We start from the raw sequence: 72,089 nt of genomic DNA, 5'->3' as shown, positions 1-72,089 counted from the left end.
TTAGGCAATAAACTTCGTCCGACATTGTCACCTTAAATCTAGCAAACTTAGACTCCTTGGCTCGCACATTCAAGTGAAGGCTATTCACGACTCCTGTGAGCCCACTAAATTACATACAGCGGACTACACTCCTGCGAACCCTTGGTCAGTCAGGTTAAAATCACAAATGACCTAAACTCTACAACATTCCTACAAACTCTTCTACACAGTATAACCTTTAACACACATTTATATACATATCACATTTAGCAAATCCTTTGCTTATATGTGAATACATTTTACATAGAATATAAATTACATAGAATATAAAGTTATCCTCGTTCTTTACATCGTTATATATGCTCTCTGCACATTTCTCCAAGTTACATTTCTCGCCGCTTCCCCATTTAGAATTATACACGTACATGAATTCTACTTTGCACGTTCTTCCATTCGTAAGCATTTCTACATTAGCCCACTATGTATACGGGCCTTCTAAATCTAATGCATGTTCAAAAGTAAGTACAATTACATTTCCTATATTACTTTGGTTACGTCTGTTAACTTTATACTTATAAGTGTCAACTTTACTTTACGATATACATTTCATTCCTACGTTTATACGATATGCTTCTAAATATGACTCGGATATACGTTTTATTCAAATTGCGCTCTCTCAGAATACCCATACTAGTGACTGCCTCGGGGGTGGTCGGAAAACAGACGGCAGTGGCTGCTATTAAGTGGGGATATGTTTTGCCCCATGTCGCATTTGGTGCTCCCGAGCGCCGAGGGATGCAGTGACCCTGAGGTGTACCAGGGATGCAACAACCTTGAGGTGTACCCCCCTTAAGAGATGCTTTCCCCAGCCCCCCATACTAATGACTACCTCTGAGGGGCTGGAGGGGTGACTAATATACATTGAGGAACCGAATTTCCCCAGATATTGAGGCTGGTGCTCCTGAGAACAGTGGGGGGCACAGTGGCCCTAGTAGAAACCCCTCCCTTGAGATGCTCTTGTGACATCTGGGGAGCCAGGCCCAAGGCCGCCATTCCTGGCCACGGACTGCAGCACTACGGGCCTGGGATTGCCCTTATGGAGATGTGGCATGTGCTGCCCCCTTGACCTTAATCTTCGGGGTGGCTAGAGGGCCGGGGTCTGGTGTTTGTGGGGAGGGCGCTTCCCTTTTCTTATTCTGGAGGGCCTGCCTGACGGTCGGTGGACCTGACTGTGCGCCTGATTCTGCCCACCCTGATGCCACTCCCTTGTCCTGTTGCAGGTACCTAATCCTCATGGGAACAACCATCACAATGCAACTTTTACAAAGAACTACCATCACAACGCAACTTTTACAACGCAAGATCCATTACAATGCATGCCATTACAACGCAGATGCTATTACAACGCATGCCATTACAACGTAATATGGGTGAGTATTTAATTTAAATAATATTAATTTATTTTTAAATTAATTTTCTTAACACCTTAGCTGCGTGTAAACATTTCTCCCCAGTGCTGCGCTGTCCATTAGAACTAGTGTTGAATGGACGTTCAATGGTCGTGCGCAGCACTGGGGAGGTAGAGCTGCTGACGACCATTGGCCGTCAGCAGCACTTAAGGGGTTAAAATACTTATAATTTAATTTATTATAATAAATTTGAATAATTAAATTTAATTTTATTTACATTAAATAATTAAAATTAAATTTATTTTAATTAAACCCCCTGGAGTTAGAGTAGTAATTTATACCCCTACACTATCCAGCATTTACCCTACTATTACACCCCCCCTGGAGTTAGAATAGTAGTTTTTACCCCTACACTATCCAACACTTACCCTACTATTACCCCCTCCCCCCCCGGAGTTAGAATAGTAATTTTAACCCCTACACTATCCAACACTTACCCTACTATTACACCCCTCTGGAGTTAGAATAGTAATTTTTACCCCTACACTATCCAGCACTTACCCTACTATTACACCCCCTGGAGTTAGAATAGTAATTTTAACCCCTACACTATCCAGCACTTACCCTACTATTACACCCCCCTGGAGTTAGAATAGCAATTTTAACCCCTACACTATCCAACACTTACCCTACTATTACACCCCCCTGGAGTTAGAATAGTAATTTTAATCCCCACACTATCCACCTTTCACCCTACTTTTACACCCCCTTGGATTTAGAAAAGTAAATTAAATTGTATTAAATAAAAAAAAATGAAAAAATTATTTTAAAAAATTGTAAATAAATAAAATACAATTAATATTAATAAAATTATATACTTACCTATACTTACGTTGTAATGGCATGCGTTGTAATATAATCTGCGTTGTAATGGCATGCGTTGTAATATATCCAGCGTTGTAAAAGTTGCGTTGTGATGGTATGCGTTGTGAATGTATGAGTTGTAACGTCATACATTCAATCCTCATTGATACCCAGCTAACGGCAGTAGCGGGGTATCTGGACTAAAGATGGTAGCCATGGGAAAAGACAGGGTCCCGAGCACAGGGACCCATTCCTAGATCGACAGATACACTATGGGCCATGGTGAACTTGCCAAACAACCAGGGGCCAAGGCCCATGGCTTCGGAGCCCCTCTGAATAAATATGTAACTCAAATACGGCAGGCCATCAAAACCTCCTGGGAGGCCCTTGAGTCCAACATTTCTGAGTTTGGGTCAGACATTGTACATTGTACCTTAAGTCAATTTGCTCCGGACCACTGTCTGCATCCTCGAGTTCAGGGCAGAGAATTCCGAAAACTGCTCCAGATGGCAATTTCGAAAAAAAAACACCCGGAGACATTTATGGAAACCTAGATCAAATCCTAGATCCTTGAAGGGACCATATTGCCTTCGGTTCATTGTTGAACTGGCACATCGAGCATTGGTGCAGAACACCCCCCAACAACTCTGCTCCCTGGGGCAGCATGGCGCCCAATCATTATTAAAATCTTGAACTACCAGGACTAAGGCACTTTCCTGCAACTGGACACTGGTAAGCTTCACTTTCAATCCACACACATTATGATTTTTAAGGACTACACTAAGACTAAGCAGAAACAACATAAGTCCTTTGATGCTGTTAAGCAGAAGATCTGGCCAATGTTCATCACATAATCTATCGTCCTGGCATGACTCAAGGTCATCCATGACTCCATTCCCATTACTTAGATACCCCAAAGGAGACTTGGGAGTGGGCCACCAAGCAGGAGTTGTTGCGGCATTGTGAGCCTCCAGGCGACGCAGCAGGTCTGAGTCAGAAACTGTCTGTTCAGACTCCGGCACACTCCCAGCCCTTTGGAAAACCTAGGCCCAGGGGAAGGCGTGGATGATGGAGGCACTTCGTACGCTCTTCTGATATGCAGCAGATCCACTCCCAGACTGCTGAAGTTCTGCTCCCTGCATTACTGGAGTTAGATGGGGTCCTGTAGTGCACTCTGGGAGATACTGCTGATGGCAGCAGCTCCATCAGGTAATGGGGATGATCTTAACTTTTATCTTCACCCTGATGGTAACATCCTGACTCAGGAGGAGGTACACCTCAAATACCCCGTCATGTGCCTAATGTTTTGTTAGGTGTTGGGCTACAGATGCTTCTGGGGTGGAACCCCTACACTATCCAGCACTTAACCTACTATTACACCCCCTGGAGTTAGGATAGTAATTTTTACCCCTATACTATTCAGCACTTACCCTAATATTACACCCCCATGGAGTTAGGATAGTAATTTAAACCCCTACACTATCCAACACTTACCCTACTATTACACCCCCCTGAAGTTAGAATAGTAATTTTAATCCCTACACTATCCACCACTTACCCTACTTTTACACCCCCTTGGATTTAGAAAAGCAAATTAAATTTTATTAAATAAAAATAAAACTTAATTTAAATAAATTATTTTAAAAAAATTGTAATTAAATTAAAATTAAATTAATATTAATAAAATTATATACTTACCTATACTGAGGTTGTAATGGCATGCGTTGTAATAGCATCTGCGTTGTAATGGCATTAGTTGTAATGGCATGCGTTGTAATGGATCCTGCGTTGTAAAAGTTGCATTTTGATGGTATGCGTTGTGAATGCATGCATTGTAACGTCATACATTCAATCCTCATTGATACCCCGCTAACGGCAGTAGCATTCGCACTGGACTAAAGGTGGTAGCCATGTGAAAAGACAGGTCCCAAGCACAGGGACCCAATCCAAGATCGACAGATACACTACGGGCCATGGTGAACTTGCCAAACAACCAGGGGCCAAGACCCGTGGCTTCGAAGCCCCTCTGAATACATATGTAACTCAAATCCGACAGGCCATCAAAACCTCCTGGGAGGCCTTTGAGTACAACATTTCTGAGGTTGTGTCAGGCATTGTACTTTCTACCTTAAGTCAATTTGCTCCTGTCCACTGTCTGCATCATCGAGTTCAGGGCAGAGAATGCCGAAAACTGCTCCAGATGACAATTTCGAAAAAAAAACACCCGGAGACATTTATGGAAACCTAGATCAAATCCTGGATCCTTGAAGGGACCCTGTTGCCTTTGGTTCATTGTTGAACTGGCACATCGAGCATTGGTGCGGAACACCCCCCCCAACAACTCTGCTCCCTGGGGCAGCATGGCGCCCAATCTTTATTAAAATCATGAACTACCAGGACTGAGACACTTACCTGCAACTGGAACACTGGTAAGCTTCACTTTCAATCCACCCACATTATGATTTTTAAGGACTACACTAAGACCACGCAGAAACAGCCTAAGTCCTTTGATGCGGTTAAGCAGAAGCTCTGGCCAATGTTCATCACATACTTTATCGTCCTGGCATGACTCAAGGTCACCCATGACTCCATTCCCATTACTTAGATACCCCAAAGGAGACTTGGGAGTGGGCCGCCAAGCAGGAGTTGTTGCGGCATTGTGAGCCTCCAGGCGACGCAGCAGGTCTGAGTCATAAACTGTCTGTTCAGACTCCGGCATACTCCCAGCCCTGTGGAAAACCTAAGTCCAGGGGAAGGCGTGGATGGGGGAGGCACTCCGTACGCTCTTCTGATATGCAGCAGACTGATATGCTCCCAGACTGCTGAAGATCTGCTCCCTGCAGTACTGGAGTTAGATGGATTCCTGCGGTCCACTCAGGGAGATACCTCTGATGACAGCAGCTCCATCGGGTAATGGGGATGAGCTTAACTTTTATCTTCACCCTGATGTTAACATCCTGACTCAGGAGGAGGTACACCTCAAATACCCCGTCATGTGCCTTATGTTTTGTTAGGTGTTGGGCTACAGACGCTTCTGAGGTGGAAGGATGTGGTGAAAGGTGGTTGTTTTTGGGGGTGGGGTGTTCGCCGGTTGTTCAATTTGTATCTGCTATCATTTTTATTTTCTGCCTTTTTTTTCATTGTGGAGTTCCTCACCCAACTAGCACTTAACACTTCACGCTCACCTCATGGCCCCATTAACCTTCTTTCATGGAACGTCAGTGGCCTCCTAGACCGTATCAAGCACACTGCAGTCCTCAAGTCCCTCCAATGCAACCAGCTGAGCAAGGTGCTGCTACAAGAAAGCCACCTCCTGGGAACCCAAAGTTCCATTTCATCATAGGTTTGGGTATGACTGATTATATAATTCTAGCTTCAGACATGACTCCAATTTTACTTGTGGAGGGTCAGATTCTTCATGATTATCAAGGTTGGTATGTTGGGGTGGTTGGTACACTTGTGGGGAACCACATAAGGTCTTAAGTATTTACGTTCCCCCAAATTTATATAGGCAAACCTTACAAGATCTCACAACAATGGTTGCATCATTGCCCCACGGAACACTGCTGATCGGGAGGGAACTTTAATGCATTCCCGATCCCATAATTGACATTTTCTTCCACCACACATGTGGGAGCATTCGGTTATCTAGAATGCTAGATTCATGGATGAGCGCCTAGGGCCTATGCAACATCTGGAGGTTATGGCCCCCCAGGAAAGGGCATACACCCATCTCTCTACATCCACAAAAACCCAATCATGCATAGACCGCTTCTTGTTCCCTGCCTCTGATGTTCTAGCCACTTCACCTGCGCAGGTATTACCTTAGGGAATATCAGATCCCCTATCTTGCTCCACTTGGGAGTATCAAAACGCTCTACTGCCGCACTATGTGGCAGCTCGAAGCTTGATTCCTTACTAATGATCCGGTTCTTGACCACCTTCAGGTTGAGAGCTCCAGTCTTACTTTGATGCGAATACAAGGAGAGTTCAAATTGCGAGTACCCTGTGGGTGGTGAGCAAAGTTACAATCTCTGAGGTGGCCAAGACCTCCCTCCAGCATGCAGATGGGGATCGCCATTGGAAGTTACCTGAACTCAAATTTCGTATACTCTCCTTGGAGACCAGAGCGGCGGTTAACACCACTGAATTCCTACGCTGAAAGGGCATTCCTATGACAGTTGGCCTTCGACGAAGCTCTGCAGTGCTGGTGCGCTTCTGTCCAAAGTGTTTACAAGAATGTGTGACGGTATTCCGCAAACCGGAATCACGCTGTGCATTCACAGCAACGTCATTAGAACAAATGCATCTTTAGTACACATTCATTCAGCATGCAAGTTGTTTGAACGATTGGCCTTCGGGGGGTGCTGGATTTTGGAATTGGTTATTTTACTATTCCAACTCCAGTATGTGCAACAGTAGGGAAGGTGTTGGACTTTAAATCCAACACAATTCCACCAATGAGCCCTCCTAAGGCAAGTCATTATAATGACTTGCGTGCTGAACTAATGCGTACTAAAGAAAGATGCCTTTGTTCTTTTGCGGGCACTGCAAATGCACAGCTGGATTCCAGCTTTTGTCTGAAGCCGCTCCTCTGATCATCTGCCTGGACAGTCCATAAAACCCTCCACTGGTTGCCTATTCCTAAAAGAATCCTATTTAAGGTCCTGGTAATCACTCTAAGAGCTTTTAGAAACTCAGGACCCAAATATCTAGCGCCAGATTTACTCCTTACACTAGTGCTCGGACACTAAAATCCTCCTCAGCTAACCTTCTTAAACCGCCTGCCTTCTGGTTCAAATCCAAAGGAGGTAAATCTATGGCAGTTCTAGGAACCAGAGCATGGAACCTCATGCCAATACAACTGAGGGCTGATGGAATCAGAAACTCATTTCAGGAAAGCCTTGAAGACCTGGATCTTTGGGTCCACCGACGCATTTTGCTCCTCACTTATATAACGGAGATACATCACATGCCTACCTGTCTCTCCTTTCTGTCTTCCGCATAGTGGCAGGATGCTCCTTTAGGAGTGATAATTGCACTTTCCAAAAAGTCAAATCAAATCTGAAGGACTATTCCCATTTACGAGCATCGGGACAAGAAAAGTACCTTCCTTAACAGGATAGTTACCTGCGATGGTGCTTCTTGGCTTGTCCCCTCGATTAAGGATGAAGCTGGGACCCTGGTGACCTCCTTGAAGGCCATTACAATTGTGTTTCCAGACTACTACATGGACCTCTATGCCCAATGGTTGTGACCTTGTTGTGAGATCACACTGCCCCTCCTATCTGATATTCCCCTTTCCAGCCTCGCTGCTATTCAAAGTGCCCATTACAAAAATGGGTTTTCCATATACTGGTCAAGGACCTGGGTTCAATGTGATACAAAAAACAGTGGTCCTAGACCTATATTTTCAAACGATATATATCAAATCTAAACTTATTATCATTAAACAATTTCCTGAGCATGCATCATGTTTAGCTCATAGTAGTAAATAGTCATTTTTTAATGAAATAGTGCAAACAACCAAAGTATATTTCACCAAGAATTTATGATATTGAATACATTCTTGGTGAAATATACTTTGGTTGTTTGCACTATTTCAGCCAAAAATGACTGTATTTACTATTATGAGCTAAACATTCTATTCAAAGTGTGGCATTGGAATCCCCCATTACGGAGAATGAAGTCCATACTGCCATCAGTGATTTGAAATCTGGGAAGACCCCAGGCCCGATCGTTTTCCTCTTGAGTGCTATTCTAAATTCCATAACATTATTGTCCTCACTTGCTGTGTCTTTATGAAGAGGCCAGCGACAAAGGCTCCTTCCAACCGGTCTCGACTTGGCCACCATTTCAGTCCTTCCGAAATCAGATCAAGCTGCTCTGGGGTGTGCTTCCTACTGCCAAATTTCCCTGATCAATGCAGATGTTAAAATATACACCAAGATCTTGGCAAATAAACTACAACTGGTCCTTACTGCCTTGATCCACCCCGATCAATACAGCTTCATGCCCAACCAAAGCACAAGACAAAGCATTCGTTGAGTGCATGTGGCTTTTTCCAATCAGGCCTGATACCAGGCAGGGGTGCCCCCTGTCTCCCTTCTTCATGTGGGCTATTGAACCTCTAGCCCGCATTGTGCACTGTGATGCCCAGCTATGGAGGTGGAAATGGAGTGACACACTGGAGTACAGAATTGCCCTGTACGCTGATGATGTCCTATTATTTTATAACTAACTGCAGACGTCTGGTCCCCACATGTTTGAAATCTTGCACCTGTTTGGTGAAACCTCCGGGTGAACCAGACTAAATCTCTCCTTGTTCCTGTTTGGAGAGCGATGCTGTGCTGGCTCTCCAAAGACATGCCAAGCTGCTGGCTCCCTTTTAAATACCTCAGGGTCCACATATCCACCCTTCCTAAGCTCACACATTCTCTTAATATGGCACTGCTCCTTCGGACAGCCAAGACTCACCTGACCACTTGGTCCCCCATCCCCTTCAATGCCCTGGGCCGTTTTGCACTTATCAAAATGATAATACTTCCATGATTACTTCACACCCTGAAGAGCTTTCCACTCCATATCTCCAATACTTGGTGCACCGAGGTAATGCCTCACCTTCGTTCTTTACTTTGGAAGGGATGCTGCAGCACATTGGTCTTTGCAAATGTGACTGTTCAGTCTGTGATGGGGCATGGGAGATGTTGATACTCGACTGTTCTATTGGTAAACCCAGCTCCTAGTCATTAATGGCTGGATAACTGGTGGATGGAATTATCTGACATAACAACTTGAACTGCACTGTCTGGGTCTAGATGGGGTGATGCTCTATTTGTATGATAGGCCCATTCCCCTTCATAGGCTTGAACTCATCAAAACTATTTTTCTCATTTGACCAGTTTCCAATAGATTTCCTGGGTGGGACAAGAAGCTGACTCAGAAAACCCTGCTATGGAGAGGGCCCTGGCTAGATCATACGGCACAACTAGAGGGATTTCAGTGCTGGGACATTATAGGAATCATGCTATTGGGTCACATCTGGGCAGGTGACCATATGCGTTCCTTTGCAGATATGTATACCCTCTTCCAGATTTCTCACAAGCAGTTTCACAAATACATTCAGCTTCTGCATGCACTTGGGTAATATTTGGCTGACCTGCTGAAGATGCCTGTATATAGCCCATAGAGGCTCAATTGTTGGTGGGCAGTTTGCATAAAGGAGGGAACTCCTAACTATATTGTTCTCTGGTCACAGTGCCCCCAGGTGCTGAATCTACTCCGATAGGGATGGGAGGGCTGGGTTTGAGACTTGGATGGCATGGAGTCGCAGATGGCTTGTATGAGTCCTAGAGATCTCCCCATTTCCATGTGGCTCAGGCTTATGCAGCTACATTATCTATACCTCACATACATGACTCCATTTTGACTCTGGCACGCTGTCCTTTGACCAGACCCTAACTGCCCTAGGTGTTCTGCCCTCAAGGCTTACTTCTTCCACATTGTGTGGAGCGGACCGCAGATCAGTCACTATTGATCTTGGATAGGCCGCATGCTCTCCAGGGTCCTATGTATGACCATCACACTTACCCCAAAACTAGCCCCTTTGGGGCTTTTAGAGGACCCCAGGGACTTAAGTGGTGACCGGCACCTGGGAGGTTTGGAGAAATTGGTGGCTAAGAGAGACATTAAAAAGAACTGAAAAATGTGATTCGACTCGTGATTTTCCGTTCTGGAGATCTGTCACGGACTGGTGTGCCAAACAAGTGGATTAAATTTAAATAGACAGGGTTGTCCTCATAACTTTACCAAGGCTTTGGGCAAATGGTAAGATTATTATGGCTCGCCCTCCGTGCTGTAGACTGTATTTGTAGAGGTTTAAGCTCCTCAGTGATTGATGGGGTATGGTGGGGACCACTTTGAATGTAATACCTTTTGTCGTTATATTTGCTCTTTCAAAACCAAAGACATTTTTTAAATAAAAAAATAGTGTCAAAAAGTGCAAAACCACAACCATGGCAACTGGCTGTGCTAGACTGAGACTAGGTGATCATAATGGTGCATGGATCGGATACACAGGTCGAGGTAGTCCCACTCATAAAAGTTACCTCCTCATTGCCAACTACATTCAGTGAAAGCAGAAAGTGGGCCGGTGTTGACTGCTCTGGCATTGGGATGGAGCCTCAGTGAAACTACTGGTTTAGGCAGGAGAAATTTGAGTTTTCACACCCTGGAGGTCTTTGGCATTGATTGGGTACTCGTTGACTGCGGCCTCCAGGGAGCTGCGGAATGGAGATGAAGCTCCCTCAATGGATTTCGATGTTGAGCAAAGGACGTCTCTTGAACTGTAGCAAATTCAGGCCCACGACCAAAACAACCTTGGCAGATAGCAGGCATACTGGCCTAGTTCCCACAATTGTTCTTCCAGAAAAATGTTTTTAAGAATCAGGTGTTTAGGTTTAGGCAAGAAGAATGCACTCTGACAGCAGCAGCAGCCAAGGGTTCCAGGACCTCAGGAACACCATTTGGGGGTTGAGATTGAGTCCAGCAGAAGTCACCAGGGTCCAGGCCAAGTTCAATTGCAACTGGCCCGCTAGGTGATCCCAGGAAAGAAGGCTTCTTGCAGCTTTTGTATTCCTGTAGCGCAACAGGAGCTCAGCAAACTGATCCTTTGAGTTCACTTCTTTGTCCTGGGTGTAAGTGGAAATTGGTCTAGTTTAAGGTTTTCCTCACAGGCCTCAACAGCAGGTGCAGTCCTTCTTTTGTCTTCCACATGTCCAGTAGTATCTTTGCGCTCTTGTACTGGTTTCGGTAGCCACAGTCCCCTCAGTTGAGGGCTATTTCAAACAAAGCGTAGCGCATCCACGCAGATTAGCAAAGCATCACAGACTTTTTTATGCATTTTTAAGTGCCTTTTTATTTCCTTGTAGGAAGTGGGTCATTTAGGCTCCCTCTTCCATTTTGAGTTGGCTGGTTCCCGACATTGGGTGCCGTATAGGAGAGGGTCAGTCCCTCCTATGCTTTTACTCTTTTATTCATTTTGAATTCTCTCTTCTAGCTTTATTATTTTCAGTTCCCAGTACCTACCCCTTACAGGGGATCCTGTGTAGGGTTAGCTGCATAGCTGGGCCCCAGGTTTGCCACATTTAATTTGCCCAACTGTTCTGAAGGATCTTTGCACTACAGCGCTGGTTTCGGTAAATACGCACCCTCAGTTGATGGCTATTTGAAACGCTGCATGGTACTGCTGCGCAGCTCAGCAGAGCATCAAGGATGCTGTAGGCATTTTTAAGCACCTTTTTCTTTCCTTGTAGGAAGTGGGTGCTTTAGATTGGTTTCGGTAGCCATGCCCTCTCAGTCGAGGGCTATTTTAAATGCAGCATGGCACGTCCGCTGTGCATGCTGCTGGGGCTCCACGGTGCACCTAAGTCAAACCCTTCGGAGGCCAGACATGCCCAGATCACACTAGCACCAGGAGCCCTGCTGGTTCCAACCCTGAGAGAATAAACAGAATCCCCCTTTCAGGTAACGAACTTCGATCACTTAACACTTTAAAAACAGTCTGTATATGTGCTGACACAAGGTAGTTATGTCTAGGACTTAATGCTATGTGTAGCAATTGCAGATATCTTATCCCCCTCATGAAGCCACCACAAATACCCCAGGACCCCCATACTAAGAGTGGTCTCATCGAGGCTCCTTCAAGAATTCTGTGCGTGCTTGTTAATGCCCAATCACTAGTGAAACATTCTCAAGAGCTGGCTGAACTCATAGAGAGACATTAGCTAGACAAAACATTTTTATTACAGAAATGTTGGCAAATGAATCATCCAGCCAATACCTCATCAATGCAACCCCCCACAGGATATTCTATTTTTAGACTGGACTGACCCTAAAAAAGGGGCGGAAGGTTAGGGGTTATCTTTAAAGACTGCTTCAAGACTAAAGTTGACCCTATGTCCAAACTAGAGTGCTTCGCACTCTCTTACTGCTTAGAAGTTACCAACAACCACTCCTTTTGGGGACTACTTATCCATCGTCCTCCAGGCACAAGACGTTGCTTTCTCCAATCCATAAATACTGTCCTTGCTGTCGGGCCTGCAATAGTGACTACACTATACTAGGTGATTTAAATTTTCACCTGGATCTTTCTGACGATAAAGACACCACAACTGTCTTATAAACCATAAATGATGTAGGTCTTCTGCATGTCTTGCACCAGCCTACACACTCTAGAAGCCTTTTTTAAAATAACTGACTTATTACCGTTAAAGACTTTCTTCCCTTATCTGGTCTGACCATACTGACACCACGTCTCAACTAAACATCCCCCTCTCTACCCAAACTAGAAAGAACAACACCAACCCTATTACCTAACATGTCTGGAACAATGTGGACTACAATGAACTGCTTCAACAACTTGCTTAAGCTCAGCCCATGATTTCATCCAACCCAGAGCTCGCCTCATTAGAATACTAAGAGTGGCTAAAGGAATAAGCTCTGCCATTTCCAAAGATGTCCCCCTTAAAAAATCCAGACCAGGCAGGAAGAAACCATCCACTCCCTAGTTTACTCCGCCTTGAAAAGCAAAAATGCTGAAGGCAGGAGAGGAAATGGAGGTTCAAATATGCCTCCTATGAGAACGAAATCTATAAACGTTCTCTTTCAAAATATAAAGGCCTAATAATGAAAGAAAAGACTGCTTTTCTTACCCACCAAATTGAATCCTCCAACAACTCCCTGAGGGAGTTACTTCAGGTAATAAGCAAGCTATCTAAGCTTCCTGAGATAAGAGCAACTAACAATAGTCAAGTTTTTGAGACAACATAGCCCACCACTTCTGCAACAATGTAGGTCAAATGTACAGCTTGTTTATGTCATTCACACCTAGTGATCTCAGCAACAACTCTCCAATTATTTAGAGGGTTCTGTGTAGGGTTTTGAGTATGCAGAAAGAATGGCACCCTACCTGGTAGCGGTGAGTTAAAGATATGCAACTAAGGATGGTACTGTGCTAGAAGGTCAGAAGAGACCCCAATACCCCTGATGGGAGTGGGCAAGGGCCCACTCAGTAAGTACAACAATAGTCCTGTGCACACGTTATGGTAGTTATAAATGATTTCAAGGAACACAATGTCATTGCGGAGAGTGAAACAAGGTAGACACAAGTAGATGGTTTCTTTTAAGGTGAAGTATATTTGAACCTTCTTCTTCAGAAGGATGACATCAAAGAAAAAAACAGCTGACACGTGTTTCCTCAAGCGGGCAGTTAACCTGTGACTCTTCAGGGCTGAAAGTGAATCATGAGTAAAAGGTTTGTGTAGCCGGTGATAATTCCAACCCGGCCAGATCGGGTTTCAGGTAAGGTGCGGGGCCAGTAGTGGCTTGCTCGATCCGGGGTCACCATTTGGTGACGGGTGGGTTCAGCCGTCCATCAGAGAATCTAGGTGTATTGGTTCAGATGCAGCATGTAGTTCTTCCCTGGAAGCTGAGAGTTTTGTTTGTTTTGTTTACTGCCTTCAGCAATGATTTTAAAGTTTCAAATAATTGCACCCAAATCAGCATTAGTGAATTCACTCCCACTGCTTCCACGGAAGTGCTTAAGCTCATCCATTCTACCAAATCTGGATTGCCTTGTGACCCTTGCCCCCTGCATTCTTTAACAGATTCCTGAATCCATAGCTCTTTATTTGACCAACATCTTCAATGAGATGTTTGCAACTGGAATTTTCACTATTTGAAAGAAGGCCTCCATCCTTCCACTTCTCAAATAATCCAATTGGGGCCAAGAAAACCCAGCAAATTACCATCATATATCATGACTGCCCTTTCTTGCTAAGATGGTAGAAAAAACTATGAGCACTCAAATGACACAATTCATTCAATCTAATCATCTATTGGATCTCACTCAATTTGGTTTTAGAGCTGACCCAGCACAGAGACTGCACTGATGAAAGCCACTGATCCTTCTTGCCTTATCGTTGGCCTTCGATACGGTACATCATTCTACACTGATCCAAAGCCATTAAAAACTGGGCATTATTAACAAAACTCTTGCTCTGCAAAATTCATTCCTGACAGGCAGAGAACACTCAGTGATGCTGGACAGTTTTACCTCCAAATCGTTCTGCCTTCTATGTAAGGTTCTGCAAGGGACCTCACGTAGCCCCTTACTTTTCAACATATGTCACTGAACTAGCCTCTCTGATTTGTTCCTTTGAATTCTTACCCACCTCCTATGCATATGACACACAAACTGTGTTGTGTGCCTCCAACAATGTTAACTACACAAGCCTCCAACTTCAAAACTGTATGAGAGCTATTGGCAGTTGTATGGGCAAACATTGCCTTAAACTGAATTCGGATAAAACTGAGGGCATTCTCTATGGAAATAACCAACAATTCTGGAACCCTACCTGCTGGCCTTCAGAAATGAGAGCACCCACCCCCAGACCAAACAAGCTGGGAGTCACAATCGATAACAAGCTTACATTTAGCAAACACATCAACTCAGTCATCTCTTCTCGTTTTAACATCCTCAGAATCATCACAAAAATCCTTCCCTTTATTCCCCTTAATTAGAAGAAAACAGTTATCACTTTCTTAGTCTTATCAAAGTTATTTTACTGCAGTGGTTTAGACCTAAAACTTCAAAAGCAATATCTGAAGAAACTACAGTCTTTACAGAATGCGACAGCCAGACTTCTTCTTGGTCCTCATGCAGTCTCCCAAGCATTAAAGGACTCCACTAGTTATTGGTAGGTAACCAAATTAAATCCAAGCACTTTGCCTTCCCTACAAAGCCCTCTACAACTCTAGCCAGAGTATCTTCAACAAATGTTCGCCCGGTACTAACCCAGAAGAGACCCACAATCGAGATGATCATTGAGGGTTACCCACAACAGATTCAAAAGACTGAAATGGGGTTGTAGTTGGCTTGCTTCAGAAGCTTCTAAACTTTGTAATCTTCTAGCCTTCAACATCCGAACCCCTCCCTCTTTATTAATCTGCAGAATGCTGCTGAAAACCTGGCTCTTCAACAACTAACATCTACTTCAGTCTCGATATTTATTATGCTGAGTCAGCGCCAAGACACGTCTGGGTACACATGCACTTTTATAAATGTATTAACATAACATAACAGGGTTGGGGTGACGCCTACCTCCACCCTGACCAATAGCAACATTTTTCTCCAGGGCAACTATACCCACTTTTGCAGCAGTTCTTGTTTCCCTGTTAGCAAACATCCCACACTGCACGTCTCTTCCCAAATCCAACATGGCAGAAACCTAATTCACCTGTGCGAAGGTCCTATATCCACCCTACAGATGTGGCCATGGATGTGAGCAACCTATCCTCTGTGGTCACTCAAAACTGGTACCAGTGCATCTCATCTCTCACTGGGTTTGGAGCCTGGCTAGCTAGAAGGACAGAAGAGATGCATCCAGCTGTGAGCTACATCTCATATCTGGCATAACCCCCAGGACATCCTATCATGGGATGGTCAACCTCTCCCAACACCAAATGCCTTTGCCAGCTCAACAGCTTGAGATTGTCTGCACTCGCCATCTGAGAGGTCCATGGTCAGTTTGAAACCTAAAGTGAGTCTCTAGCAAGTAGGGTCTCATTTTCTTCAGTGAGCAAACTACAGAAAATACTTCCTTCTCTTTGGCACTTCAGTGGTCTTCTCTGGGTAGTTGTCATCTGCCGATGAAGGCAACTGATTCATCCTGACCCTCATCATTCAGCTGTGATAACACTGCTCCACAACAGTGCCCTGAGGCATTTCTTTGGACCACACACTCCTTGCTGAAATCAAATGCCTTGAGTACTGGTGCTGTACACAGTGCATTCTTTAGGATGTCAAATGCCTTCTGACACCCCTTCATCCACATGACTTTTTTGGCTGTTACCTGGAGGTTAGGTCTCTCAGGAGGGCTGCAATAGTGCCATACCCCTTAACAAATCTGTAGTAACCTGTCAGACCCTGAAGACCTCTCATCTGAGGCAGGGGTTTGGGAGGTTACCAAGTCATGATCGTACGGATCTTGGGCAGGACAGGCTGCAGCACATCTCCCCTGCCAACTTGATGGCCAGGTATGCCACAGACCTCCACACTTTCTGGCACTTGCTAGCCTTGATAGTCAGTCCTGCCCATTGCAACTCTTGAAGCACGTCCCTGAGGTTGGTCAGGTGTTCCCGACTGGTGATGCTAAAGACAGCATTATCATCTAGATATGTTGCACTAAAGGCCTTCAGCTCAGACACTACCCTGTTCACCAATCCCTGGAAGGCAGCAGGGTGATTCGTAAATACAACGGTTGTTCATTTCAATTGAAAGTGGCCCTCAGGAGTTTTAAAATAATGATCTTTCCTTGGTCTCCTCAGTCAGGGCAATCTGCCAGGATCCAGAAGTTACATCGAATGTACTGAGATACTTAGCAATCCCTAACCAGTTGATGATCTCATCAGCTCTGGAAATGGGGTGTGCGTCAGTCTTGGCGATGGCATTCAGTCTCCTGTAGTACACGCAGAACCTTACTTCTGGGGTTCTCCCTTTCAGGTCAACCTTGGGCACCATCACAAGTGGGCTGGCACAAGGGCTACTAGAGCACTCAATCACCCCTAGGGACAACATTTTGGAAACCTCTTCCTTGATGTTGACCCTTATTTTGTCTACCAACCTGTATATTTTGTTTTTGACAGGTAAGCTGCCATCTTTGTCAATGTCATGACTAAACCACTGGGTCAGTTCAGGTATCAGTGAGAACACTCCAGAAAACTGACTCAGCAATTGGTGACCGTCTCTCAACTGCTGCCCTGTTAGTGTAGGGTACAGCAGTACTTCCTCCACTGAAACATACTTGGAATTGTGGGATAGGTGGTCAGGGAGAGGTTCTTTCTCCTCTTCCTCTCCTCCCTCAATGACCATGATCAAATCCACCCTGTAAAAGTGGAACTTCAAACGGTTGACATGGATTATCCTGTTGGGTTGTTTGGGGATAGAAAGGTCCATCAAGTAGGTGACTTCACCCACCTTCTCCACTATCATGTAAGGCAGCATCCATATGTCCTGTACAACCCTGGGAGCCTCAGGCTCCACAACTCACACTATCTGACCTGGCAGATATTCTTCCAAGATTTATTTTTGGTCATAACTGTGCTTGATATGCCTCTGGCTGGCCTTCAAGTTCTTAATAGTGCTCTTCATTTACTCAATTATGTGAGAAAACAGGCTGAGCACATAGTCAACAATGTTCTGTTTGATTCATATGAGAGGTTTCTTGGACACGACTTAAGAGACCTCTGATATTGTGCCCATTCAGAAATTCAAAGGGTCTGAAGCCCACTACCTTTTGAGGTGGCATCCCACTTTGTACTGAGTTTCTCTGGCAATCCCACAATCCTACCTTTTAAAGCCTGGTTAAATCTCTCCACAAGACCACTGGTTTTGGGGTGATAAGGTGTGGTGAGCATGTTAATCAGCCAACACTTATCCCACATAGCCTTCAAGTATGCAGACACAAAGTATGCCCCCCTGTCCGAGACTTTCTCTTTGGGGAACTCACCTCTAGTAAAGACAGCAAGCAGGGCCCTGGCCACCACCAGCATCGTTATCATTCTCAGAGGTATGGCTTCAGGGTACCTGGTGGCCTGGCCCACCAAAATAAAACTACTCCCAGGAGCAGTTTTAGTGTCAATCCCCACCCTCTCAAAATAATTCACAACCACAGGTAGTGAAATTAAGGGAGCCTTGGGTTGCCCTCCTGTCTTGATACTGGATTTACAGGTGGTGCAGGATCAATAGAACTTTACCTCTTCAGATATCTAGGGCCAGAAAATGAAGTTGACCAACCTGTTCTAGGTTTTGATCTGCCTCAAATGCCAAGCAATAGGATACAATGGGCTGAGTTTTAGAGATAGGTCCTGTACAACTGGGGAAGCACAATCTTCTGATTGCCCCAAGCTTTGAGCTCCTAGCCTCACTGCATAGGGCATCTCCCTACAAGTAGTTCATATGTGTTCCACTGGTATTCCTCTGCTCTTGGATTTCACCCTGGTGCAGAAGGTCTCCAAGGATTGGGCTGGTTCTCTTTGATTGACAGCATTTTTCCCTGGAAAATTAACCTGTCCCATACAATCCGAGAGTTCTGGTACATCTCTGAGGGTAGGTGTTTCTTCCCCTCTAGGCTCCAAATCCTTCCTCTGGGAAGTTTTGAGGCTGGCATCCATGCCTTTTGCTTTTCATCTTGGCTGTGGGAACCTGACCATTTCTGCATGAGTCTTCCTTTTCACCTCTACCCAAGCAGATGTTTCTAGATCATTTCCCAAGAGATGCTCCACTGGAATGGCATCGCTCACAGCTACCTTCTTCAGCCGGTAATCCTATCCACTCAAACTTGACCATTGCCATGGGATGAAACTCCACCTCATTGTTAGCATTGACTGCCTTATGGAGAGTATCTAGGCTAATCTGCTCTGTGGCAACCAGCTCGTCTGCCACTGTGGTCATGCTAGGCATTGTGTGCCTCAGTTCCTCTACCCTGTTCCCATTGAGTTTGGCCATTGCCTGTATTTTACCATAATGAGAGGAAAGGAGGTCAGTGCTTCAAACTTCCGCCCCACACACTGAGATTAAGCTGGCTTTCGTCCAATCCTTTGTTTCCCATGGGCAAAAAACCACGCCATTTGTTACACTATCAACCCTTGGGCCTGCTCACTCCTTAGGAGCTTATTGGAACAAACTGAGTTTTCATTCTTATGTCCTGCCTTGCAAAAATCCAGGCAAACTCATTGAGGTCAAAAGGTTTCTCTCATTTGTACCCTCCCCACTTGGGTTTGGGAAAGGCATGGAAATTCCCCATCTGAGTAGCCTTTTATGGCCACTGTGAGACCTCCTTATTATCCTTGTTGCTCCCTTCTTAGGATCACCCCCACTTGACACCCAAGTGAGCATTCACACTGTTAGCAGTTTAACCACACTGCCTGAGGTCAGACAACTTATATTCTACTAGATGCTGGTATTAATTTGAATGAAAAAAACTCAAGATATGCTTCTTCATGATCAGATTACCTAGCCCATCATAAACTTATCTACACTTAGTGACTATTGAGATTAACTTTGATTTCTATGAAGTCTCTCCCCTGGAGTCAGACAATACTTTAAATGAGTGTAACGTTTGGAAGTTTAGTTTCCAGGAACTAACAGCTTTTCAAAAAGCTTGATATTCCACCTTACATGATCATGTAAACCAAATGGGATAGAAACCCGGTCTTTAGATTAATTTGAGTGTCTGTGAGAAAGAGCATGCAACATTTCATCGAGGATTAAAAACATGACAACCTATATTGACACTTTGATAGATATTAGAAAAGTGTAAAACATTACTAAAAGAGTTGAAATGTAAGAGGCATTTTGAATGCTCTACAAGGCTTGTAGCAAGACATTTTAGTAATACACAAGAGTAATGTTAATGACTGACTACATATGTTAGTTCTGCCATGGAAATTCAAACATAATTGTTGAGATAGCAGCTCAACATCAACCTCCAGCCCACCCCAACCCACTCACAATCCTATTTATTTTTTTGAAAAAGTATTGAGGGGGGTTAAGGGGAGAAACTGACAAATTAACATAGAAAGCATGGAAGCATTACTATTTAGATGAGTGCCACTTGACTCATTACAGACAAAGGCAGTAAAGTCCAAAACGATAATGCTCAATTAAGAGTTCTTGTTGCTTTGCCTACGTAATCATCATGAAGGTCTTCAACAGTTTGATAAACATTAGGTATAATCAATATTAATCCCCAGATACCTAAATTTTGAGGTTGAAGTGATATAGCTAGGATTCTTTCCAGTTGACATGAAGGTAAGAAATAGCTGCAAAAGCATCTAGCGTCCGCACAATAAACAAAGATATCTGAAGTAGTTCTTGATGTAAATCAGTGTTGGAATTGGCCCTTTTCGCAGGTTCACCCCTGAACTTTTTGCCTTTTAATATGACATAATGGTAGTGATTTCTGGTCTCTGCGCACTGTAGCACTGTGGCCCAGTGTAAAGTTTGTGCGCTCTCTGAGTGTGTGTGGTGAGATTGGCCTGCCCTCCCATAGAAATGCATGGGGGGGTTTGTTTGTCCATGGTAATTTCTGGTGTGACAGGAGTGCAGGGCCGAGTTTGGTATGTGCAAAATCGTGAGAATAAATGCTGTGCAAGGTTGTGCACAGATTTATTGTGTCAAGTGGAGAAGTGCCACTTTTAAAGGTTGGCATTTCTGTGTGCAGTGAATGTGAATTGTCTGTCTGACTTGTGATTGACAGGGGCTGGCTGGTGTGCCTGGCTCCAGGAGCCAGGATGGGTCTGCCCGGTGGTGAATAGGGAGATCAGCATGTAGATGGGAGGGAGGAGTTGCACCTGGGACCTGAATAGGGCCTTCCCTCCACAATGCTGGTTCCACCCCCTGTGATGCGTCTGATGTCCCTAGCCTGTCCAGTGAAAGGCAGAGAGAAGGGCTGAGCAAAACAAAGTGCTCAGGAGTTCCCCTGAACCAAATGTAGCTGGTTCTCCCATTGCCAGCACCCTTTAGACAAAATAAAATGTAGTATAAATAAGGGGCTGTGACCCCAAGTAAATGTTATTGTTCTGCTATTTGAATCTACCAGGGATGTGCTGCTGCTGGGGCCCAGGGAAAGGCTTGCCTCCCTGGGCCCTGCCCTGCCTCTGGATACCTGGAGCAATTCTCTGTGGGACCCTTCTGCCCTCTTCACCTGTGAGGACCTTGCAACTGGGACACTTTTGCTTCCTGGGGATTTTGTGGTTTTTGTGCCCCCCAGCTCCTCGTGAGCGCTTTTTTTCCTTTCTAGCAGAACTCTGTTTTTATGCCAGGATGAAGCCCTCCTGCCTTTCACTCGCAGCGCCGGGCTGCAATTACTTTCGTAGGGATTTCCCTGCACTTTTAGCCTGCGGGTGCCCACCCCGCTTATTTATTTCAAAATTCATACGGGTGCCCACCTGGCATTCCAAATGTATTTGTACTTATGAGGGTGCTTACCCCTCGGTATTGCAGGGAAAGAGATCACCGCCGCAGCCCGCCACAGAGCAGGAAGTCAGACACCGTAGTGCCTGACGGTGGTCGGGACTTCCGGTTTCGAGAGGAAGTCCCACGCACGCTGCCGCCGAAGAAGCTGCCCGGAAGAGGACTTAGCCCAGAGCTTAGAGGGCTCTACCTCCCAAGTCCCGGTCCTGAGATGTGGGACCAGGTGAGGCCTGGTGCATAGAGAATGCGGGGCTCTCATGAGGGGAGAGAGCCCCGCAAGTGCCGCTGCCTATGTCCTGCTCAGGGGGGCACATTGCCGGTGCCTTCCCCCTACGCTGTAAGGCTCTGCATTACTACGCGCAGCGCTTTGCTTGTAGGGGCTCTGTGCATTTTAATCTCCAGTCTGTTTTCTTTGTATGGTTTGCCTAGTTTACTCCCTGTTTTTAAATCACCGCCGCATTCCTGTCACCGCCGCATTACCTGCATTTAAATTGTGCCCAGCACCACTGTTTTGGCGGATTTACCAGCGAGGCTTCTTCCACTTTTAGCGCCATCTTGGGGGGACTCAGGGACGCTGACGCTTTCTCTTGCTGCGCTCTAGCAGTCAGGTTTGACTGGTTAGAGGCAATTGACAGTGTCTACTTAAAGCCGGTAAGCGGCAGAGTCTGCCTGTAAGGCTCTGCATTACTACGCGCAGCGCTTTGCTTGTAGGCACTCTGTGCATTTTAATCTCCAGTCTGTTTTCTTTGTATGGTTTGCCTAGTTTACTCCCTGTTTTTAAATCACTGCCGCATTCCTGTCACCGCCGCATTACCTGCATTTAAATTGTGCCCAGCACCGCTATTTTGGCGGATTTACCAGCGAGGCTTCCTCCACTTTTAGCGCCATCTTGGGGGGACTCAGGGACGCTGGCGCTTCTCTTGCTGCGCTCTAGCAGTCAGGTTTGACTGGTTGGAGCCCTATATAATCCTCAGCAAGATGGCGCACAGCGTTTGCGCGCAGCGTGGGCGCCGGATTACTGCCGCAGTCACGCCAGAGTCCAGCCCGTCTGCGCCCGTCAGCGTCCCGGAGGCGGCGGAGCGGCGGGTGAGCCTGGCTTCACAGGGCTCCCTCTCTTCGGGGAGGTTGGTCTGCTATTCATCGAGGGAACTCCGTGCTATGCAAAAAGTTTCTTGCGCTTGCCAATCCGTTTTTCCAGGTCGTTTCAGGGGAAAACGATTCTGCGCTGGGTGTGGCTGGTCACCTTTCTATGCCCCCGCTGCCTCACTGCGGAGAGGTGAGGATCGTGTGAAACATCTTTGCTTATTGCTCAGCACGAGATCAGTAGGTAGGCATGCCCTGGAGATCTTTGATCTCCTTGTTAGGGAAAAACCTTTATGTCTTCTGCTGACTGAAACTTGGCTGGGGGAGATGTCCAACCCAGACATTCTGGTGGCTATTCCATCGGACTACAATATCTTTCGTCAAGATAGAGCCAAGGGAAGGGGAGGTGGGGTGGCGGTGGTAGTGAAGAAGATAGCCTCATGCTCGATTCTTCCCTTGGATCCAATCGCAGGATCTGATTCCCTCGCCTTTACCATTAGGTTGACCCCGCAACAAGTCATGAAAGGGCTGCTGGTATACAGACCTCCAGGACCAGTGGGTTCTTTTTTTGAGGACCTCCAGGTCGCCATCTCTGGACTGGCCTTGAGTGTGCGGCATTGTTTGCTGGCGGGAGACTTTAATTTTCACATGGATGTGGATGAGGACTCGGACTCGAACAAATTGTTTGATATTACGGCTCCTCCGGCCTTGTCCCTTTTCTTGTGGGCCCCACACACAACAAGGGACATACCTTGGATCAGATTTTCTCGTTGGTCCCTTTAGTGGATATTGAGCTTCTCCCGGTACTCTGGACCGACCACAGGCTGGCCAGGTTCTCCGTACTTGGGAGTGAGCAATTACCCAGCAGTGCCCCTAGACAGCATGGTTGTGTTGCAAGGGCATTGCACAGAGTGACTCCCGAGCTGCTTGCTCAGGCTCTTGTGGACCATCCGTGCCCCTTCTCAGGTGATTTAGAGCAGGACGTAGAGGCCATGCAGGTGTGGCTGCTGGAGAGGCTGAATGAGCTAGCCCCCCGCAATGGCCCCTCGGGCCTCGGCGAAGCGGGTTTCTGCGCTGTGGTTCACTGAGGCACTGCGTGCTACTCGTAGCCAGTGTAAGGTGGCTGAGAGGGCGTGGCGCCTTCAGTACGATGTGGAGGCCAAACTTGCTTACAGGACAGCTGTCAAAGCCTACCATCGCGACATTCTCCGTGAGAAAAAGGACTATCTTGCCAGGAGGATAGAGGCTGCCTCGAATTCATGTAAAGAGATCTTTACCGTGGTGAGGAAGTTTACGGCCCCCAGATCCAACTTGCCTCAAATAGCGTCACCCGAGTCGTGGGTCTGTGATCTTGCCAAGTTCTTCACGGACAAAATCAAATTGATCCAGGACTCCTTTATAGAGAGGTCCGCTGAAATGTTTTCCTACATGGTGGCTGGATTAGTTCCATTGACCACTCGGGATGCTGTTCTGGCGGAGTTTCCCTCTGTCTCCACCGATGCTTCCCTTGCACTTCTGACCAATCTTAAATCGGGCTCGCCATTAGACCCTTGCCCGGCCAAATTTTTGGCCAGGATGGCGGCTGTGGTTAACCCATTGGTCAACCCTCTCTTGAACCTGTCTTTGAGTGAGGGGAGGGTCCTGCGGTCCTGGAAAAGGGCAATGGTTATTCCCCTCCTCAAGAAGCCTGGGTTAGACGCAGAGGTGCTGGCCAACTACAGGCCGATCTCCCTTCTCCCGGCACTGGCTAAAATCACGGAGAAGCATGTGCATGGCATTCTGTCTTGTTTTCTAGAATCGAATGACCTTCTGCACCCTTCGCAATCCGGTTTCCGTCCTAATTTAAGTACGGAGACGGCACTCCTGGAGATGTCAGAGGTTATTAGGGAGACACTGGATTCAGGAGGCAAGGCCATGCTTGTCATGCTTGATCTGTCAGCGGCCTTTGACACCGTTCCCCATGATGCGCTTCTCGCCAGACTCTATGACATCGGTCTGAGGGGGACGGTGTTCAACTGGTTTACATCTTTTCTTGAGGGCCGCCGACAAACGGTCTGGGCCTCCCCGAGCTCCGCTGAGATGCCGCCTTTGGGAGTCGGAGGGTTCTGTGTTGAGCCCAACTCTTTTTAACATCTTTATGACACCTCTGGCGGCACTGGTGGAGTCTTTTGGGGCCCAGATCGTGTCCTACGCTGATGACACTCAATTGCTCTTCACCTGTAGGAAAGATCAGGCTTTTGATGGAGACAGCATTCGAGGCTGCTTGGGGATGGTCTTCAAATGATTTCAGCGGAACAGCCTCAAAGCTAATTCCAACAAGTCGGAGGTACTGTTTTTTGGCTGTGCCTCGGACCCTGATTGGCGGGCCTGGTGGCCAATGGATATGTGTCCCCCTGCTCAGGCATCCCAGGTGGCAAAAAATCTGGGAGTTAAGATTGATAATAATCTGACGCTGAGATCACATATTCTTGGTTTGACGGGCACGTGCTTTGGCATTCTGAAGATCCTCCGGAAGTTCCTACCTTTGCTCACAGAGGAGCATAGAAAGATTACTGTGAAAGCCTTAATTGGCTCCAGACTGGACTATGCCAACGTCCTTTATTTAGGTCTTTCGGACTATCTTGTTCAGTGGCTGCAGGTTGTGCAGAACTCTGCGGCCCGCGCCATTTTCGGCCTCCATAAGCAAGCGAGAGCATCCGGGTTGGTGCAGTCGCTTCACTGGCTGCCCATCCGGAAGCGGATTATGTTTAAAGCGTTGACCCTGGCTCACAAAGCGCTTTTTGGCTCGGGAGCAAGGTACTTACAGCGCAGGCTCGTCTTTTATCGCCCGGTGCGATCTCTGCGGTCGGAATCTTTGTTTTTGGCCGTGGTCCCCGGAGTGAGGAAGGCCTGTACCGGGGGTCGCTCCTTTGGTTTAGGGGCCCCTCAGTTGTGGAACACCTTGCCTCTGGCCTTGCGGCGCACACCTAATCTGCTCCTGTTTAGGAAGAGCCTAAAGACCTGGCTTTTTAACCTTTAGGTTGTCTTTCTTTTCCTTGTCTGTCTCTGTTTTATGGTGTTATGTTGTTACACTGAGCTGCCTAAATAAAGCGCCGGGACACTCTTACTGAGTAGCCGTGTGCTATAGAAATAAAATATAACATAACATAACATAACAGAGAAGAGGAGTCTGGGCAGGGGACATAGCCACATGTCGCTCTCGCTCCCCGACAGAGCAGGTTTTGTTTTCAGGTGCCACTATGAGGCACAGAGTCAGAGCGGCCCCGTGTGCTCAGTGGGCCGTTCCAACGATAACAGGGCACATTTGCTTAAAAAACCCTGAGTGGCTCCACCGAGGGGGCAAGTTCCTCCCCGTTATTTGGGGCCATGATTATTATCAGAGCCAGTGCGCTCCATGGGGGCAGAGCATTCGCAGAGCCAGATTGCTCCAACGCCCCACAGTATTTGTTCTAATGCCCATTCGTGGCTCCAGCAGGGGTAATGTATAATTGTTCTCTCCCCAGTTGCGATGCACCAGTGCGGACAGCTGCAACGTGAGGCGCAATTCATGTGAGAGTCCCTGAGAGGGACAGAAGTGGCACAGAGGTGCCAGGCCTTCCACAGCTGTGCAGCACTTAGTGCCAGCTGCATTGTTTAGGCCCCCATGTTATTGTTCTCAGATGCCCAGCAAGTAATAGGCAGCTGCAACGTTTAGGCTTTGCGCTGGGCGTCCCCTTGATCTTCGCTGCCTAGGCAGCAGCCCTGACTGTGTGGACATAGGGCATTTGATCCCCCTTTCTAAGATGGCCAGTTGGCCAGGGGGGATTGTTACCTTTGTAGGGTGCCAGGTCCTAATGTGATTTGTGTGCTAACTAAGCTTTTGGTGCTAGAAAATGTATTGTGTATAGTATGTTTTACTCACCCTATTTGATGCCTCTAAATATGGTTTATGACTATGAGGTTGTTTGACCTATTTTGGTTTTTGATAGGGAGATTATACTTCCCTGTGTGATTTACGACCCTAAGTGTGATATATATACTAGGTGGTCTGGGTCTAGTGTATTTAGACTAACGGGATGCTGTGCATACTGTAGTTTATGTCACAGACTGATGCAAAGTACAGTGATTACCAGTGTTTACTGGGTGTACGTTTTATGATCTATTTTACTTTTACCAAGTTATCTATTTTACTTTTACCAAGTTCACCTTGTGATGGGTCTGACAGTGGTCCATGTGGCCCTGTCAGGTGTTCATAATCCCTTGTAAATATTGCCCTGTGCCAGTTGGCAGAGAGTACAGTATGACTTTACTATTCTAATGTGTTTTGAAAATACAAAGGCTATTTTGATATAACCTTGTGTGGAGTTCCTTTTGTAGTGTGCCTGGGATGTTGTTGCTGTTGTGTGTGTGGGCAAATGCTTTACACATTGCCTCTGGGATAAGCCTGACTGCTCGTGCCAAGCTACCAAGGGGTGAGCAGGGTTTATCTTTGGAGTGTAACTCCCTTGCCCTAACTAGAGTCGTGGTCTCTGCCTGGCTTTGGTGCAATCCTTAGCCAACCAGAGATCCCATTTCTAACAATCAGGATATCTTAAGGAGAACACTTGTGTAGTACCACTCAGTTAAACACCCTATTATACACCTAATCGGTGAAGTTGAGCAGCCAATGGCTCTATGGCCATAGCAAACAATAGAGGCGACAGGGAGCAGCCCTGGCATGCTCCCCTGCCAATACTGTATGACTCCACCACACCCTGTCCTGTTTTAGTGCTACCATTTGGCCAGTTTTAGAGGACCTGAAGCCAACAACCCACGTATATGCCTAAACTAAATATATCCAATACTTGTGCATATACACCCAATCTAGATGATCAAATGCTTTTTCCAAGCTGAGAGCCACACAGGCTGCCCTCAACTTTTATACTCCAATAGCCTGCGGATATTAAGAGACGTATTGTGCCCTGGCACAAAAAAGTTCTAGTATGCAGGTTTCCAGGGAGAGAAGTAGGTTACTGTATCAGAGGCTCCTTTGACGAAAGTGTGACTACAAGCCCCTCTACCCCTGGCTTTGACCATGATGCAATAATATAGCATCTACAGAACCACGGATTAATCACTAGAACCGTACGTATACAGTGTGCATTAGGTGTGCATGGTTTGTGTCCTTACAGAATTCACTAGGAGTGATACACACGGGGCTGGAGCCCGTGGATTGCCGATGAAGAGCTACTAGGGGAACATCTCGAAACATGTGGATAAAAACTCATTACTGAGACAACCAGACTCATTTAGGTCAGGTTTCTTCTTAGTAAATGACCCCTGATTTTTAACCATACCAACTAGGGGTGGGAGTAAAAGAGTGGCCAACTAGTTGGGTATTTTTAGATTTTATTTCTCTTTCCACCCCACATCACTGCACTACACATAGTCTACAATAAAAAGTGCTCCCACGTAATTTGCAGGTCGCCGCACACCTCAATCCATAAAGGATTGGTCGGAACTCAAATGATGAAGCATGCCACCTAGGGGCTACCCGGTGGGTGAGGGATCTATTGAAAAAAAGTATTTTTTCTAGACAAGGGATTACAATGAATTCTTGCTGTATCCTATCTAATTCCATAAGGGCAGGTTTTCTTCGATTTTTGTCTAACTACAAAAATGTTTGTGTCAGAGTTAGAAATAGAGTATCTAGTTGGCAGCAGTTTGCACCCTGTCCAAGTAGGAGCCCCACACTCTAGTCAGGGTAAGTGTAGTACACGCTAAGGGGCATATTTACAAAGAAGTGGCAGGCATGTTGTTAACCTCCTTGGCTTTACGAAAAGCAGGGCTGCACCTATTTACAAGAATATGTTGCAGCCCAGCCTTTCCTCCTGTGCTGGTGCTCAACATAGCAGCCTAGTGCCAACACAGGCACCCCTGCATCATAGTGAAAGAGTGTCTGCATTGAGGGGAAGATTGTTTATGTGCAGGAAGGCCTGCCGTCCTGCATATAAATAATCTTTAAATGATGATTTGTAACTTTTATGTGTGCTGCTTAATGATGCACACATAGAAGTTGCAAAATGTAATTTCTTTTTTTTGTATTGTTTATGTGCAGGAAGCGACACTTTCCTTCACATAAACAATCATAGGCAATATGTTGTTTCTATGTGTGCTGCACAAGGCAGCACACATGGAAACAGTAAAAATGAGGCGAAATAAAGCATTTCTCTTCATTTCGCCTGTATAAGGCCAGATCTTTTCCCTGGGCTTAAATTTGGTGCTGCCTCCTGTGTACGCCACCCTTGTAAATAGGGGGCAGCGTCAAAATCAATGAGTGTTGTGGTGGAACATCCATTGCTCCTCCCCTTTCAAGCTAAGTACAGAATGAAAGGGTGCCTTATTTACAAGGTAGAGTTAAGCCATGTTAAGTGGCTAAACGCTGCCTTGAAAATAAGGCAAGGTCCCTATTGCCATCACAATGTCAGTTTAAGTGACATTGTGATGGCGATAGGGGCTTGTAAATATGCCCCTAATTTTACCTGTGCTCACCCTCAGGTAGCTTGGTACAGAGCAGTCAGTCTAAACTAAAGAGGTAATGTGCAAAGCATTTGTACACACACACACACACAGTAACACAGTGAAAACACCATAGAAGTACTATACACCAGTTTAGAAAAACAGCCAATATTTTCAGAGAAAAACAAGACCAGAATGGCAAAAGTACAACATATAAAACTCAAGAATGAGTCCTTCAATATTAAATGCAGTTATAATGCTTGAAAAACAATAGCTCCAACTGCGGCTGTTTGGTTGTGCTTAACTGAGATAAATCCACGAGTTCAGTCTGACTGTGATGGAGTACAGGCCGGTTACAGGGGTCACACAGACCCCAGTAGAGTACCATTAGACGGATCACAAAGTCAAAGATGGTGTGATGTGCAGAGGAGGTGAGGCCTTGGGAAGGCATGCGATGTGTCAGTTTCATACTGCTATGCAGGTCATTGGCACATTTGCGCTGTTGGATGATGTGTTGCACAAATGAGGTGATCCGTCACTGTAGCAGAGTGAGGTGTTGGTTCCTGGAGGCGATGCAGGGTATTTGAGGCGCTAAATGTGCTTGGAAGAAGCAGGGCACAGGGGAGGTGATGCGTCGGTTGCAGGAGCGAGGTCTCTGATCTTGAAGGCAACGCAGCAGGGATGATGTGTTGATGTCACAGCATGGTGTATATATTCCACAGAGTTGGTGTAGAGTGAAAGAAGAAGAAAGTTGGCCATTTACAAGAATAGAAGCATTGGGAGAAGAGTATAATAAATAAATTAGAGAAATAAATTTGGAGCCAAAGCCATACCATTTAAGTGAAGCAAATAAAAAAGACCAATCTACTCCGTCAAAAGCTTTTTTCAGCATCAACAGAAATAGCAGCTAAGTGTATTGATAAAGAGGGGCCTTATTTAAAACGTTCGGAAAAAGATGAGAATTATCAGAAGTAAGCCTCCCTTTAATAAAGCTGCATTGTTCTTTACCAATAAGGTGAGGCATAAAGGAATCCAAACGTAAAGCAAGTAATTTGGCGAAAAGTTTATAATCAACATTGACTAACGAAATGGGGCGATAATTTTGCCAAAACTTAGAGTCAAGACCTTCTTTCGGGATGAGACAGATGGTGGCATCTTGAAAGGTACCTGCAGCTGTACCGGAGGAAGAAAAGGATTGAAAAAGTAATAAGAGTTTTGGTAATAAAAGGTCAGAAAAATGTAAATAAAACTCCACTGGAAAGCCATCAGGACCAGGAGTTTTACCCTTAGTGAGGGAGGATAGAGCTGTGGAAAGTTCATGAAGGGAAAGATCAAGGTCAAGGGATGAAAAGTTGAGATGAGATGTAGAAGGTGTAGGTAATTTGTCAAAATAAGAGTGAAGCATAGAAGAGGTAGGAGAGGATTCTGGAGTGTAAAGCTGCTGATAGAAAAGTTGGAATAGTTCAAGAATCTGTTCATTCATATAGAGATGAAAAAATAGATTCAATGGAAGTGCGCTCTTTACGAGACTTAAGATAGTTAGCTAAAAGCTTTCCAGACTTATTACGACCTCCGTAATAAGGTGCACTACTACAAAGAAGGATTGAGGAGGCATTATCCGTGGTAAATTTGTTAAAGGAAATCTTCGCACGTAAAAGATCTGGGGACATACATTTATCAGAAGAGGTATAGAATTGATGTTCTTATTTTTTAATATGTGCAAGAGAGGACTTACGTTTCTGTAGAAATGTCTTCTTCTTCTAGAAACAAAATCAATAATGAACCCCCTTGCAGTAGCCTTAAAAGAGTCCCAGAGAGTATGTGGAGGAATGTCAGGAGTAAAGTTAGTTTGCAAGAAATCATTAGTAAAGGTACGAAAGGAAGAGAAATTGTCAGGTATTGTGTATTGTTTTTCATGTCACAAAAACCTTTACCTTGTCCCCCACTTGTCAACCCACTATTACCACCCTGAATCTTCCTTCTCCAACACCTATGAGCACTACCAATAAGAAATGTTGAGTGATCCGCCACTGCTTTGAATTACAATCACACATTTTGTGCTGGTATCATTTGGAAATTAAATTTCAGTTTTTTTTAATTCATTCCCATTTGTGGTGAGCTGTTTTGTGTTTGTTTTTGCTCAAACTAAGTATTTAGTTTGTATTCAAATGATCTGACCATTCCGACCAATTGTGCAAACATACTGTGCACAGTTAGGGGGGCGCGGGCCCCTCGGGCCCTCTAAGCAAATTTGCCCCATCGTTGGAGCGGCCCACTATCAGGCGGGGATCGCTCAAGAAATGATGCAGCCATGCCTGCCCAGCCCTCACTTACCGGGCTCCTGCGCAGGGGAACTTCTCTTCCTGGATGCAGCCGTCTGTTCTCTTCACACGCGGTGGGGGCTAGCACCGGCAATGATCCCGAGCCCCCTTCACCTTTAATCTGCACTCGGTGCCGCCTGCGGGGCTCTCCCTCAGCCATGGGACCCCCACACAGGCGGGCACTATCTTCCTCCCTCAGGCAGCTTCTTTTCCTCTCACGGGGGCGTGCGTGGGATTTCCCTCCGAAACCGGAAGTCCCTCCCGCCGTCAGCCACTGCTGTCATCGGGCCGGCGGCGGTGATATCTTCTTGGCGGGCACAATGAGGGGTAGACGCCCTCTAAATTGAAAATATACAGCGGGGTGGGCACCCACTGTAATTAAGGGTAAAGTCGCGGGTGGGCGCCCGTGCATTAAAATAAAAAGGAAGCACAGACGCAAGGTGGGCACCTGCTTAAGTCAATAAACAAATAAGCAGCAATCGCGCCGGGTGGGCACCCGTAGTTAAATATAAAAAATAAGCTGGGTGGCACCCGTATTTGCGGCAGAGGCCCCACCAAACTAAATGTGCACATTTCTGCAGGCCTAAGGAGTGACTTCCTCTCCAACTGGCCCTGGTTTGCAACACTTTCTTTATTGTGACCGCTGACCTTTATTTTCTATTATGAGCTGCTTATCATGAGCACTGTTTTTTATATTAAAGTGCCTGTCAGTGCGGAATTTAACTTTTAGTCCTGGTGTTTCGTTCCCAAATGGGTCATTCACAAAAGCCAATAGAGAGCTGCGAGGAAGCCTCATATCCCTTATATTCCCACCAGCTCCTTACCCATAGGATAGCTTTTGGGAAGCCTCTTCTGACTTCTTTTTGCCCATAGTGTAGTGTACTCCAATTCCCCATTGGCACAGGGAGTGAGGGAGATATAATCTAGTGCATGCAGGATTCTGGGATTCATTGGGAGCCTGAGTATACGGATTGCGGTCGTGCTTCGCATTACTGCTGCAGCCCTGCAGAGTGAATAAGGCTAGTGGGGAGGGGAGAACCTTTAGCTAAGATGAGTAACCTTCAGGGCTCTTATCCTCTCCACAGCAGTTCACTGATGTGAGGAGTGGGTGTCACTTGCACCACTTCACTGGATGGTACCCCAGGAAGCTGGCCCTCTTCTGGGACTAATAATCTACCATGAAGCATTATAGTTGATTTATTTTCCCAGCAGGCATCAAGCACAACAAAAACCTATTTATCCAGCATCGCTCTTAACCCTTTTTAAGTGAGTTTGTGTTAGCCAGCAGGAGTATCCATTTTGGGATTTCTGGCCTCTACATTTTTCAGCAGCTGATTTTGAATGGCTCTCGCTCTAGTTTGGTATAGCTCAATACTTGCCCTCTTCACCCTTTGCTCTCCACTGTCTGCTGATCAATACTTTTTAGCAGCACACAGGGTATGCTCCACTATCCGGGCTTCTGGGACTTCTCTTGCACAGGGGTCTTCTTCAGTAGCACCCCTTAGCCCTCAAGGCAGATTGCATTCCCTGCCTGCACTCCACTGGTACCTGCAGGGCTGTACTGGCCATAGCGGGCACCCAGCGTTTCCCAGGTGGTCCCCCAGGATGGGATCCAGTTTTCAGCCCCTGGGAGCCGTTTTTGTTACCGGGGGCCAGCAATATCGACCCCCTGTAAAACAATCGGCCGAAACTGGCCATAGCAAACAGCTTGGCCGCACCATCCCTCCCCATCAGCTGAGCAGCTTGCCAGGGCCAGTTTCGGTTCCCAGTCTGTCCCTGGGTACCTATGTCTTCTGCAGTAATCATGTAGTCCTACTTTCAGGTCACTCTCAACAAAATCAGTCCACACTCATTCCAGAGGAACCATCTTCTTCATTGTACCCACCAAGTTAAATCCTTTGCTGTCAAGCAGATGGAGTATGATGGCCTGTCATGTTCACGCGGCGCCGATGGACTACAATTCCCGGCAGACTGTGGTGGGAGAACTACCGCTTCCATGATCCTTTGCTATCTCGCGAGAGGTTGATCGCGGAAGCATAAGGAGGACGGTGTGCATCGGGAATTCTCCGGTCCGAGCTGATCGTGGCTTCACGGTTCGTCTTGGTGCGGTAAGGGTGCTTGCACCTGGACAGGTTTTTGGCTTTTGGCATTTGAACATATCGAAGCGCAGTTCTGAAGGTGGCTTTGTGTGGGCTGTTTTTGTCTGGTTTCGTACAGGGGTATTACCGCTCCCTAGTCTTACGGATTGTCCCGGTCGGTATTGTCGGCCGACGGTGCTGTGGATGCAGAGTAATCCACGGCTCCTTTTGCAGTACTATTTGCTGTTTCTGTTCAATCTTAAACTGTGAGAGACAAAACTTCGCTCCTGTACTTGAGTCCAGTACAGGGGCATTCCATTAACGACGATTATTTTTGTGTGAAGTAACACAGGGACGAATACTTTCTGTTTCTTTGCACAGTGCTGAAATGAGGTTCAGAGTGGATGGTGTTTAATTCCTATGCCTTCTACTCCTTTATTAACAAGGATTGATCAGGAGAGGTATTCTAACTCTCGATCCCTGTGACGTGTTCAAGGAGTGAGATAGGGGTATGTAATGCCCTCAATAGTATATTGGTGTTTGCTATTGTATATATCAGCATAATAGGAGGTTATAAGTCACTGTTGCTTTTGTATTGTTGCAGCTACACCTCTACCCCCTCATCCATCATCATTTATCTCTCCCCTGAAGGATTCTTTTTCTTTACAGGTATTTAGACAGGATTAGGTGTATTGGTTATTACTGTATGTAGAAATATAAGGAAAGCAAAGTTACTCATGAGTTTTGCTCTCTTTCTGTCTATTCCAGATCTCCCTCCCTGCTGTCCCCTTCCTTTCCTTCCTGATTCCCAACCTCCTCCCCCCACAAACATCCCTCACTTAATCAGTTCAATGTGCTGTGCCATAATGGCAATCCCAGTCATTGGATAGATTGAGAGGCGGAACATAATCTTCAAACCGATCTTAAGGACGTCCAGCACAACATGGCCAGTGACCCATGAGACACAGGTCCACAGAGGTCAACAACAAAAGTCCAAAGAGTTCCTCTGCTACAGGCAGGGGCTCATCCACAGAAGGTTCATCTTTTCTTACCCAGTTTTTCTCTCATTCTCTCCCTTGAGCAGGAGATTTTAAGTGGGGTGGACACCTTTACCCAATCCAAAAGTGACACATCATCATTTTAACCCATCCCTCCAACCTAGCATTTTGGGACTTTTCAAAATTGTGACTTAAAGTAATCAATAGTCACATGTCTCTTTAAGCTCCACCACTAACTGACACAGCAACCTGTTCTCTTGTTCCCTCAAACACATGACAGAAGGGCTCCTACTTTGAGTGGTGCCAGTAGACTGACTGCCTCACTTTGTTTCTCTTAGGAGGGTCAAGTCGAGGAGTGTCAGTCCCTGTTGATGTAATTTGCCTATGCAGATTCTGCCCATATCGTTTTTGTCTCCCAAGAACAAGCTTAATTCCACCAAGTAGGTTTATTGTGTAAGAGATAATTTGATCTACCTGTTGGCCATCAGGTACGTAACCTGACATAGTAGGGTAGTTCAAAGCCTAAATCTATTTAATGGCAGACTCAAAGAAATATAACCAAACCTAAAATATGTGAAAAAGTTCAGCTATGGGCCAAATAATTTAATCGTTTGCGATATCTGCACTCAGACTTGAAAAACGCATATTAGACATTTCTCTATGTTGAGTCGATGCCAAATTGTTATTTTGGCGCAGCTTTCATCAACAGTGTGAATAGAGTAAAAGACTACAGGCTTACTGTGAAATACTAGAGACTCCTTCTTTAGTTAAGAATAAATGAGCATATTTATTTCCGAATGCCCGATTAAATTCACAGGCCAGAATATATTTTAGACTCCATCTGTGAGAGGCTACCAGTGTGCAGATACCGATCTAGGTTAGATAGTAGTCCCATTCCCTCAATATGCACTTGGTGCAAACACCTGTGGACTGTTCCCATTGGCGTAAGATGATTTGCATATGGCAGGGTCCAAACTGGAATGGCATGGTGAGCAAAAAAGCAATGGATTTAGGCATAGATCTCTGTACTGGGGTGAATGTATGACATTGTTCTGCATTCTGTTGATCAACTGTTCTTTTTGCGTTTGTCACCCGAGTGGGACGGGTATGCCCAGACGTGGGTGCCTTGCTCTCCATGCCACTGGAGTCAAGCTATCCTGACTGATGAGGACTGAAAGCCCGAAACCGGTCCTAGGATGCTTGTTTCCAGTCCAGGGAGGACCTGGCCTGGCAGTTCGGGCTAGACTGTTCCCATTGGCTGCAGGGTCAATTTTGATTTGCATATGGCTGGGTCCAAACTGGAATGGCATGGTGAGCAAAAAACAATAGATTTAGGCCCAGATGTCTCTGAGGTGAATGTATGACATTGTTCTGCATTCTGTCCATCAAGTGTTCTTTTTGCATTTGCCACCCTGAGTGGGACGCACATGCCCAGACGTGCTGAAAGCCAGAAACCGGTTCTAGACTGCTTGTGTCCAGTCCAGGGAGGATCTGGCCTGGTAGTTTGGGCTAGACTGTTCCCATTGGACGAAGGGTCAAGACTGATTAGCATATGGCTGGGTCCATACTGGAATGGCATGGTGAGCAAAGAAACGATGGATTTAAGCCCAGATCTCTCTACTGGGGTGAATGTATGACATTGTGCTGCATTCTCTCCATCAACTGTTCTTTTTGCATTTGTCACCCTGAGTAGGACAGGTACGCCCAGACGTGGATCCTGTGCTCTCCATGCCACTGGAGTCAAGCTATCCTGGCTGATTAGGACTGAAAGCCCGAAACCAGTCGTAGGATGCTTGTTTCCAGTCCAGAGAGGACCTGGCCTGGCAGTTCGGGCTGGACTGTTCACATTGACTGCAGGGTCAAGAGTGATTCGCATATGGCTGGGTCCAAACCAGAATGGCATGGTGAGCAAAAAACGATAGATTTAGGCCCAGATCTCTGTTCTGGGGTGAAAGTATGACATTGTTCTGCATTTTGTCCATCAATTGTTCTTTTTGCTTTTAACCCAGAAGCTCATCAGTGAAACTTATTTTGAAAGACGGTTACCCCACAAATCCATATAATCAGAGCTTCTAATGATAGAGAGACTCACAAGAGAGATACAATAACTGCATGGTCCCTAAGCAAACAGAGCCCCACTTATCACACTTGTTTTTGTAGTCATTTACATTTGTGAATATAATCACTGCAAAGTACATTTCTCCTACTCATACTTCTATTCAATGATAAAGCATTTTACATATTATCCTAACTCAGCAGCTACCACTTCCAAATGTCTCACCAAACATGTTTCAAAATCTTGCTTTGGTAATCTTAATAGTGTCCATTAATGTTGCTTGAGTCAAAACTAGGCAAATGTTAAATTCATGCAATTTGCTTTTGTGTACTCACGTGAAGTTTCCGAAAAATTCCATGGAAAAACGTAATTGAGCAAATTGCAAATCTAGCAATTTGATATTTAGCGTGAAAAGCATCCTCGGGTCAATCATTTGCTCAAGGATGTGTTTAAATAAAAGCACTGCTCACGTTCCATGGTTCCTGTGCATTCATGGTAAAGGTTTATTGCGAATGGTGCATCTCATGTCCATTTTTTACTGAGAATTAGATGGAACTATACAAAGTGGTGTAATCTGGGGAATTTTGCGTAACAAACGGAATGTAAAATTCTTGAAATTATGTGAATTACACTGGCGTAATTTAAATTTCACCCAGGCCTAGTCATTACTTCAAAAAATGTTGGTCCTCATTTACAATTTTGGAGGATATAGGATGTCAGTCAAAAGATTGAAGATTTACAGTGCACCTTGTGAGTGTTCATGGACAGTAAAACACTCTAAATAAGGTAACCACTACTTTTCGGCATATGTCCCGCAACCACCAAACTCTAACTCTTTCAGTTTTTTTATCATTGATTCTGCCAATTGTCTCAGATGTTTGCATGGTTAACAAACAAATGATAGCTCGAAATAAAATTGGTTTGGTTCATAATTCTTTATCTTCAAATTAATTATTTTTTTAATTGTTCTTAATGTACATTTTTTTCCTTGCCCATTTTCACAATTTGGAGCGGTTGCATAATTGCTTCATTATATGCCCTCAAGATCTCTGCAGATTCTCTTGAATGTTTCTCATCCAACCTCTAGGTGCGCCCCAGGATCTCTTTCCCCGCCTGAATAAAGGGGAATAAAGACTGCGAGAATGTATCCACCTTAGCTTCAGGAGTGATACACAAACTACAGGATTCACTGGGATAAATGGGGTTGATAAACCTGGGTCTTTTTCCAGAACAAAGTAGGAACACCTATCTGTATTTCATGAAAACTATTTTAATCAAGTGAAACGAGGACATACAATTACTTCCAAATAGTGCTTGCTCTTCTTTTGCCTCACTTTTTCTTTTCGATTTTTTGCAGAATAGAATACATCTCTCTCCTTTCTTCATTTTCATCTCACCTCAGCAAAATCTTAGCATGAAAGTATGTATTGTTTATTGTAATAATCTGCTCCATGTTTGTATCACCTTGCTTTTCTAATATTCATTATAAATTGAAGTCATAAACTTCTCAAATCGTAATATACCTGTTTACATTTATTGGTAGACAAAAAAAATCTTCTATCCGAGTTTGATCACCTACACTATTATTATTATTATGTTTCTTATATAGCGCCTGAATCGACCCGCGAAGGGGTATCTCCGCGCTTGCCTTGGGAACCCGTCCTGGCTTTTCCCTGTGAGATAGCCCCTACAGGGCATCCCCAAGGTGAAAGCCAGGCATCCCGCTGCGGTGGGCCGTTGTGGAGATTAAGCAAGCTTAATGCCCAGAGTTGCAGAGTGTGAACCCAAGATTAGGTCAGGCACCAAAGCGAGAATTTTCGAGTCCATGGACATTTGAGCTCAAGACCCTGCCGCGTCGGGAATTGAACCCTGGTCCCGGGTCTGACCTCTGCTTCAGGGTCTGCCTGCTCTAACCAATGAGCCACACTTCTCCACTGCCAAGACTCCATATGCTCCATCTCCTCTAAGAAGAACTACAACATCTGCAGAAAGCATCTTTCCCCCCACTCCGTTCTGTCTCTTTTGCATTCTAAATGTCTGCATTACTTCACCCTTCCACCCCCACACTACATTGCCTTGTAAGCTAAAGTGTTCTATTGATTTGAAGATGGGTTCTGTGTATGTTAATCACCACGCATATGTACAAAAGTACATGGGAGTTGAGTTAGAGAACAGCTTCCCCACGACTGCGGTAGGGATTTTTTGCTATCAGGAGCACTTTTGTCAAACATGTAATGCTGACTAGGCAATTGTTGCCCACTCCGTATTTACACTTTCTTTTTCCAGAAACAAAACCTAAAGCAAGTGTTTCTTTCTGTTAAACAATAACGAAATGCCCGGCATGCAGAGAGTTTACAGGGAGTGCCAGTGTTGTGTAATATTTGGTTTCCCCTCAAGATCGTGTGTCCCTGCTCTTCAGTAGACTCGGGAAGTCTTGATACGATGGGGATACCAGATGTTGCACAACACCGGAGACTGTGGGCCTGACTCACAAATGGCCTCCATACTTGTGGCGGAGGCCCAGAAGTAATGGGGAGATCTCTGCACTCGGGGCGGATTCTCTGCAATGAGAATTCTCATTCTGGAGATTCTGACCAGGGCGCAGACACTGCCCCAGGAGTGCGGAAGCCCTTTTGTGAATCAGGTGCTCAGTATTTACTACTTCGGAAGCTCTTTTGTGTTGTGCTGCGTCCCACATAAATTGCGTGCAGATCATTTCTACAGTGCACACAAAACAAAACTTCTACAGAGATGCACAAATGCAGAAAACACACAGGTAACTGGAAAGGATTAAATATCTGAGGTCTTCCTGGTGTGACTAAACTCCATTCACTTGTAATGGCTTTGTTACGGGCATTCCGTTGATCCCAATGGGATCCGTGACAATAGTTACCAGTTTCTGTAGGATTGCAAGATCCTCTGTCTCTACACATGTCTGGACCTTTTCATCCAGACACTTTGCCTGCTTAAATGTGACTTGTCAGGATGAAATAACAGGGTAAACATGCAAGAATCAACACAGAAACATCAAGTCATGCATGTGTCATTCCTTAAAACATGTAATGGGAAGTCATTCTCCTCATTCAGAGTTGCTGATGCCCACTGAATCACTACTTTTAGGGATACAGTTATTGCACATCATTAAATATGCGGCTGTACAGTTTAGTAAGTTGTTTATTGCACTACACGTTTAAAGGCCCAGTGCTTCGAAGTCCCTGAATGCATATGTCTAAAAAGATGCCCACAGATTGCAGCAGTTGCTTTGATGCACGGCTTTGGGGGGTAGATGTAAGTCTCACACCTGCGTGTCAGAGATGTCAAAGAGCATGCACACCTGTTGGAGTGCCTCACGCCTCACACCCTACTCACTCACATTTACGTCCAAGCACTCCACGTCAAACGCCACGGGCTCATCACAACAGAATGTGCATTGCATGAATGTGTGACCAGGGCCCTTGAGAATTGAAAGGGAGTGATCTGTCAGACTAAAGTCCAATCACAATTGGGGGTATTTATCACTGAACGAACATTAATCGTAATAATTATCATGGCGACAAGATATGTTCAGAAGAGAAATTGTTATTAAATATAATTGGCGTAATAACATAATACAATTGGTAAATTAATAGGAGTTGAAATTCCGAGTACAAATAAGTCTAATCGATAATTAATACATTTTATTTATTTGGAATACCTATGAGGTTACCGCTCTTCTACAGTCATTGTTTCCAGGCTGATAACTAAAGATATGCTTAGTCGACTGATTAAAGATTGCTAGAACAATTTAAGGCAGGAGGGGGGGGGAAGAGGTACAGTTATGTGCTTTGCAGAACCTGCACCACCATCATGTTAGATGGTTTTTTTTTAAAGTTTTCATGCCATTCAGTATTTGACCTCATTACCAGGGTTCTCAACAGTCCAGGTCCTCAATCCTAGAACACCCTGAGCAAAGCTGGTGACAAGACGGTACTCTGCCCTGGCTTTGCGGTAGTGTTAGAGTTAGGATAACTATAATCCTTTTTAGACACCGGTCCTGAGGAATTGCCTATTGACCCGTTTGGGGCAGAAGGCGAGAAACATGTCGACCATTTAGATTAATCAGACCCTGTAGAATCATTGGCTCCAGACAGGGCCCACTCATTTTTAGGTAGGTTAGTACACCCCCAAAATAAAATTTGTTCCATACAGGGCAGTACTAAACCTATTTTAATTCACGATTCACACTCACTTCACTACCCGCACACACCCAACGGCTGTCTCTTAAAAGATCTCCGCCAAAGAGCTTCTTCGCGGGTGCCCGTTGGGCAATGCAATACCGGCCCGATGAAGAGCACAGCCCAATGATGAAGCATTACATCCTTCAGGGTGTGTGAGGGCAATCCATAGGAGACCTGTTGACTCTCCTCCTCCCCTCAGGAACTGCACATCCTTTTCACTTAAGCTTTCATTTCTTCCCACACACACCCTGTTTTCCTTACTGCCATCTTTGCCTTCCATTTTGCCACATAAGCTGCCTTCTATTCTCACATACCCACCTTGCTTTCTGTGATTGTTTGCTTACTTTTTACTAGTCTACATTACATGTTTCCTATGCTCTCTGCTTTTCTTTCTCCCATGCAATCTGCCTTTCCTTCTCCCATGGACTCTGCCATGCTTTCTCCCTTGTTGTCTGCCTTCCTTTTTCCTACGCACTCAGAATTTCTTTCTCCCTTGCTGTCCTTCCTTTTCCCCCTTGCTCTCTACTTTCATTTTGCCTCGATTTAAGCTTCCCCTTTTCCCATTCATTCTGCTTTCTTTTCCTCATGCACTGCACCTTCCTTTTCCCATGTCGTCCATGCTCACTGCCGTCTTTTCTCTCATTCATTCTGCCTTACTTTTCCCCTTGCTCTCAGCCTTCCTTTATCCCACATCTGCTTTCATTTCTCCCATGCACTCGAACTCTCCCTTCCTTTCTCCTATGCTCTATGCCTCCTTTTCCCTTACTCTCATACCCCCATGCTGTCTGCCTTCTTTTCTCCCTTGCACTCTGCCTTCCCTTCTTCCTTTCTCCCAGCAGAAGAAAGATACAATGAACCTGGAATGGTCGAGCTTGCTGTGTATAAAACTGCAAAAAAGAAATGGGTTACTCCAGTCTTCCACACCATGAGTAAACCTCCTTTGCATGTACACATAATAAATGGCCTGCACCGCTTGGAACATGCTATTTTATTATTGTATTTATAAACTACCCTTATAAAACATTGAAGCATTTGAAAATGCGTTACTTGAGTGCATCTCTTGAGAGTTGCAAAGGGAACTGGTGCTCATGTAAAGATCTCAAATAACCTCTCGGTCAAGTCTGATCTATATTTTGAAAAGTGCACTATTTATTGGCTGATTTGTGCAAAATGAAACCAAAATACCTGGCTGCACCATTGCTTCCACACTTAAATGTTGTTATCATGCAAAGGATTTATTTCATAAAAACGTCTTTTTCCTTCATTATCGAGTATGAAAGCACGTCTAAGAATAACACTTTAAATAAGTACTTCTCAATGCAGTGCCCTAATGTGCCTATAATTTTCAAAGCTTCCACATTAAAGAACAGTAGATGTTGTAGCACCCATGATAATATGCTACGCTGCATTGCTAAATACTTATAAGGTCCCAGAGGCCAGAGACCTAATGGCAATGCCAATGCGTGTTCTTTGTGTACTGAATATAGACCGACTAATTGATGAGTATCAAGGAAAACTATGTATTTCTGAAATGGGCGCAAGATGAGGATTTTAGGAGAAGTGGTTATTTGTACATCTCTATATTTGTGAGTCCCATACTAGTATATGATTTAGAGGGTCTTTTTCAAATGTATATTCTTTCTTACACACCAGCATACATTTGGAAGGCACCCTTGCATCAAAATCCAATTGGTAATAACAAATGTTATACTATTCTATGCTTCAACTGCCTTCCAATAAAAATGGTACATTACTTGCATAGATAGACTTAGTGCTTGCGACAGGAAACGGCTCAAAACTCAACTTGGATACATCACATTTTCCACTCAAAGCTCGCCCTGTTTTTGCAAAGTGGATAGCTGTGGGTTTTGGGCCTGAGCTCAGCCGGCATGTAGGGAAATCTAGTAAACCTACACATGTTTGAAAACTGGACACCTGGGTAAATCCAGGGTAGGGTAACTTGCATGTCTCTCACCAGGTTTTTTTTCCAGACTCCCTTGCAATCCAAAAACTTTGGATAAAAAATATACATTATCTGCACATTTCTGTGATGGAAAGTTCTAGAATCTGCATGTAGCTACAAGCTTCTTTCCATCCAACAGTCCCCCAAGTCTCTGGATACAAATGGTACCTCATTTGTGGGTGGGGCTAGAGCCTGAAACAGGAAATAGCGCAAAATGCAACATGAATATAACACATTTTTCCACTCAAAACTGACCCTTTTTTTGAGAAGTGGGTAGGCGAGGATTTTGAGTCCTAGCTCAGCAGGCACCTAGGGAAACTTAGCAATCTTGTCCATGTTTTAAAACTAAACACCTGGGGAGATCCAGAGTGGAATGACTTGTGTGGCTCTCAGCAAGTTATTTTACCCAGAATCCCTTGCAAATCTCAAACGTTGACTAAAAAAAACATTTTTCCCAGATTTCTGTAATGGAAAGTTCTGAGATTTGGAGGAAGCCGCAAGCTATGTTCCATCCACCAGCATTGCCCCAAGTCTCCTGATACAAAAGGTATGTCACTTCACTTATGTGGGTAGGCCTAGTTCCTGTGACAGGAAATGACCCAAAATGCAACATTGATACTTTATTTTTTGCCGCTCAAAAATGACCCTTTTTTGCAGAGTTAGTAGCTGTGGATTTTGGGCCCTAGCTCAGCCACACCGAGGGAAAGCAAGCAAACTTGCACATTTTTGAAAAGTAGACACTGGGGAATCTCGGGTGGGGTGGCTTGCATACCTCAAATTTGGATTAAAAACATATTTTATTCACATTTCCCCTGATGGAAAGTTCTGAAATCTGTGTGAGGCACAAACTTCATACCAACCTGAGTTGCCACATGTCCCCAAATGAGAAAGTTACCACACTTGTGTGGGTGGGTCAAGAGACCATGACATAAATGCGCTAAAGTAATATATTGATATTTAAATGATAGGGATAGGCGCAGTATTTTGGGTCTGTGCTGTTTCACCACCCACAGAAAACTATGAATCACTGGCATTTTAGAAAACAGTGGTATGCTTTGCGTGGATCCCATGAGGTTTTCTTACCCACAATTCCCTTCAAACCTCAAACTTTGCCTGAAATCATATGTTTTCTTTGCATTTCTGTGATGAAAAATTCCAGCATTAAGAAGAATCCACAAAATTGTAACCACCCACCAGCATTACTCCAAATACACTGATAAAAACACTGCACCACTTGTGTTGCTGGGCCTAGTGCTCATGACAGGAACAGATCAAACCGAGGTGAATGGAAGTCTTTTCAAGAGGACTCCCATTGACCTTGGTTTGATGAATTCATGTTGCATGCACCAGGTATGACAGAAAATGTTGATGTTTCCAAATTACACTGTGGTGCTTTTCCTTTTGTGGGCACTAGGCCCACCCATACAAGAAGGGTAGTTTCTGTCAGAACGAGTGGGGGAATGGTGGACAGTAGGAAGTTTATGGATCCCTCTGCATTCCAGAAGGTTACATCACAAAAAATGAGTGATTTTAGGCAGCGTTGAGGTATGCAAAGCACTGTGGGTAAAAAAACATCATGGAAGCCGCTCAAGGCATATCACCCTAGACTCCTCTCGATGTCTAGTTTTTAGAGTTGTCTGGGACTGGTAGTTTTCTCCAGGTGGTGGCCTGACCAAGCCAAAAAAATGCAGCCATTCACCATGGCAAGTAGGAAGATATTTGGATTTAGCCCCAGTATCCTGAACTATATGGAAAAACAGCACCCAAAAGAGTCAAATGTCCTCCATCTTAACTGCAGGATGGGATGCTCTTTTCCTCAAGAAAGCGTGAGGGTGGGATCTGATGTCAGGAAGGGCCATGCCCACCTCATTATTTTATACAAAAAATGGTCCTGTCATCCACTGGACTCTCTACCCCGAGGGCAAATTAGGGGTAACCCTCAGTTTACCCAGGGAGGGGTAGGACCATTGGTTTGTCCTTTTTGGAGGTGGGGTGTGACCAATACTGGAGTGCAACACACCTAAACCTTTTTTAAGTTAAATGCAAAATACGTGATGTCAAGTGGGCTTTCTATCCCCAAGTGGCAGATTTGGAACAACCTCCCCATTGGGACAAACTTCTTATCTGCCATCGGGGGCAGTAAGAGGCTTTTGAACCTTCTGGGGCGAGGGTTTGGCTCGATGCCAGGGTAGGCTGCCACCTCCTTTTGTTTGTTTTTGGTACCATTTTTAATTCCCTGGTGTCTAGGGTCTTTCTGCCCTTCATGGGGGAAAATTGGGGGCATACCCCTAGTCCACTGCCGGGTAAGGGGCAGAAAGTTAGGTTTGTCCTCATGGGCTGAGGGTGTGGTCAATGCCTGAGTGAAACACCCACACCCCTTTCCTTTGAACCAAATGCAAAATGCCTGTAGTGTAGTGAGCTTTCTACCCCAACCCAGGGCACAGATTCTGGGCACCTTCCCCATTTGTGACAAACTTCCTGTCTGCCCCCAGGGGGACAGAAAGACACTGTTGTACAGTGCTAAAGTGCATGTGCACTCTCTGGTAAACCTGGTAAGATTGGTCTACACCTTTATGGCATATTTAATTTACCTGTACGTCCCTTGTACAGTGGTATCCCATATACCCAGGGCCTGTAAATTAAATGCTATTGGTGGGCTTGCAGAACTGCTTGCGCCACCTGCCAAAGAAGCCTTTCAAACCTGTATCAGGTCTCTGCCACTGCAGGGCCTGCGCATGCAGTTTACTGCCGCTGGAACATAGCAGAAAAAGTGGTTGTCACATCTCCAACTCCCCTTTTACTACATATCAGTCACCCCTAAGGTAGGCCCTAGCTAGCCCTATGGGCAAGGTGCAGTGTAGATAAAAGGACATGTGCCTTAACTGTGTGGCATGTCCTGGTAGTGACAAACAGCCTATTTGGTTTTTCACTGCTGTGAGGCTTCCCTCTCATTGGAATGCATAGGGGATTCCCTGATATGTGCTTTAGTGGTAATTCCTGACATGAGAGGGGTGGCGTGATCAAGTTTGATATGTTTGGAATAGTAGGGATACATCCTGCGTATTGGTGAAAGCAGATTTATTATTACTATTTTAAAAATACCACTTTTAGAAGTTGGCATTTTTGTGTGCCATGTGCCTTTGTGCCTGCCTGATGTGTATTCACTGTCGGGTTCTGACTAACAGGAGAGAGGGGAGGTGCAGTCACTCCAGCCCGTCCCAGGGGGGTTTAGGTGTGTCCAGCCCTGTCTGGGTGACTCAGCATTAGGCTTAGTACACCTTGGCTGAATTTAGGGGAGGGGTTTCCACTGGCACATGAATTTGCCTGGTCTGCATTTGGAGTGGTGGAGTAGCACTTGCACCTGATAGGGCTGTGCTTGCCTTCCACAATGATGGCACCACCCCCCTGTGTTGTGTCTGGAGCCAGGGCATAAACTGTGAATTTGGAGTGTTAATTATATTTTTAAAGGGCCCCAGAACTGCTTTAAACTGGACTCATGGCCCTGTGCCAGGGCAGAACAAAGACAGTTGGTACTATAAGAACTGAGACTGTGACCCCATGTCAAAAACTTGTTTGAGGCTGAACCCAGAAGTTAATGTGTGGGAGTTATGACTGGCAGGCTGCTGTGAGCCTTGAGTAGCCGCCTAGGGACTTTGCCCCTCTGGACGGCTGACCTGCTGCCTATTGGGGTCAAATGAGGACTGCAGCCCTGCCCTGAGGAACCCTTGTGCTGGTCTCCTAGCAGGTGCCTTGCTGGTGTGTCCCTTGCCTTGAAGAGGCATAGTGCAGGGGCAGCACTTTCTGTGGGGTAGCTGGGAGCAATTGTGAGTGCAGTTCCTTTCTCCTACAGTGGGGAAAAAAGCGTGTGGAGCGATACATACTGTTATTCCCTGTGCCATTGAGATGCCCTGCTAATGCACCAGAAGCACATGGTGAGTGCTGTGTTTCCTGAGAGAGATGAAAGAGGAAGCAGATGGTGTGCGTGACAACGCACCTCCCGTGATGGGCACTCCATAACTCTCTGTGCATGCAGCGAGGGAGAAGAGCGGAAGTCGACAGAGACTTCGCTCCGTAGTTGCCAGAAGTCAGGTTGTGGGTGGGGCTCCAGAGAGTAAGAGGAAAACCCCAATTGTTGCCTGAGCCTGGTGGTGGATCGGGCCGGCAACGGGATCGAGCCAGAGTCTCGCAGGATCCTTGAAAAGCCTTGATGGTGGCCCTTGATCAGGATCGCTCTGCATTGTCGCAGCTGTAGCCATTTTACCTGCAGCACCAGTGGCATTGTTCATTTAAGGAGGGAGGGTGAGCTGCAAACCCTCCCATTTTCTTGTGGCATTGGACTCAAAAACAGGGTGAGACCTCGACGGAGCCCCCGGTGGCTAGATGTACCGCATTTCCTAGTGTAGGCGGGCACGTACCCCAGAATCGTACAGAAAGGACACCAGGAACTGTCATAGGAGCGCGGGTGATGCTCCAACAGTAATTCTGTCCTAGGATAGTGTTTCCACTGGGGTGGTGTACCCGGATGAGGATAGCTAGGTGATGGTACATTGCCAGAGTTGGTATCACCTGTACAGTAAGGGGATGCTCTTGTTCTGATGTGTGCATGTTAAAAGTGGTTATTAAAGTGCACTGTTGATATGGTTCAGACCTAATGCTTTTCCCTAATTTCCGCCCTGCTGCTAGTGTTCTGTAGTGCACCACTGAGGATGGTACTGGTTATTACCACGGAGCACTGTGGGTAATTATGTGCTGCATAATGTGTTATGCTCAGTGTAATATTACCAGTAGTTACTGGTCAGCTTGATGATGATGATTATGACAATAGCCAGATTGACCTAGTGATTTATATGAAGTCATGACGAGTGCAGTGGCACAGAGTAATATATGTAATTGTGCTCTAATATGTTTTTATGGATAATACAAAGGTTTCTTTTGTGGTGTGCGTAATGTGTCGCTGCTGTGTGAGTGTGTTGCTCAAACGCTTTAAACATTGCCTCGGGGATAAGTCTGACTGCTCTGCCAAGAAAACAAGGTGGTGAGTAGGGATTATCTTTGGTGTGTAACTCCATTGTCCTGACTTGAGTGGTGGGTTCTGGTGGTTTTGCCTGGCTTAGATGCATTCCCTAGCCAACCAGAAACCCCACTTCTAACATGGGGCAATCACCCCATCTGCCACCGTGGGGGTCAAAAAGATTGCCATGCCCATTCCAGCATAGGGTATAGACCAGCCCATGGTGGGCAGCCTCCATCCTATGTTTAATTTTTTTTTAATGTACCCTGGTGTCTAGTGGATTTCCTGCCCCCCAGGGGAGTAAATTGGGGTAATCATCCCATCCACCCCCTTGGGGGTGCAGAAAGACTGTTGCCATGTCCATTATCGGTGGGTGTTTGTCATGCCCTGGAGGACAACCCACACCCCACATATATATATATATATTTTTTTTTTTAAACCCTGGTATCTAGATTGGGGGATTTAACTGTCTGTTTTTTTGGTGGGGCATGGCCATGCCCATTGTGGGCAGTCACACCCCTATATATATCCACGGGGGAAGACTGGGAGTAATCACCCCATCTGCCTCTCTGAGGGTAGAAAAACTGTTCCATATATTAAGGGTGAAGGCATGGGCATGTCCCGGTGGACAGCACCCCAACCCTATAGCTTTTGCCCTCTGGGGGGGAATAATGGGGTTCATTGTCCCCGTCTTTGTCAGAGGGGGCAGAAACACTGAAAGTTTGGATGGGGGGACGTTGATGGAGCACAACCCTTGGCTAAAGGGCCGCTCCCCCATCCCTTGAGACTAGTGGGTGGATCACTGCTTGGAGATCATTCTCCTGGGGGCAATCCACTAGGCATAGGTACCGCTGGAAAGGGGAGATTCTCCCCTTTACAACAATGCCTCTTCCAAAAGAATCAGCTCTTAGAGGGCTAAGATATGCCACTAGGCCTGATTCAGTGAAAATGAAATGAGCCTTTTGGCTTCTGTTAATTTCACTTTTAGAATGTAATGACATCAGTGCACCATGCGCACTGATCGTCATTACAAACGAAAACGAAAAACAGCTCAGGCTTCCCAGGAATCTCTTCTTGAACAGCTAAAGCCAGAGGGGAAAAATGGAAATTCTCTGGTGCCAGTGGCCGACAGACTCACGGGGAGGGAGTGAGGCTGTCGGTCATAGGCCAACAGCTACACTTAAGGTTTTAATTTACCAGCCCTGTGTACATGGTATACCACTTTAATAGGGACTTATAAGTAAATTAAATATGACAATTAGGCATGAGCCAATTTTGCCATTTTAGAGGAGACAGCCCAAGCAATTTAGCACTGGTTAGCAGTGGTAAACTGCACAGAGTCCCAAACCCAGGTCTAACAACAGATAATTAATATCCCAACCAAATGGGAAAACAAAATGGCCCATTCCAGGGACAGAAACAGCTGGATTTATAACACATAGTTCATTCTCTCAACAAAACAAATCATATGGACCAATTTGTGCATTAGAGATAGCTCAGGTAAATAAAAAAAAACACAAAAGCCTTTCCGATCTGAACCGTAACTGGTTGCATAAGCAATATTATCAAAATAAACATTGGGATTGCCTATTCATATATTACTTACATTTACCAATGGTAAAGAACTCCAAACAGCACCCAGGCTCTCTAACGCAATGGCATTGGGACTAGCGGAAGGAGCATAGAAAATAGCTAATTGTCAATTACCTCTGATTGAGTCGTCCAGTCGAGCCAGTAATAGCTTGAGATCCACGTGGACATCTTCAGTAACTTTTTCACATTTCAGAGTCTGCCTGACAATTATTGCTAATCGCAACCCACGTTTCTCCTCCCTGCAGAATTTAAGTATCCGATAATCAGTGGGAAGAATTCACTTATTAGCATTCCACAATCCTCTTTAATCAAGATTCTGTTATACCATTAAAATGAGTCTCAAATTTTGCTGAAATTGCTGACTGCCTAACAGCTGTTTAGCAGTGCGCCCACGCATCCTCTCTCTTTTAATTTTGATATTTTAAAACTCTTTGGATGGCCTCTTGGCTTTAAGAGATCTTTTCTATGACAGCAGTTCAATCCTGTAAGGTTTCCACCTCCACTCAATATTAGTCCAAAATTGATGCAATTGACATTATGTCAATACAAACAACACGATTGACACTATAGAGGCCTGCTCGATATGTTTTGCTGCAGTGTTAACCAAGATAATTTCCTTTCAATCTCCAAGCCAGTAATTGGGGAAAGGCATGTACCAAATGAGGCAGTTAGGCTGGGGAATGGCGTCCGCCCATGCTGGTTTCAGCATTGCGTTATCAATGCTAATACAATGATCATACTCAACACATGCTCAAAGCGTCGACGAAATACATATACCAACTTTCTGTTTTCAACAAATAAAGCCTTCTGCTATTGGGCTAGCCACTGGTATAACTCTTATGATATCAAATTATCCTTTCAGTATTGTTCATCTCAACCACATCATGCCTTGCCCCCGTCAATCAATGCAAATTGCAATTGCAGTTAATAAGTGTTCTCAATTCCTGTGAGTGTGCCACAAAAGCAGTCAAAAAAACTTGCGGCACCTACCAGCAACAGGAGCAGTGCACACCTTTCATTCAAAGGCCTAGCATTCACAGCAAAATATGCTGCTGAGGAAACCTCTGCTCTGGAAGCAGCTCTGGGAGTCTGCCTGTTATATTTGCTTCCTTTTGACCCATAATAGAACTAAGTCATCTAGTGAGCTACTGGTACGCTATATTAAGAATACAGTATGGTACTACAACCTATAGCAGGCCCAGATAGCATTAAATAACCTACTAAGAAGTAATATAAAGTGCTGTACATCATATGAGAGGTTGCTTGGCATATCACTCTGATCTACTTCTCCTAGGAAGGTGGGAGGCAAAGTCTAGTTCATGTGGTCATCTATTGCAGACATCCAATGAATGAAAGTGAAACATTAAACAATGAAGGCTTTCCACAATCTGCCGCTGAAACCATAGCTGCTGGATGGTGACTCTTGAAAGTAGGAGAATTGGTGAATTAGAAAATTCCAGACTATTGGGCAATTATACCAACCACTTGTTCCAGTTATTGGGGTAGAAGACCCTGGCATCCTAATGCTGCCTCTATTGCCAGGTGCCAAGAAGTTTCAGGTATTGATTGGTCACAACAAGATGCACCATGTGTTTGATCCTGTTCAATGACCTCCGAATGAGAACAGGTGCTTCCAGATTAGTCCAGTCCAGCCTCTCTCTATTCTGGAGGTACACCAATTATAGATCAGCTGAGTCAAAATCATATCCCCAGTTTTGTCATCACCAGTGAAACGCTGCCCCTCTGCACCACCGCAAGAGGAACCTGTGCCTTATAAAACATGGATTAACTTTCTTCTTCTAGTTCCAAACCCCACAATGTCTGAAACTTTAGCACAACACACTTTGATTGTTACCTTTCACAGTAACATCAACTGGTACATCGGCCCAGTTTAGTCTGTTTTTTAGGCTTGCAATGGCAAATCACTCCGGGCCCGATTCACAGAACTAACTTAAGACAAAATCCTAAACTTACTACCATTTTGGTATTCACAGAAGGCACTTACTCATTTTGGTATTCACAGAAGGCACTTACTCATTTCGGTATTCAAAGAAGTTAGGAGTCCTAACTTTAGGAGTCCTAAATGCCTTCTGTGAATACCGAAAGTCTTAAAGTTAGGATTTTTCTCAGTTTAGGAGTAGTAAAGTTAGGACTCCTAACTTTAGGACACTCCTAACTTTAGGACTCCTAAACTGCGAAAAATCCTAACTTTAAGACTTTCGGTATTCACAGAAGGCATTTAGGAGTCCTAAAGTTAAGACTCCTAACTTTACTACTCCTAAACTGAAATAAAGTGCCTTCTGTGAATACCAAAATGAGAAAGTGCCTTCTGTGAATACCAAAATTGTAGTAAGTTTGGGATTTTGTCTTAAGTTAGTTCTGTGAATCGGGCCCTCCATTTGTGAATTAATGTGCTAATCTTCACCAAGAACACTGTTTAATATCTCTTGTATTCCAGATAGTCTTTTGTTTTGCAACAGTTGCAGCTGCACATGTGCTCTGGTTGTGCGGCCAGGAATTAGGCTAACATCCCTGTGTAATCGTTTTCTCATAGATTCTTTTGGGATACAGGGGCATATTACCAAGGCAGGCGATATGAAATTATCACCGCTTTTGCTGCCAATTTCGGCCGCAAAGCAGCGATAATTTCATCGCCCTATTAGCAAGCTGTTGCTAACATCAGTTAGCGACAGCTTTTAGGTGATAGCGGGCGGTTTGGGCCCCGCATTGCATGTCAGCGATATTTATCGCTAATGACATGCAAAGTGGGCGTACCCAACCTGTTAGCGACTGAAAGCTTTTTTTGTCTGGTTGATGAGCGGTTCTAATTGGTTGAGTCAATATGAATGTATTGGTTTGTGAGTGAGTATGTGATTGGTAGAATGAGAGAGGGATGTATGTGCCTCATTTTATTGTTCTTCCTGTTCTTGGGCTGATGTTACATGAATTATATGCAGTCTTCACCCAATGAATTATGTATTTTTGTACTTTGCACATTTTATAGAGATTTTCCTATAAATATAAATGACAATAAAATAATTTAAATATAATTAGCTGTTCTGTGGGCATTCTATATTATTGGAACTCTTTAGTTCTTTACATTATTGGGAACTGCCCTTTCATGTTTTAGGTCTCGCCTCTCAATGCGCATGCGCATTGAGCAAGACTATAGGCGCTTAAACAAGGTTTACCCAAGGTTTACCTAGACTGGCGATTTGATGCTGTGCCCGTGCGCTTTTAGGTCAATGCGCAAGCGCATTGACCTAAAATGCGCTTGGCCATCATCAAATCGCCATCTGTTCCCCAGCAGCACTCCTCCCACTCCTTTGAAGTGAAGCTTAGCTTCACTTCAAAGGCACCTGCTGCTTCACACTATTCACGGCCGTAAGGCCGTGCATCGCCGCTCTCCCCGCTCCACCCCCCCCTAAATTAAATCATATTAACACGTCGCACAAACAGTGAGTATATTTCAAGAAAAAATATATACATTTATATTTTCTAAATATGTTCCTGACCACAGCTTTCATATTTATAGAATGTCACAATGTGAATGTTATGCAGACAGGAAGCCAATGAATTGATCTCTCAGAGAGGCCCTCGGGTGGGCGAAAAAGCTTTTTATTCTCTTAGTTTTGCTCCCTTTCTTTTCATCCCGTCAGCTCTGGAAGCTTAAGACTTCCACAGGGTACATTATGCTCACTGCATGCGCTGGGTCCGGCTGGATCAGGAAATAAAAGACATGCTTTATCAGTCGTCGTTTACTCTTTTTACACCAAATCTGATCCAGACACAAGAAAAAGTACTCCATTCTCCATCCATCCCTCCCTACCTCTTTCCTTCTTCTTTTTTCCTTCTCATAAATCTCCTGACTTTCTTCTCTCCCTTCTTTCTCTCTTACACATCCCTTTTGCCATCCTTACATTCTTCCTTCTTCAGTTGCTTCATGCCTTTGCTTGACCTCTTTTCCCTCATTCTTTTCGTACCCTCTCCTCCTACACCGCCTTTCAGCATCCTTTCATCCCCTTCCTCCTCCCCCTCACTTCAGCCCTCCCTTCTCGTTTCCTCTCTCTTCTAAACTCGTCATTCGTCCCTGCCTTCAATATCCTCTCTTCTTTCCCTCATCCGACCCCCTCCATGTCCATATTTACTCTTGCCCCCTCCGCCCCCTCTCCTCCCTCCCTGCCCTTCCCTTCCACTGTTGGCCACACCATTGAATTTAATTAATTCCGCCATGCTGTTCGCAATGGGCCTACCCCTGCAGCAGGCATTGCTTGAAATGAAAGGCGCTTGGAGGTCTCCACGCGGGGGGTTCTCTTCGTTTCCCGCCTAGGCGCTGCTTTGATCCGTGGCTGATTATTATGAGAACCCGGAGGGGCTCCGGGCCCCTGGCGTTAAGGGCTCCTCGCCTGCAATCGAATACTTTTAGAGTCTCGGAGAAACCAAAGCTGCTCGTGCATTATTAATACACAAGGTTATTGTTATTTGTCCACTACCACGGTGGTCATCCGTGAGCAGCCGTCTTATTGGCGCCATGCTTTCAGATTTTTGTTCTATTCTTTATGCATTAAAATACGTGATCCTACAGTGCCATATGTAACAAGTGTTTTAACATTTATTTTCTTAGGATATATTAAAGGCCATGCGTTCATTAGGCGCTAAGCAGGAGTCTGCTGTTTGGATGCTGCCAAACACCTCTGTATTATTGTAAGGTAATACCTTACAGGCTATTCGTGCTGCCATTGTAAAAAATAAATACACTAAAAATTGGGCGTCTTACTGGCGTCAGCACCATGCATTTATTAAGCACAGAGCTGAACGCCACGCGTTCATTAGACTTGAAACTCGAGCCTGCTAAACTGCAAGTCTCTGACTTTTTTATCCAGTCATGTGTACCTCTGCCATGTGTTCTTTCAGGCCTTTTGTAGCCAGTTGGTTCCTAGTCACCCACCTGGGGTTGCTTGAGTTTTTCCTCCTGTACATCAAGTACATACAAAACATATTGCATTACAAATGCTATAGGTGTCACATTTGAAAAAGTTTAAAGTATTGGCATTGTAAATGACAAAGCTAATAATTTTGCTATTTTCAAGACCAACACATAAAAAAATTGTTATTTACAAAATCAATAGCTCCAACTTTTCTAATGCGAGACCTATTGCATTTCTAATGCTTGTTCTAATTAATTACCTATTGGCGTTAATGCCTGTATATCGCTGGATTTCCAGCAATATTCACGCATTAAGCCGCTAACGGTGGATATTTTATCGCATTGGAGATAAACGTTGCTAATAGCACATTATCTCTGCAATAAAATCCAGCGATGCATGGCGATAGAAAAATTATCGCTAAGCTTATTTAGTGATAAATATCGCTAGTTGTTGATAATATGCCCCTTAGTTCCTTATCGAATATTAGGAGCAATGAAAATTATTGAAATACCACATGTCTTGCCCCTTTCTCTGGATGATAGTCACATTAGGTCCATTTGCTAAGCAAGGGACATCAAATCAGTAAAGCAGTTTGTGGACGACTTCAACACATACGCATCATTAGAGGTTGACAACCATTATTTTGACACTGATAATTATCAAGCGATATCCTGCTTCCATGATTATGATCCCCACTACATTCACAAATCTTGTGGCAAATCTAAATTTGGAAATTTCAAGCGTACATAGACAGCCCCAAACCTTTCATGAAAAATGTGTATACTTTGATATAGGCGTGATTTAAAAGCATATTTTTATCAGTGTTGGTTGCATACAGCTATATACTGACTTCAAAATACTAGTGTAAGGTGTTTGAAAAACTGAACCACAACCATCTATTTTTTATTTTACATTGTTTTCTGCATGACTTTACACTTGAGAGTAAATTTACATCAATAGTATTATCCAACAAACAATTGGATTTTCTATCCTTAAGGATCAGAAGACCTGCTCGCTCATCAAACAAATTGCTAACACATTACTACCCACAGCATGGGTAAATTGTTTCTGAAGTGGTTGTCCACATCAGACTATCTTTCTATTAAATTGCACATGCAAACAGTACTTAATGGCATTATTTTATCTGATTTTTTGGGTCTAGTTACTTCATGGAACAGGTAAGGCCTGATCTCTGTTTGGGAATATGCTTTCAGATAACAAAAGCAAAAGGAACAAGTGATGGACGGGATGCTAAACAATTCAAACATTCACCCCCAATCACAAAAATCGGGGTTAATTCAATTGTTCTTTTGCTCACTACGCCACCCCAGGCTGGACCCAGCCATATGAAAATCAGTCTTGGTCCTGATCCAAATGGTAACAGTTCACCCCGAACTGCTAAACCAGGTCCTTGCTGGACCAGAAACAAGCATCCTGGGACCAGTTTAAGAGTATCACCCCTCATCTGCCATGCTAGCTTGAATCCAGTGGTGCAGTGAGCACAAGACCCACTTCTGGAGGTATAGCCATCCCACATATGGAAACAAAAGTAAAAGCAACAAATTATGGAAGGAATGCTGAACAATGCAAACATTCACCCCCAGTCACAAAGATCTGGGTTTAATCCATTGTTTTTTTGTTCACTACGCCACCCCAGTTTGGATCCAGCCATGTGCAAATCAGTGTTGACCCTGCTCCTCATTGGAACAATCCAGCCCAAACTGCCAAGCAAGGTCCTCACTGGACCAGAAACAAGCATCCTGGGACCGGTTTCAGGGTATCACCCTTCATCAGCCAGGCTTGCTGGAATCCAGTGGTGCAGGGAGTATGGGGCCCACGTCTGGGCATACCCTTCCCATTAAAGGCAACAAAAGCAAAAGGAACAATTGATGGATGGAATGCTGGGCAATCTGACCATCAATTATTCTTTTTGCATTTGTTACCCTGAGTGGGACTGGCATACCCAGACATGGGTCCAGTGCACTCCATTCCACTGGAGTCAAGTTATCCTGGCTAATGAGGGCTGAATGCCCGAAACCAGTCCTAGGATGATTGTTTCCAGTCCACGTAGGACCTGGCCTGTGACTGGTCTGAGCACTGTCATTCAGCACTCAGCCAGGGAATAGGAGCCTGGGCATGTTATCCGTAAAGCCTGGATGGAGAACATGGTAAGTGCGCATGAATGTTTGGCCGGCCCCAAACGGCCGGACAAACATTCATGAGCACTTGCAAAGTGTTCTCGCCACTACCCCAGATCTTGTGTCAGAGCAGCCCCAACCTGAAGAGTTGCTGCAGCAAGACAAAATAAAATGATGACCTTGAGTTATTATCATTCATTCTTCCATTATTTCGCTGCTGTACAGCAGTGGGGTGATGCTCCTCCACCTTAGCAGTGATCCTGAAAACCTCCATCACCGCGTCCGCCTTCCCTGAGGACTGAAAACACACTGAAGTGAGGCCCCTCCTGAAAAAGCCTTCCTCTGACCCATCTGAACAAAAGAACTACTGGTCCATCTGTCTTCTCCCCTACCCAGGAAAATTCCTTGAGAAAGCGATCAACCAGCAACTCACCCAACACCTAGAATACCACTACCTCCTGAATCCATACCAATCAGGGTTTCAAGCCAACCGCAGCAACGAGACAGCCCTAATAGCAACCAGTAAGGATATCAGAGCTCTCTTATACCATGGAGAATCCGTCTGGACCTGTCCACAGCACTTGACACTGTCTCCCACCACATCTTGATCAACAGACTTGACCACATCAGGATCCAAGGAAATATCCTCAAATGGAACACCTCGTACCTCACCAGCAGAACCCAAAGAATCCATCTTCCACCTTTTTCCTCAGAGCCCAAGGAGATCATCTGTGGAATTCACCCAAGGACCGTCCCTCATACTGACCCTCTTCTACACCTAGATGACATCCCCTGGCTGACACCGTCTGATCGCAGTGACTCAACATCATCACCTACGCTAATCACACACTGCTCATCCTCTCACTATCCAAAGATCCCTTGACCACAAAAGTTAACTAACACAGATGCATGATGAACGTCGCAGAATGAATGAAGGACAACTCTCTACAGTTCAACACGGACAAGATGGAAGTCCTCATTGTTGGGAACAACACTTTGCCGTGGAATGACACATGGTAGCACCCCCCCGCTCCAACCGACCACACCAATAAACTCAGCATCATACTGGACAACAAGCTCTCCATGAAGAAACCAAGTCAATACAGGTTCCACACCCTTCTCATGCTCTGCAAGATTTTCAGGTGGGTCCCAGGAAATACCAGACAGACCGTCAGGCAGGCTCTCATCACCAGCAGACTGGACCATGGGCTTCCACTCTATGTGGGCATCACAGTCTGCCCCCTGAAGAGACTACAGACTATAAGTAACTCAGCAGCAAGACTCATACTCGTCCTCCCCAGAAAGATCCACATCACACCCCATCTCAAGAAACTACACTGGCTCCGGATTCAGAAGAGATGCCAGTTCAAGATGCTGGCCCACACCTACGAGGGCTTACACAACGAACGACTAGCATGCATCAACAAATGCCTGACCGTCTACCAACCAATCAGAATCCTTCGATCAACTTGCCTGTTCCGCTGACCAAACAGCTCAGGTCGCTCCTTCTAGCACCTGCCTGCCAAAGCTTTGAACATCCACCCCTGTACCTGAGGACAACACCATTGATCCAGTAATTCAGAAGAGAACAACTTCCACATAGCAGAAATCATCTCCAGTGCCTCAAGACCCCCACAAATGATGTGCCTCACTTTAAAAATGATGATTGATTGATTGATTGTCCATCTATGGTCTCTGTGGTGTATTCTACTCCTTCACCATGTGCCATACATTCTATGGTTGACTCTACGGACATGAATGTTTCAAAATGTGTTGTATTGTATTGTGTTATGTGGGCTGTGTTTGTTCCACACCTAGGTGAAGAACCAGGGGGCATATTAGCAAGAACGTCGTTAAAATTAGAGCTGTTTTACTGCTGCTAAAACAGCGATAATGGGCTTGCTAATATGGGTTATAGAATTCCAATAGAAGCCCAGGTTAGATGTCCTGCACATCTAACCTGAGCTTCTATTGGAATTCTATAACGTATATTAGCAAGCTCATTATCGCCGTTTTAGCTGCAGTTTCCTGCCGCTAAAACTGCGATAATTTTAACGAAGTTCTTGCTAATATGCCTCCAGATTTTTAGTACTGGTCAACACTCAAGCATTTTATTAGCATTTTGAGGATGTAGAACACAGTAGGCGGAGAAGGCACTCACTTTGCCAGTTATGGCGAGCTGGTTTTCAACCATTATACTGAGGGTCTTAGCTTGGGTTACAGGGTGAGGTGTGGGTCAGAGTTCTGTAGACCACCAGGTGCAGTTCCACGGCTAGGTGACTTTGCCTAAAAGTACTACTTTCATTTTCTGTGCGTTGAGTTTTAGAGAGTTGATTTTCATCTTTCTGGTGACTTCGGGTATGCAGGAGGTAATGTTGGTCTGGCTGCTACATGTTTTTTATCGGAGAGGGAGAGGAAGAGCTAGTTGTCTTTTGAGTAGGAAATTACATTGATTTCGTGGGAACAGATGATGCTGGTGAGAGGGGCCATGTAGGTGTTGAAGAGTGTGGGGCTGTGCAATGATCCTTGAGGAACTCTGCAAGTTAGGTTGACAGTGACTAGGGTGAAGGAAGTCGAGCTGACTGAACAGCAGATCCAGTGGAGCACGTTACCTTATGTGCCAGATCTGTGGAGGCATTGAACAAGGAAGAGGGTTGAAGCAGTGTTAAAGGGGGTTGATAGGCCTGGTAGGACAAGGCAGCAAAGTCTCCTCTATCTTTGATCAGTCAAATGTGGTCTGTGGCAGTGATAACGCCTATCTTAGCACTGTGGTTGGTACTGAACCAAGATTGAGAGGTATAGATGAAGTGGTTCTCATATTGGCCAGTGGCTAATTGTTAGTTGATGATTTCCTTCATGACTTTCACCAGCAGAGAGAAATTGGACGGAACTTGGCTAAAGTTTTCTGGGACAGTAAGAGTTTCTTAAGGTGGTATAGCCCTGTGGCATCAAGGAGGGTGCTTGTGTTGATTGACATTTTCAGTGTCAAGGTAAGAACTGGACTGATGGGGTCCACTCCTTTGGCAAAGATTTAGTGAGGGCAGGAGTCTGCAGGTTCTCTGGAGTAAATGTACTGCATGATTTTTGCAATTTTTTGGGGGTGATGGTGGGCAGGCTGGTCAAGGTGGCTATATGGAGGTTAGTCCTGATGGGCCGGAGGGCTGCAAGGGATGATGGGTCTGGCTGGGGTGAAAACCTTATTGTAGCTATTTCTGATTTCACTGCTGAAGAAGAGGGTGAGCTGAGTGCTGAGCTTCTGTGATGGGGTCATTCTAGTGGAGCTAGCTGCTGGAGGGGTAAAATCTTCACTATGGTGATGATATCCTTGGTGCTGTTGTTGATATTTTTGTTGCAGTTGGTAAGGGTGGATCATTCAGTGGCTCCGATTTGTGGATGGAAGTGCTAGATAGGCTTGATGAGTAGGTTACCTTGTCAGTGTCATTGTGGCTGTGCATGCATCTACATTCGATTTGATTAAGTGGTACTTGGTGGCTCCAAGTTCATCTGTATCCCAGCTTGCTTCTGGCCTGGTTCTGCGGGTCTTTGTAGTTTTGAAAGGAGTCAGGTGTTTGTGCAAGAGGTGATCCAGGTGTTGAAGTTGGAGATGGATCAGGGGAGGTCATTGTGGTGTTGTGGTATGTGGTCTGACATAATTACCTAACTATAACATTACTTATATACCAAGGTGTATTGACAAATGAATGGGTGTATGAGAGTCTGTATGGATGATTCAGTGGGTGTGTGATTGACTGTATAAGTGAGTGAGCATATGTGTCTCAGTGAAAGTATGGCTGAGTGACTAATCTGTGTGAATGTCTGTATCAGTCTGTCAGTTGGTTCTAAGTGGCTGCAGTTGTTGGTGAGTAGCTACATGAGTGTCTATATGGGTTATTGAATGCTTGTTTGAGTACCTGTATGTTTCTGTGTGGGTGGGTGGGGGTGTGTGACTCCTTGCATGGATATGTGAGTGAGTGATTCACTGAGTGTATGGGTTCATGAGTGCAATTGTGAAGTGCTGTAGGGGTAAGTGAGTGTGAGAATGGCTATTGTGGTGAGCGAATGGATGTCTAAGTGGTATATGAGTGAGAAACTGCATACGTGAAAGGCAGTATAAGTGAGTGTTGGAGTACATAAGTCACTGTATATGTTAATGAGTGATTGTGAGAGTGGCTGTATGGATGGGTATGTGCTTGTGTCAGTGATTGTATAAGAGAGAAAGTATGTTAGTATCTGTATGAATAAGTGAGGTGGTGCATGTATAAATGTATAGGTGAGTAAGTGGCAGTGTAAGTGACTCTGGTGAGTGACTGGGTGTGTGAATAGAGCTATGGGTGAGTAGAAGTGTGTGAGTGTCTGTATGGGTATATGAGTGGATATATCAGAGGCTGTATTGGTGAGTGACTGGGTGTATGAATAGCTGTATGGGTGAGTGAGTGGATGTGTGTGTAGATCTATGAATCAGTGAGTGGGTATGTACTTACTGGTATTGGTGTGTCAATGGTTTCGAGAAAGATAGTCTGAAATTTGGAGTGGGTGTATGAAAGGTTATATTGGGATATGAGTGGGTGCATCAGAGACTATGTGGATGATGTCATCAGTGATGTCACTGACCATGTCATGAGTGATAAAATATCTGATGTCGTCAGCAGTGCATTGCGGTTTTGCAAGTTATAATTAGGTCAGCTAACTATAACAGCTGAAGTTCACAGGTTTTGTACAAGTGAAATGTCAGCCTAACTATAACGTCCCTGTAACCTGTGTTTTTTTCTGTGATTTTCTAAGGTTTGCCAAATGCTAATGCCTAAATATAACATCCCTGTAACCTTTATTTTTTTCAGTGAATTTCTAAAGGTTTTTTAAGTAGCAGTCATGTTTGCAGAGTGGTGGAGAAAGGGACTGGGCCTTTGAGGAGCTCTCAGGAATTACGCTGCATAGGCCTTACAGAATGTTCTAGGAGTGCTTCATGATGCCCACGTCCCTCTGGAGCCAAGGGGACTTTATCCCCCAACTAGTAGTGCATCAGGAGGCACATTTACAGAGTGGTGGAGAAAGGGGGCATGGCCTCTGACAACTTCTCAGCAATCCTGCTGTGTGGGACCTACTGAAGGAAACAGGAGGGGTACTTGGCCCCCAAGGATGCCCTAGGGAGCCAACTACCCCTCCTGTTACCTCCAGTAAGTCCCACACAGCAGGATTGCTGAGTTCTAATAGCAGGCCACATCCCCTTTCTCCACCAGTCCACAAACACGCCTCCTGGTGCGCTCTTGGTTGGGTTGGGGGATGAAGTCCCCTTCACTTCTAGGGGTCCTTAGGGGCCAACTAGCCTACCTTATACCTGTTACCTCCAGTAAGCCCCACACAGTGGAATTGCTGAGGGGTAGTCACAGGCCAGGCTCACTTTCTCCACCACTCTGCAAACATGCCTCCTGGTGCGCTCTTGATTAGGTGATGAAGTCCCATTGCCTCTTGAGGGTCCCTGGGGGCAACCTAACCCTGCTGTTACCTCTTGTAAGACCCACACAGCTCGATTGCCTAGAGGTTGCTAGAGACCATGCCCCCTTTCTCTACCACTCTGCAAACACACCCACTGGCACACTGCTGCTTGGGGCTGAAGTCTACTTTACCCCTTAGGCCCTCAGTAGGCAAGGGGACCTCATCACCCCACCAGCAGTGCACCGAGAGGTGCGTTTTCAGAGTGGTGGGAAAACGGACACGGACTCTGACCACCTCACAGCAATCCCGCTGTGTGGGGCTTACTGTAGGTAACAGGTGGTCTTATTGAGCCCTAAAGATCCTCATCAGCAAAATGGACTTAATCCCCCAACCAGGAGTGTGCCAGGAGGTACATTTGCAGAGTAGTGGAGAAATGAGGTTGGCCTCCAGTGAGTTGCCGGCTTTCATTTATTTATTTATTTATTTTTACCTGGAATTGGCTTTATTTCAAAAGTCTAAAGCGCCTGTTTCCTTTTAGTCTAACATTTTGGCTGGGATGCCTTGCTCACGGACAAGAATGCAAGCGCCCAGGTGCGCTTGATCGTATTTTTTTTTTTAATTCTTTTTAATGACAAAATAAATCAACAATACAATACACAAACATTGACCAGGGTGTATCGGGTGTCCATTGTTTATGAATGCAGCTCCCGACAATAACAGCAAGAGATTTAGTCCAAAGAAAACGGGCTTAGGCGTCCTCTCGATCCACGTCTGTAGGTTCGAGTTCCGGCGGTTCACAGATATCACCGCAATAGGCATTCCAGGCTCCCCAGATCTTGACCCATTTGCGTGGATGCCCCCTGGACAAATACACTGACTTCTCATGAAACATACACCAGTCAAGATCTTCCATCCACTTCCTTACCCGAGGTGCCCGGGAGGCACCCCAAAGCTGCGCTATATTTCGTTTAGCAATCACACACGCGAGAGCCACCAAGACCTTACCATGGCTTGGCAGGTCCGTAGGCTCCCACACATTCAACAAGCATCTCCTAGCCTCCAGATTGACACTCACTCCCCATAATTCACTCATTTGTGCATGTATCTTGGTCCAGAAGTCACGAACCCTCTCACATTGCCACAATATGTGCAGGAACGTTCCTGGCAGCCCACACCCTCTTCGGCAGTCAGCAGTCCCATCCTCTGCAATCCCGGACCCGTGACATAGGAGCGATGTAAGATTCTAACTTGGACCAAACAGAGCCTCATAGGGACCGCCACTCCCTTGGGGGACGCCACCGCCTCCCTCCATGCCTCGTCTTCCAGATCAAAGCCATCAGCAACCCACTGTCCATGCAGCACCACCAAGGGGTCCTCAGTATGGTTGATCAACTTGCTATATGTTAAGGAGATCACCCTAGTGGATACTAGATCATCAAGTAAGCGATCCTCTAGTGGAGAGCCCACTGGAAGCGTCTCCCGTCTGGGGACAACGGTACTCAAAGCATGACTAATCTGAAGATATCTAAACCATTCTGTCTCATTCAGTTGGTGTTTAGCCTGCAATTCCTCGAATGTCAGCACCCTGTCCTTACCCCATTTATCTTGTACCTGGGTGATACCGATCATGTCCCAACGATCAAACCCCTTGGTTTTCCAGAGCATCCCCAACATCTCAGAACTCCACAAGGGAATAGCCAATGTCAAGCGACCAGCCCATTTGAGGTCTCTGTTGGCCTCATGCCATACTCTTGTGGAGATCAAAGGAGGCCCCACCAACGGGAACCGACCACGCTTCGCATATAGAACACAGGTGTAGTCTCCCCCCGGCACTTGACCGTGGTCCATCGTATATCCGGGGTCCACCAGGTAGCCGTATATAGCATGATTTATGGGGGCCAGCTGAGATGCCCAATAGTATTTCCGAATATTGGGTAAACCGATGCCTCCGTCATACCATGGCAGCATCAATTTCGACAGAGCAATGCGCGGCCTCCCCTCCCACAGGAGGCTGCGCTGGAGAGACTCAGTCTCTCTGAAGTATGACTGCAGCACAGGGTCGAAGGAGCTCTTTAGTGCGTACAGGAATCGTGGGAGAGCCATCATTCTGAAAAGGACGGTCCGTCCCAAGAGAGAGAGTGGGAGCGTCTTCCACCGCGTCACGTCCGACCGGAGTCTAGCTAAGGGGGGCAGCAGATTAACCGGAAGCGCACCTTGGGATCACCAGAGATCTGGATCCAGAGATAGCAAATGCTAACCAACTCCAGTCTCACAGGGCAGTTCTCAGGTACTCTAGGGGGGTTATCCGCTCAAAACAAAAAGGACGGACTTCGCCCAATGGATCGGAAATCCCGAATACCTGCCGAAGATGGCCAGAGGATCCATGAAAACAATAAGGGAACTACTTGGGGAGGTCAAGTATAGCAAAATATCATCGGCGTAAAGCGATATCTTGTCCTCCCATTCCGCAGTCCAACACAACCCTCTGATCGAGCGGTCCCACCGCACCCAAGCCGCAAGCGGTTCCAAAGCCAAAGCAAACAGAAGAGGCGAGAGGGGACATCCCTGTCGCGTTCCCCATCTGAGAGAAAAGTCACGCGATTTATGGTTGTTCACGACCACGCGAGACATGGGGGTCGAACATAGGAGATGGACCCAGCCAAGAAATACAGGGCCAAACCCCAGCTTAGTCAAAACGGCAAAAAGATAGGGCCACTCCACCCGGTCAAAAGCCATAGTAGAGCCTAGAGTCAACAAAACATGGATGTGGGACGCGCCCACCACCACGCCATGCAACCGACAGAGATTAAGTGCAGTGTTATGCCGGGGCATAAAACTGGACTGATCTGGATGGATCAAGGTCGAGATGACTTTTACTAGTCGGGTGGCCAGCAGTTTAGCCAGGATCTTGGGCTGCGTGTTTAACAAAGAAATAGGGTGGTATGAGGAGCAGTCCAGTCTGGGTTTACCCTCCTTATAAATTACTACAATGTTGGCAACTTGTTGGTCATAGGGCAGTATCCCACCATCCCGGCTTTCCATGTACATGTCTTTCAGGTACGGGGCCAATCGGTCTGCATGTGGCTTGAACAATTCAATGGGAAGACCGTTGGGGCCCAAAGTCTTACCAGAGTGGACCCCTCTTATAGCCATAGCCACCTCATCGTTGGTGAGGGCGGAGTCCAGCAGTTCCCTATGATCGTCCAACAATGCAGGCATCGGTATATCGCGAATCATGTCAGTGTGTTCGACCTCAGTAAACGTTCCGGCAGCGGTGCACACCTCCTCATAATATCGCGTGAATTCCTGGACTATCAACTGAGGATCCGACGTGACTTTGCGACCCACGTTCAGTTCAGGCACCAAACCAGACCCACAGTCACCCTTTTCCAACCAGGCGATCAACTTCCCCGCCTTATCACCATGCTCATAGATCCTGCTCTGTGTTGAGGCGAGTTGCGCCTTCGCACCTTCACGTGTCATTGACTTGTATTCATCCCGGAGCAGCCCGTGGCGATGACTCGCCCCGGGTCACTCCCGGAGGAAGCTGCGATTTCTAAGGCCACAAGCTCCGCCTCCACTCTATCCAATTCCTCCCTCCTCTTCTTCTTCTGCCCGGAGACAAGGGAGAGGGCCTCCCCTCTTATTACAGTCTTGTACGCTTCCCAGAGTGAACACCTTGATGTGACCGAGCCTTCATTTTCGCTGAAAAAATGATCTGTGGCCCGCATAAGTTCCTTTTTAACCACAGGGTTTTTCAGACGCCATGCGCTTATGGGAGCTATTCTACCAACATCGCTCTGCCCTAAACACAGCCGAAGCCAGATCGGCGAGTGGTCGGAGACTCCCCTCGCCGGGTGGGCCGCTTCTCTAATGAAGGTCACCTGGGCTGCCGGCAAAAGCACATGATCAATTCTGGAGAGGGAATGGTGTGCCGCAGAGGCGTGTGTATACTCAGTGGCACCTGGGTGTCTGCGACGCCAAGTATCCAACAACCTTGACGTGGAAATAAAGTCTGGTAGCCACATACGAGAGGGCAACAACACACGGGAGGGGTGCCTATCTAGTTCGCCATCCATGACTGCAATAAAGGCCCCGCCCAGCACCATGATGCCAATGGGCAATGTGAGAAACAATCAACCTAAGTCACAAAACGTATCAGCCTGCAACGCCGGGGGGACATAAATAGACACAAACGTAATCGTTCTACCCTCCCAGAGACCCGATACGCCTATATAGCGACCACGTTTGTCAGACCAAGTCAATCGGATCGTAAAAGGAAAGGAGTTCTTCACTAAAATGCCCACTCCCCTCGAACCAGAAGTAAAACCACCATGAGCAACAAGCTTATACCCTCCCCTGTGTAGCGCCATACATCGCTTCCCCATTAGGTGCGTTTCCTGCAGCAATACTAGATCCGGCATGTGCCGTCTAATGAGTTGGCTCACCATAGTGCGTTTTTATCTTATCACCCAATCCATTCACATTCCAGCTAAGGACGGAGAACCCCAGGCCCTGTCTAGCGGAAGCCATGCATCCTTCCAATAAAGAACAGGAGATCCGAGGCCACCCTTAGCAATCCCTGGTCACTTACAACAGACAAATCAACACATAAAAATCCCCAACAGCCAAACCCCTGTCCCCCCACCCTGCACCGCTGCATTTAGCAAATATCTAAAGGTAGAAAAACGGAGGAGGACCTTACAACAGTCCGCCCGCCCCCACCACCCCAAACCAACCATATTCCCCCCTACCGGAACAATCACTGAAAAAGAGTCTCGAGCAAAAAATAGTCCAGAGGGGGGGGGGGCTGGAGGGGGGGAGGAACAAGCAGCCCCGACCAGAACCCCTGCGCCAGTGATAGGATAAATGTGGCTTACAGTTCCAAGCATCGGGCTATTCTCCATTGTCCATTCAGGCCTGAGCGCCAGTGTCCGATCCTTCCACTCGGTCTAGCCAGTCCGCGGCCACCTCAGGGTTATCAAAGAACCAGGTCTTTCCATCATGTACGATCCTCAATCGTGCGGGATACATCATTGAGTATTTCACATCCCTGTCTCTCAACCGCCGCTTTACGGACATAAAACCTTGTCGTTGTCTCTGAACCATCTGAGTGAAGTCTGGAAAAAACAACAGCGAAGCGTTCTCGTAGGCCAGCGGCCCTATGGACCTCGCTAATTGCAAGATGGTGTCCCGGTCACAAAAGTTCAGGACCCGGGCAATAATAGGACGCGGAGGAGCCCCAACCTTGGGGCGGCCACCGGGAATCCTGTGTGCCCTCTCCACTCTAAAGAAATTACTGAGGCCCTTCGGCTTGAGATGGTTCAGGATGAGATCCTCGACAAAAAGGCCTGGGGTCGCACCTTCTGATTTCTCCGGAACCCCCAAAATGCGGACGTTGTTGCGGCGTGCCCGACCCTCATATTCATCAAACTTATTATCAAATTGGTGTCGGGCCTCCTTGAGGTCGCGCACTTCCTTCTGGAGCTCAGAGACATCCTCGAGGAGGCTCGTCGTTTTGATCTCTAAATTCTTGGCCTTTTCAGTAGTTTTGGTGAGGTCAGCCCTGAGAAGGCCCACCTCAATTGTGACAGTGTCCAATTTTGTGTCCATCTTGCCCAAGGAAGATTGGACCCCAGTGATGGCGGACATTAGGTCTTTCATAGTGGGGTCGTCGCCGACCGAATCCCCTTCAGTACCTCCAGCCGGAGGTCGCTTTGCTTCGACCGGGGACCCCTTGGAAATAGCATATTTGTTGATGCGATTTGATTGGACCTGTCTGTTAGTTTTCAAGGTCTTCTGCTGAGGCTTCTCAGAGTCTCTCGATGCCATCTCGATCGCAAAGGCAGGGGAAACCCACCAATCCTCAGTCAAGTGTAGGCCAGTACTGCGATGGTTAGGTCAAGAGGCGCACGTCGTCGCAGCTGCGACTCGAATGCGACAAAACAGGATCTGACCAGCCACTTCCTGTCTCTGCGGCCGATGTTGTGACACTCCGTCCCAGCTGGTGCCACACCCCGGTTCCCGGTCTCTGCGATCACAGGCCCCAATTTTCTCGACGACGATATTCGGTCGCCGCAGCCACCAAATGAGCCAGAATTTCACCTAACCACTCAGGTGCTGGTCCCCCACCCAATGGTAGGGACAGGGCTCAGGATACTGTGCCGGATAGTCGGCCAGGATGTGGCGGCCGGCGGAGCCAATGCTCAAGTGGCCATCTTGGTCGCTGGCTCGACTCCTCCCAATTTATTTGTTTTAATTTCAGGAAGGGGGGTTGTTGGCCCCCCTTACCTTTACCCTTTTGGGCCCCAGGGAGGGGGGCTGTGCGGCCAACTTCCTCACGCTGATTTTGGCCCTGGGGGCCCCATCCCCACAGCATGGCCATTTTCTTTCTTTTTTTTAAGGAACGGGTGCCCTTCCCCGGGCCAATTTTGGTCCCAGGGAACCCATCCCCCGAGGCCTGCCCTGTCTTTTAATTTTTTATTTTTTGTAGAGGGGCTATGCAGCCCCCCACCCCACCCCCCCTCCTGAGGCCAAATTCAGCCCCAGGGACGCCATCCCCCAGGTCCATGCCTTATGCTTTTTTTTTTTTGCTTTAAAATTGGTAGAGGAAACTGCGGGCCCCCATACCTGGGCTGAAATTGCCCTGGGAACCCCTTCTCCCAGAGCATTCCCATTTCTTTGGGGAACTTTGGAGGGAGCAGCAAGGCCCACACTGTTCCTGTTGGCTCCTTGCCTCCAGTGGGAGCTGGCATTGCTTTTGGGCAGAGGGAGCTGCAAACACGCAAAAGTAATTCTGCTTCGCTTCATTGAAGCAAGAGTATTTTTGCTGCTCTCACTTCCATGAAGCGAAGTAGAGTTTGCAATGGCATGGCAGGAGCAGTGCTCCTGCCAAGCCATAGCAAACTACAATGTCCCAGAGGTGAGCACGCCAGGACATTGCTGGACCCGGCCGATGGGGGTGGTGATCCCAATGCCATTTACGGCTCCTGGAGGGGGCTACACAGCCTTTGAAATAGCCGGGGACGTGGTGGTCCCCGTGGCTGTGTGGGGGGCTTGAGCCCTCCCACACTTTATTTTTAATATAGCCCCCAGGTGGTGGCGGTACCGGAGCTTGTGGAGGGGCTGGAGTCCCCCACACATCTTTTAAATTTAAATTTAGCATCAGAGAGGTGGTGATCCACAGGGCTGCAGGGGGCCACATGACCTTCTGTATTTAAGATAATTAGCCCTGGGGAGTTGGCAGTCCCCGGGGCTGTGGGGGTGTAGGAGCCCCCCCACGCATTTATTTAAAAAGAATAAAGCCCCAAATAAATGTTAAAGTGACATTAAAGTTAGGTAAAAATGTCAGTTTAAAAGTTTCGGACCCGATTCACAAAGTTTACCTTTTTGAATCAGGCCTAATGTTTCTAACAAAAATTACACTGAATATCAACACGTATAGTGATCTCAAGAAAAAATAACTCATGCCCCTGCAATGCACAGTGTTGTAGTCAATTATGTCAGTTCATTTGTCAATAGTAATATTATCAATGATTTCACAGAACATGCCATAAGTGTTTTAATATGTGAGGTCATGAACAATACATGAGGAGGTCGCAAGTTATAGCTACTTGAAATAACTAGTTTGTAACATTACATTTAAACATACATTTTCACCTTACCATAATATTACCTTAACTGTTATTTTTTCCAGTGGATTTCTGAGTGTTTCTGGATGCAAAGTAAGATAAGATTACCATTCTAACTATAATGTCACTATAGCATTTGAATTTTTCAGGGAATTTCTATGGATTTTTAACATAAGCTATTATTAAATACCAAACGTAAAGTCAACCTGCCACCAGGCCCTTCATCCAACACCTTGCAGGTAGTCCATACCCCCACCGTGAATGGCTGTGTGCTTTGTTGGAATGGTCGTAGGGCCTGACCACTCGCCTTGAACAGACTTCGCCTATTCACAGCAGCCCACAGTAGACAGTAGGCACTTGGCCCACAACCTTTTTTAAAAAAGTCAGAAACTGCAAGTCTCTTGTGGGAGGCAATGTGATCCCTGTGCTCCCATGGGTTTCCAGGATTAGCCCAGGGGGTATGGGGTGGGGCTGCCCACTAATATCTTTTCTCATTTATAGGACCTGGGAACCAAGTCCCAGTGTCCTGGAATCGCAGGTGAAACCTTTCTCTTTTGTTTGCGGACAGCTAATCAGGAATGAGACTGCCAACGGGGAAAAGGAAACAGTCAATTAGATCCCTCTATCAGTTGAAGCCTGGGGAGTATCAAGAACGTATTGCGGACCCAACCTTTTAGATATACAAATATTAATTTCTCAAAAACTACTAAACAAATTTAAACCAAATCACAAAAAGCACACTTTCTGGAAGAAAATCTAGCTTTCTTCCAAATGTTGTGAAATTTATTTTTAACAGTAGTGCTGTTATAAATTCCCTATGGAAATTGCATGAGTAAATTAAGTTTTGGGATGCCCCTTTACTCTTGGTTCCCGCTTTATGGATCACCCCGAATTTTGAATAAAATGAGGTGGGTGAACTTTTTTTGGGAGACGTTTTGTGGAAATTTGTCAAATGGAGTCAAATTTATTAGCAAGCCAATAAATCAATTTCCTATGGCAACTAGATCCTAACTATCACCAGCCAGCAGGGACTGCTACTGGTTAATATATAGAAAGAGAGAGAGAGAGATTTATATATTTACTAATAATGATCACTGCTGTGTTTCCTTTTAAAATATTTTTATTGACATCATGAGGAAAACACAATATAATACAATTTATATTAAAAAAAAGAGTTAGCAAGGTTAAAAATAGTAGATAGAGGATAGGAAAAGAAAGTTTAGATTATTGATCCCCAGATTTTCTCCATTTTCCGCATTGATTGAATTCCCCTTGTTTGTGTCAGGGCGTGTTCCATATCATATGTATCCTTGACCACCCTCCACCACTCCAGAACTGTCGGTGGGTTTTGTTGTATCCAAGCCCGAGCTATTGTTAGTCTGGCACAAGTAATTAAAATATTCATCAAATCGACTTGGCACTCGGTCCCACTAAACCCAACCACCAGCACATCTAAAGCAGTAATTATAATTGGGCATGCACGTTTCTCAGAAAGAACTTTAATAACTCTCTCCCAAAATTCACTTAGCTCTGGGCATGTAAAAAACATATGGTTAAGGTCAGCTGCCCTTTGGTCGCATTTTGAGCACTTAGTTCAATCGTTATTACTAATGTTCGGTGTCCACTTCGATATTCTTTCTGGTGTATAATATAGCTGACATATAGTTTTATATTGTTGGAGCCTAAGACTAGAAGAATGCACAGAGCGGCTTATACTATTAAGAGTTGTAAATATAATATTTGGCGAAACGTCAGTATCCAATTTCCTACTCCACTTCTCTGCTAGCTTCGAGCAATCATCATTCCTGAGGCTGCTAAAAATGTTATACCCTGTACTGATCAATGAGTTCTTTTTTTCTGAATATATATAATTCCATATATCAGAGTCAGAGATAATCACAAGTCTTAACTTACATACAAAGTAGTCCCGAATCTGATGGTACTTAAACCGAGCCCCTTCAGTGAGACTGTAGCGATCCTTTAGTTTTTCAAATGTTAGGAAGCCATTATGATCATACAGATCTCCTAGCTTTTTTATGGCCGAACTGAATAGGTATTTACCAGCTTGATCGTGAAAGATTTCAGGAAAACCAGGATTTCCCCTTAAGGGAGTTCTATAATGATACAGTGAAGTTTGGCATTTAGTGAGAAGAGTACGCCAAATACTTATGGTATCCTGCGCCATCGCTGCTGTCTTTTCAAGGAGTTGTATAATTACATATTATTTTGTGTTGGTGCTCACCATTCACCTGTGGTCTAACCCTCAACCTATTAAATGCTGTTTCTGCTTTTCTTCGATTGCAATATGCAGATAACTATATGACAGTATATTGCTAATGTTTTATTATTATGATAGTGTTATGTTCATGTAAGCAGCTCTAAGAATTTCTATATGGTTTTTCACACGCTGCACAAGATATCACCTGGATACCTTCTCATGGTCCTCTTGCAAAATAGTACAAATAGCATGTCTTTTGCTTTCTGGGACAGCCAGGGAGTTTATCTTCCGAAGCACATAGACCGATAAAATCAACCTAACATTAATTGGGACTTGTGAGCTGACAGTAGACCTCCATAGTAAACTTTCTGACTTAATCTTCTAAATGGAAGCTGAAATCCAGCAGGGGGCAGGGTTGCATGCAGCTCTATTTGCTGAAATATTTTCAGAGCCAGGTAGCTGCTGGATCGGGTCCTGTTGTCGGTGTTGGTTTTAGCTGAAAATGCTCAGAGTGGGGGAAATTCACATTTCTGGCGGTTACTTTTCACACCATCACCCACTCAATATTTCTAACTTCAAAATAACTGTTTTCTAAGGTGCTAAAAATGATTCAGCGGGGCAAACCTAAAGCTGTATCCAACTTTTGAATTCACACA

This window comes from Lissotriton vulgaris, chromosome 5 (assembly GCF_964263255.1).
Source record: "Lissotriton vulgaris chromosome 5, aLisVul1.2, whole genome shotgun sequence".
Taxonomy (NCBI): Eukaryota; Metazoa; Chordata; class Amphibia; order Caudata; family Salamandridae; genus Lissotriton; species Lissotriton vulgaris.
This window is presented reverse-complemented; position numbering follows the sequence as displayed.